General features: G+C 41.5%; 1 pseudogene; it reads right to left on the bottom strand.

Annotated features, from left to right (window-relative positions):
* LOC147894333 (aureusidin synthase-like) overlaps positions 1-130 on the bottom strand; it is a 1,650-nt pseudogene extending 1,520 nt beyond the window's left edge.
* Positions 131-72,089: the final 71,959 nt, after the last annotated feature.

Genomic DNA, 72,089 nt, shown 5'->3' with positions numbered 1-72,089 from the left:
TTGCAGGAATAGAAGCAGCCTGCAACAACAAGAATGTGAACAACAAGGCGGACGAAATCCATGCAGGGTCGAAATGCAACTGTGCGAGGAGACGGCTCAGCTGCTGGACGGGTGAGGGATGATGCGCCATTACTAGCGATTGCACGCTACGTTACTCGGAAGGGCTTCGTCATCCTAGATGATATAAGTGCCCCTGCATACGAGCGTCCCAATATAATGAGACTCTCTCTCTGCGGCACGAGCTGCCTGCTTACAATGAATTCCCCTCCTTTGATTTAGTGTGAGCTTCAAAACTTTGCAAAAGTCAAGCACACATGTGAGTTCTAGAATCATATCGGCCATTGCAAACGAATCTGTCACCAGCAGCATCACTCCTAGTGTTCCAAAACCAATGCCAGTCGCATATTTTGTGCACATTACCTTCAAATACATATAAAGAACCTGAAAATTCCAAGGGTTTTAAAATTTGTGAACACTTTGTCCTTCACAAATAGGAGAGGTCTTCATCAATCATTAAAAAATCAAACCCTCCTTTTCTTCAAAAAAGAAAAACTCCTTGAAAATAGAATTTGACTAAGTCCAAATTTTGTGTGTGCATCAATCACGGCGGTTTGTCTATAAGTTCAGAAGGGGAGATTACATTGCGTATTGGGGGCTCCAATGCTCATGCAAACATGTTAATGTCCTTAGGGAGTGCTTCATGATCCCCTTATCCTATTGTTAATAGGCTAAAGAATTGTCTATCAAACTCTCTCTACTGCACGAGCTGCCTACTTACAATGAATTCCCCTCCTTTGATTTAGTGTGAGCTTCCAAACTTTGCAAACGTCAAGCACACATGTGAGTTCTAGAATCATATCGGCCATTGCAAACGAACCTGTCACCAGCAACATCACTCCTACTATTCCAAAACCGATGCCAGTTCCATATTTTGTGCACATTACCTTCAAATACATATAAAGAACCTAAAATTTCCAAGGGTTTTAAAATTTGTGAACATTTTGTCCTTCACAAATAGGAGAGGTCTTCATCAATCATTAAAAAATTCAAACCCTCCTTTTCTTCAAAAAAGAAAAACTCCTTGAAAATAGAATTTGACTAAGTCCAAATTTTGTGTGTACTGCATCAATCACGGCGGTTTGTCTATAAGTTCAAAAGGGGAGATTACATTGCATATTGGGGGGTCCAATGCCCATGCAAACATGTTCAGGGTGCTTCATGGTCCCCTTATCCTATTGTTAATATGCTGTCTATCAGACTCTCTCTACTGCACCAGCTGCCTGCTTACAATGAATTCCCCTCCTTTGATTTAGTGTGAGCTTCCAAACTTTGCAAAATTCAAGCACACATGTGAGTTCTAGAATCATATCGGCCATTGCAAACGAATCTGTCACCAGCAACATCACTCCTAGTGCTCCAAAACCAATGCCAGTTCCATATTTTGTGCACATTACCTTCAAATACATATAAAGAACCTGAAAATTCCAAGAGTTTTAAAATTTGTGAACATTTTGTCCTTCACAAATAGGAGAGGTCTTCATCAATCATTAAAAAAATCAAACCCTCCTTTTCTTCAAAAAAGAAAAACTCCTTGAAAATAGAATTTGATTAAGTCCAAATTTTTTGTGTGCATCAATCAAGGCTTTACAGCCATTCACTATGCCTATATGGTCAAAGTGATACAGGAACCAGAACCCACTTCTTTGAGCAAGCCATGGGAAAAGAAAAATGGGAGAAAGCCATGGATGAAGAAATGGATGCCTTGGAAGCAAATGCTACATGGGAATTGGTGCCTTTGCCCAAAGACAAGAATGCAATTGGCTGTAAGTGGGTTTATAAGGTGAAGCACAATGCAGATGGTTTTGTGAACAGATACAAGGCAAGATTAGTTGTCAAGGGCTATGCATAGACATATGGCATTGATTATGAAGAAACATTCAGTTCGGTTGCAAGGATGGCAACCATAAGAGCAGTCATTGCTATGGCTGCATCAAAGGGATGGTCTTTACATCAGATGGATGTAAAGAATGACTTCTTGCATGGTGATTTGCAAGAAGAGGTCTTTATGGAGCAGCCACTAGGTTATGTTCATGCTGTTCATCCTGAGTTTGTTTGCAGGTTGAAGAAAGCCTTGTATGGCTTGAATCAAGCACCTAGAGCATGGTCTGACAAGATAGGACAGTCATATTTTAGCCTATCCACAGGATACTTGACTCTGGTAGACCTGCGCAAAATAGGCTCACTACCAGGTGCTCTCAAAACATCCCTGGTCTTCCTTACTCCAGGTGTAACAACAGAAGAAATACCCAACTCATCATCAGTGCTCTGTTCTGAGCCACTGGATTCACCATCCACATAAGAGTGACCTACATTCACATCAAACATGGGCTGATCTACCTTCTCTTTTTCTTTTTGCGATACCTGCATACCACAATCTGCATTGCTTTGAGGAGATTCTCCTGATCTCAATCTGCCGGTCCATGGTGAAGTATGTGAACCATTGCTAGAGGACACTCCAGGTCCACTAATATTTTTTGATTGCTGCTGTGTGAATTCTGTGCAGCATTACCATTTTGTGCATCTACATCATCAATCACATTTACTGGTTTATACCAGCTGCTCATCTCATCAAAAACAACATCTCTGCTCACTGTAAACTTACAAGTAGAAGGGTTATAGCATCTATACCATTTCTGCTGCAGAGAATAACCAATAAAGATGCACTTCTCAACTTTTGGATCCAACTTGGACCTCAACTCATCTGGCACATGAACATAGGCAATGCAACCAAAAATTTTCAAATGAGAAATATCTGGTTTTCTACCAGTATACATCTCCTCTAGCGTGATGCCATGTATTGCTGCAGTGGGAGTCCTGTTCATTATGTAAACTGCTGTAGTAACTACTTCAGCCCAATAATAATCTGGTAGGTCTTTTTCATTTAGCATGGCCCGAGATACCTCTCCAATATGCCTGTTTTTCCTTTCTGCAAGTCCGTTTTGCTGTGGGGTATGACTGCATGAATATTGCTGCTTTATGCCATGCTCCTGCAGGAACCTTGCAAACTCATTTGAGAGGTACTCTCCCCTCCATCTGACCTTAGGCATTTTATTTGCAGGCCTATTTCTTTTCAACCATAGCTTTAAAAGCTTTGAAATGCCCAAACACTTCACTTTTCTTTTTCATAAAATACACCCAAACTTTTCTGCTGTAGTCATCAATAAAAGTGACAAAATAATGACAGCCTCCAATAGATGCAGCTTTAGTAGTCCACACATCAGAGTGGATTAATTCCAATGGCTTCTTACTCTCTTGAACATGTCTAGGAAATGGTTTCCTTGCCTGTTTTCCAAATTGACAGGCTTCACATACCTTATGCATTTCTGCAACCTTGAATTTAGGCAATCCTGCAACAATATTTTGGGCCTGCATTGATTTAAGTCATTGTACATTAACATGACCAATGCGTTTATGCCAGATATCAATATTTGCAACTACACCGGTCCCATGTGCAAACATTGCGCACTCAATTCAGGCATGTCCACATCCAACGTAAACATCATGCCCTTCTTCTTTCCTTTTGCTATCAAGCGATCGTTATTTTTCATATCCTCAACAAAGCATCCATGAGGATTAAATCTGACCTGCAAGCCCTGCTCAACCATTTGACCAACAGAAACCAGGTTCTTGGTGATATTCGGGACATGAAATACATCAGACAGGTATTTCTTTTTCCCATCCTGCATAGACAAAGGAATTTTACCAATCTGCACAATAGGGTGGGCAGTATCATCACTAGTCTCCACAAATCCTGGTCTTTCCATTTTCCTTGCATCTTGCATCCATTCTGCATGACCTGTCATGTGGTTTGATGCACCTGAGTCAACATACCACACATCATTGCTTTCTTCTGCACTTGTCATCGAATTGGTATGTGTTGCACCATAAACAAATGCTCATTTCTGTCATCACCCTGTCTAATAGAAGATGCATAATTTCTTTGCTGCAATTTTCCATTCATAATGTCATTCTGCTTTTTGTAGCAGTCTTTAGCCATATGCCCATTTTACCACAATAGTAGCATTCAATATTGCTGTTTGCATTTTGGCCTCTCTGCCATCCACCACGGCCTCTTTGGCTCCCCTTGCCTTTAGAGTTACCACATCCTCCTGCATAGGACTGGTTTTCTTGAGTTTGCTGCATATTCTGATTTCTACCACGGCCTCCAGATCGGCCTCCTCTACCTCTGCCTCTACCTCTTCCAGCATTTGAGTAGAAGATAGTTTCTTTTGAAGTTCCTCCTGAAGAAGATGCACCACCATTTCTCTGCTCTTCAGAAATTAGAAGAGCAAACAACTCCTCAAAATCAGGAAATTTTTCACGGACGGCAATGGATGTCCAGAACTGTGCATAATCCTTTCCTAGACCATTCAAGGTCACGGAAACTAAATCATCATCTTCCACTGGTGACCCAATGGAAGCAAGTGCATTTGCAATCTTCTTCACCTTCATGTGGTAGTCATTGATGCTCATATTTTATCTCTGCACATTATGCAACTTCTGCTTGAGCTACATTCTCCTGGGTTGCGTATTTGTGCTATACATTTTTGCTAAGGTATCCCATGCCTCCTTTGGCATACTTGCATCCTGAATATGCACAATCATAGAATCCGAAATACTGATAGACAGCCAGTACATAACTTTTCTGGCTCTCATGCCATCCTTTAAATGCCTGCATTTCTTGTTGATTGGGAACACTAGGAAGAACTGGTTCTTCTTCATTTCCTGTAATGAACTCCCAATAGCCTTTTCCCATAAGGAAATTCGTCATTCTAAACTTCCATGCTTGGAAGTTGTTCTTGTGAAGCTTTTCAGTGACAATCTGTGAAAGAGAATCAGACGCCATTACAAAACACTGCAAAATATTCTGTCACTGTAAAAAACACAGCTTCTGCCTCACAAGGGCAAATCTGCAAAACTGACGAAAGTGGTATTTGACCACACAGTCACTTCCTAGTGATGATTTTGCATGAACAGGTAGTAAGGATGATTCTGTAACTCCCAATATCTCTGCGCACAGGCATATGATGCAATTTCTGCGGCAACTTTTCACCGACCTGCAGAACAGTGGTCGCACAGCAAAAACATGGCCTTTTTCTCAGTGCTTGCGGAGAACTTCTACCACTGCCCTCTCGCCACACCACGAAGGGCATCTCAATCTGAGACAATGCACTCTTGCACTTTCCGGCTATGCTACCTGCAGAGATTTGCTCCCAAACTCGAAAAAGGAAAGCAACACTGGTCCTCTTACCAGGACACCACGAACTTGGTTTGCTTTCTTGAGCTCCTTACCATGAACTAGGCTCTGATACCATGTGAAGATAGTGGGAGAGAAGGAAGGAGTCTCACTTGTGGCTTTCTCACATACACAATGGGGGAATACACACAAAGGTGGAGGCTGAAAATAGTTTTCCTCTTCTTAGTTGTGAAAGCCAAAAGAACTCTAGTACAAAGAAATAGAATAACCCTATATGTGGGTCTCAAACCCAACTCAGCTAACTAAGGTGGCATACTAACTGAGCCACGAACTAGAGCACATAAGGATAGCTGTCATCCAGCTATTATTCATGGACAGTGTACCAACCGCATCTGCAGCTAACAAGTCGGTGACATAAATGCACAACGGTCACCTTGGCATATCACAAGTGGAGCTCGATATCTCAACACTTTCTTAATCGCCATAGAGGGTGGAAGATTATAATTCACCAATATCATTGGCCATAAACTATAAGAGGTGCTTTTGAGAACAAATGAGTTCACACCATCGATACCCAAATCCAAGTCTCAAGTTCCTAGGTTCTTCCTTGAAGCTTGGCCATGTGTCTTCAATATGCTTCCACAAAGGAGTGTCTATGGCAAATCTCCACTTGCCATTGGTTGATCAATGGGAGGAATGCCATGAGATGAGCTCTGCAATGGATTTGCACTTGAACATATGTTGGATTCGAGGGATTATGGGAAAATGCCACAAAACCTTACGAGGCACATCCAAAGTTTTGAGATATGCTCTATACCTTACCTCACCACAAGTAGGACACTCTCTGGCCTCCTTATGTGGTCCACGAAATAGAATGCAATGATTGACGCATGCATGGATGCACTTGTAATCCAACCCTCCAAGAGAGGTCGCATGTTGCCTCACCATATCTCTTGAGGTCGGTAATTTAGTCTCCCTTGGAAGCATTTTAGACAAAAGCCTACATGTGAAGACCATAAATGAGAAAAAGTATTCCGGTTATTGATCTATTAGCATAATTCACCATGTTTGCAAAATAGAAATTAAAGCTTACTTGAGTAATGCATTCAAACTTGCATTGCTCCATCCATAAATGGTCTGCAATTTTAGTAGCTCAAGGGAGGCATGTAGAATAGAGAATGTGTACCCCTCAAATACTGGTGTTGATGCTACAGTAAAAGGATCAACCTGCTCCATGCTATCATCCCTACCTAAGGACTGATGGGCAAATAAATCTTGCACCATATTATCGAACATCTCCTCCTCCACGGCCTCATGAGGTAATGGTGGAGGGCTACTATCACCATCACTCCATGCATCCATAACGGTCCCTCTTGAAGATCTTACCTCATATCACCAGTGCTTCACCTCCTCACGACGACAAGCATAGGGTGTGGCACTGCATCTTGTATCAAATTAGAAAAGGATCATATATCAAATACTTGAACACCCATAGGTGTATCAGTCAATCTCAATGATTTAACACTTACCATGGATATGGTCACATCCCATTCTCCGTACTTTGAAATCTGATTGAGTGTAATTCTATGTGCACGATACATGTTTCCTCAACATCCATCACACATACATTTGATTTTTGGCTCCAACCACATTTCTTGATAGTTGATACAAAGGGATTCATCTTCACTGGAGGTACTTGTTGAAGATGAAGACATCCTACAAATAAACAACTCAAAAAAAGTGTTTGTGCTTGCAAATTTAATCAAAAAACTATGTAGTGCGTCTAAAAGTGTTAGAAAATGATACAACGTCATGGCCCATAGTCTTGGTGAATCACAATATCCCACCATGGCTAACAATAAAGAAGGGACACCTCATGCTTGCACTACTTGTGCTAGGGAAGTACAAGGCTAAAAATATGGATGTGTAAATGGCACCTTTGATAGAGGGGTTACAGATCTTATGGAGAGGAGTGCAGGTCTTTGATATTTCCAGAGCTCCTAGACATACCAATGATATTTTGTTCAGGGGTATCTTGATGTGGACTCAAGAGGAGTGCGAGAAGACTTGCGTGCTATGAATAGGATGTCTCGTTTGTGGCCCCAAGTGCGTGCTTCAAAAAAAGTTGTCCTCCCAAAAGTAACATGGATCCTCTCCAATAGAGAGGAGGTAGCGGTCAAGGTGGACATTGCCTCTTTTTGAACACCCACAGGGTACATGCGTTGCTTGAAAGGAGCATTTTCAAAGGACAATAAGCTTAGTGGGCCTTAAGTCCCATGATTGGCACAAGGTCTTACAGGTATTCTAAGCTGTAGGATTAGTGTACCAATAATCGTGATGCATTAGTGTAATTCTCGGGGGGGTCACTCATCATATGTAACCCTATCACGTGAGTTCAACAGAAGGATATTTTTTATTTCTAAAATTTACAGAAATAAATATACATAAGGGACTATTTAAAATAGTTTTGGAAAAAATTTACAGATTTGTATAGAAAAGGGGTACATTTTATTAATGAAAAAATTTACAGATAAGGGATTTTAAATATAGGCCTTGAACGCACGTGATATAGAGGGTTTATACATAGCGACCCCCCTGAGGTGTAATTATGATTATGTTATATTATTGACATGACTTCTTTGTTGCTTTGATAGTTTATCCTCCCAATCCTATATTCAAGATTAGTGGTATTGTGAGGTATGCTTACTATCAAATCGCATGGGTATGTGATTTAAGCTGAATAATCTGTAGACTAATTATGAATATATCTTACATCGGCATGTGAAATAGGTGGATATCTCAAAAAGAGATCTCCTTATCGAGTATCGAGAAGGCTAGGGTGGACTCCATCAAAGCCGTATGCTTGCTTGAGATGCACTTTCCCTCGAGCATTATGACAACTCAAGTGCACTTGCTTGTGCACATAGTTGATGAGGTGGCCATTGCAGGTACAGTTCATAGTTGGTGGATGTTTTTTCTCGAGCGGTTTATGAAAACTTTGAAGGGATTTGTAAGGCAAAGAGCAAGACCAGAAGCAAGCATGGTAGAGGAAGGCTTGTGCAAGAGTCATTACTATATATCACGGAGTTTCTTTCATCCACGGATCCCGATATGCCACAGGCTTGGCATAACAAGGATGATGATCGCATCGTTGGCGAGGTTCCCCAAGGAAAAGGGATTGAAAGAAAGATGAGCAAAGAGCAAATGGAGAAATTCAATAAGTTTTGTATCCGCAATAGCAAGGAGATGCAGAAGTGGATTGAGAGATATGAAGCGGCCAAAGCACAATGAATAGTTGCAAAGGAAGAGATTCAGAGTAATTTATAGGCGATCGCAACCATATCCACAGGATCTCACCCTTCTCCCCACTCATATGTCACTTGATTGGCTACAATTGGCTCTACGTAAAGCCGAATGCTATGGAGAGACAATAAACGAGCGCAAGCGAGAGTTATCACCTGGATGTATAATGCATGTAAGTTTCTTACCTCTTGATGTAATTAAGTAATTATTTGTGGTAATATACGCTATAAAATAGATCCATCTTCATTGTTTTAATGATGCTCTTTTGCACTACAAAAAGTACAATGCATTATGGTCATATGGACGACATTTTCGTCTGGAACACATCGATTCAAAGAGAGTCACGTATGATTGTGGTCATGGCTAACTTCATACAAGATAGCCGAGCAAGTGCTTCAGGTACCAATCTTCTCTCCTCGCACTTGGATTATTGTGGGACCATATGCAAAATCTATGAATTTGATTTCAGACGATTTAGTATTTTCATTCTTGATGTAAAATGGCTTAGAACTATTTACAATGGTCCCCATGTGACAACGAGAAAAAGACAGTAGCGGTTTCTTTGCAATAGACTCCACCAAACTTTCGACCGATGAAAGTGACACTTTTGTTCTTCCTGAGAATTGTGAGCAGGTGCATACTAATAATTTAATTAATTGAAGCTTTCATTTTTAAACATCCATTGATACATGTACTTTAGCATAATTTCATATATATAATTGATGGCATTTGGCACCCATCTTCAATATAGGTTGTTTTTCATCCGGATCATTCCGATCCAAGATGGTGGTATGTGATCCAAGTTGCACCATGAAGTCAGCAAACTTCTGAAGATAGAGATGTGGATATGGAGATGCCACTACCAATGCTTGATTCAATTGATCAAGATGGATCTGGCGAAGAAAATGAAGATCACAATATGAGCCAAGAGGAATATGCGCATAATGACATCGTACGGGAGGAAGATGGAGATCACGATATTGAGGAAGAAGATGATGATCATCAAGAATCACCACACTTTATTGAAGAAGATGATCAAGTCTTACGTGAACGTACGATGCGAGACTACGATGATGATATAGGATATCAACTCGGTATAGAGTTAGAGATAGACTTGTTTGGCATGTTAGACTTGGCTCAGGATAGCCGTTGATGTAAATGCTCTTCATTGATTTTTTTCATCTCAAACTTGGACATGAATATATGAGCTTCAAACTTGATGTACATGCTCTTGTACTTTTATTCTCTCAAAGGATCAAACATGTATGAAAAGGAAAAAAAAATTATCATTGGGAAAAACCATCTTTAAAGGTCGGTATGGGAAAAAACACTCTCTATAAAACGTCGCTGTAGAAAACTATCTTAGTGTTGCTATATAACGACCATTCACAAGTCCAGTAAGTGTCGCTATATAGCAACTCTCTTTAAAGGTCGCTATATAGCAACACTTGTCTAAAGTCGCTTTATAGTGACACTTAACTAATCCCGCTTTGATTGCCAACGATTAGTGCCCTGTGTGCACTAAACGTCAGTGCTTAAGTGTCGGAATAGGACTTGTGTGTAGTAGTGCTAGTTGGAGAATAAGGTTTGGTCATACGTTATTTTGATCATTGTGCTGAGATCGCACGCTCACCTACACAAGGATGAACAAACAATGAGTTGGATCTTGCCTTTACACAATAAGCCACAACAAAAGGTTTTTGTTCTGACATATCTTTTTTGTGGATGGATGCAGGTGAGTGGAGCTCCTTTGATTTTAGATGTATGATTACAAATTTCAAACACACACTAGGGGGATGGAGCAGGGAGGATGAACCTTGTCTATTGCCATCCATGACATTGATCCATTTTTCTTTCCTTCTTTACATTTCTGCAGGACTTTGATTGGCATGATTACCAGGAAAATATACTATGGATTGAGATTCCATCTGTGGGTCTAAACCAGATAAATTATGAGTTACACACATAACTCTTGCAAGATATATTGTTCTTTAGAAAACTTCATGGTGGACTCTCGGGTTATATACTTAATGTGTAAAGGGTTGGTGCTTATTACGATTATTATTTTTGCATCTGGTGGGCACCATGGCTCCCCTCCACTGTGGGTTTGCATTTAATCTGGGGGTGAAATTCACAATGGGGATGCCTCTTTCATTTCTATGTTTATACTACAATTCACACTGAGGACCTTGACGATGCCCATCATCAAGCCTACAATACGTGCATGCTTGACTGTTTTGTCTTTGCTGCGTATTCCAATTCTCATTCTGTGGTCTTCTAGGTGTCGCATTGTTATATATTGGGTAGCTTGTGCTCCCACTTGATTAACTCCTACTAATTGGGTAGCTTGTGCTACTGGCTACAAAAAACCCTTCCACCTTCTAGAATAGCTGGCTTTTTCTAAAAATAAAGCTTTTTCTAACTTTCGTTTATACACTTAGCCAAGCCACTAATATTCCAAAATTCAAATATGTACATAAGCTTTTGTTATATAAAAAATTAGGCATAAGCCTTATTCATCCCCATATCACTGGAGTTGCGCCTATGCGCCCAAAATATGGTGGATCATGCTTGCCAGATGCCATCGCCCGATCAGTTACTCTTCCCCTGGATTCACACGATCAATAGTAATGAAATATTTCAAGCATAAGATAACCTTGGAATTAATCACCACAATCAATCATACAAGAATAGTCACAAATCTTCATGGTCAACATAATATTCAGTATCCTGAATGTGAGTGTGATTGCTCAAAATGTTGGAAGGAAGTTGAGGTGTTCGTGGTTCATCAGCCAAATGTTGAGGAGCTAGTAATTACAAGAGCCGGGGCTAAGGCTCAAGTTCAAGCAAAACATCCACTGGCATTTGATCCGAAACGATTGGTGGATTGGGGGGGACAGCAATAAGTCAGGGATGCAGCCTTAAGGACTATATACAAAGCAAATGAAGCAAATAAATAAAGAGGATAGGAGTCCAACAAAGGAAACAAGGATCTGACACAGTTCCAACAGTCTCACAAGAGAACAGTCAAAACACAGTCCAACAATAGTCAGATGTAGATTGGATGAAGGAAGATAATGACACTGATAAGAGTAATGCTAGAATGGCAAAAACCAAGCAAATAAAGAAAAACAAGTTCACTTTCAAGGAGAGGTTGCCTAGAGTGACACAACAACGAAGGAAAATTTGACACCTAGCATGGTTGGTTTAGACTATGGAACATAGTCAAAAGCAGTAAGGAGAAAACTCAAGGTAAGAAAGAAGAAAAGGAAGCACCTAAAAGAGAGCAAAATTTTTTGAGTATGGAGGAAGTACAAGAATCTAAAGTAAAGCCAAAAAATTATGAATGTTAAGAGGAATTTCTCAAAGAATTGCTACACTCAAAGATTCACATAGCACTTGACCAATTGCTCAACCTGGTACTATTATGGATAAATTTGTCTAAGGAAAAAGGCAGAAATATGAGTGTGTGTTTGTATGTGTGGCAATACTATAATAAAATATGGTGTGCATAGGGCCCAGGGTTGAGATGGCAGGGCATGACCATGTGCCACCCTTCCACGTAAGAGGACCCATAAGGTGTGATGTACATAATCCATGGTAGTAATATTATAAAATGTAAGGTGGCATGGCTCCTCCATGTGCCACCCCTCCACCTAGGCTGCATTTAGTGAGATATGGCCCAAAGTCCATGGGAGAAGTAATATAAAATAGGTGGAGATGGATATTATATTGGATTATTCCCTCTATGTAGGATAGGCCCATGTGGGGGAGGTATAGAAGGTCCAAGAGTGCAAGTTAAATAATGGGGAAAGTAGGATGAGGTGGCAAGATTCCTTGTGCCAACCCTCCACTTGTCCTCCTAGAGGTTTGAATGTATTATAAAATTGGGGAGAGACCAAGAGAGTATCATAGAATTGAGATATGGGGCTTGATTTATGTGGAAAAATGAGGCAAAGGGTTGTCGCACACAATTGAGAGTGCGTAACCGCCTAGCCCACATGGGAGACTTTTCCACACACACCATGCATGTGGGAGGATGCATTTATTGGGAGAGACCCCCTCTCTTGGCTATAAAAGGAGAGGGCTATTCCTTGATGGGACACGCTCATTCTTGTAAAGCCACCTAGCTAGTACTTTGATATTTCCCTCTCATCCTTTCGTTCAAATAAAGCATGGTCCTCTTCCTTTGATGTCTCCATCTCTACATTCCTCCTCCACCCATGGACATACTCCTCTTTCCCCTCTCCCTCTCCCCTTGTGCCATAATATCCCTCTTCATTCCCTCCCCTTCTAATCCCTTTTCCTCTCCCATGATAACGTTTCGCCCTCACGTTCTCCTTCCCTCTATGGCCCTCGAGCGTCGCCATGCTTAGTGTCTAGCCACTTGTCCTGATTTCTTTTCCGGCTAACAGTACCTACTTTTAAAGATTGGTTGTGCCAAAATTTCCATGAGGAAAAACCTTCTATAGTAGCTGAAGTGGGAGTAAGAATGGAAGATGAAGAAGATGTGGAAACATATACATCCATGGTGGAGGATGTTGATTATAAAGTACCTACAGTAGATGTGGAATAAAAAAAACAAATAATTATAGAAGTACTCATTGATGGGGGATCTGGTGTTAATATACTGTCAGAAGAGTTGTATAAATGTTTTGTGACAATGAATTGGTCCTAGTACCTTTTCAGGTGAGGATGGTTGATCAGAGGAGAATCCAACCATTGGGTATAGTCAGAGGTTAGCAAATCACTATATGGGGACTGACATTTACAATAAGCTTTGTGGTACTAAGAATGGAGGAAAAAGAAAGTTCATACTCTATGCTATTGGGTAGGCCGTGGTTCCATGCTGCAAGAGCTAAGAAGGATTGAGGAGTTAAAAGGATTACTATCAAGAAGGGAAGAAAAAGTATAAAATAAGTTGACTCCGAAGAGAACTCTTCCTAGACGCATGCAACCCATTGAGGTAGAAGGAGTTGATATGGTAGCAGAATTAGAAGAGGATGAAGATAACTATTTTCTAAGAAAAAACCCTTCATTAGTACCATTGTTTGAAGTGGATGTGGTAGGCATTACAGAGAAATATACAAATCTTAAGAAGACTAACTCGGATGTAGATGTGACTGTGCAGAGCAGCAAGTCAGGCAGCTCCAACCAGAAGGCGGATGTTGACCAAAAGAAGTCAGATGACTCTGATGCTGATGAAGAAATAGTGGAAGTAGGTCTGAAAACACATATTCAAGCAGTGATTCAGGCAAAGAATGCATTTGAAGAGCATATAAGCAAGAGTGCTAGAGTAAAAGAACATGACCTTGAAGATATGAATCTTGGTGACAAGGATGACCCAAAGATGGTGTGTGTCAACACTGGATTGAAAGAACCTTTCAAAGGGCAATTGAGGGAGCTTCTACTGGAGTTCAAAAACATCTTTGCATGGCATTATACAGATATGAAGGGAGTTCATCCTTCTTTTTGTCAGCATAAGATAAACCTTAAAAAAGATGCAGTCCCAATTGTCCAGCAAAGATATAGAATGAACCCTAATTATGCTAAGCAAGTTAAAGAAGAGTTGGATAAACTTTAGAAATTTGGGTTTATATATCCTTTGGATAGAGTTACTTGGTTGTCACCTATTGTTAGAGTTCCAAAAAAGACTGGCAAGTTAAGAATATGTGTGGATTATAGGAAGCTGAATGCAGCAACTATCACTGATCCATTCCCTTTATCTTTTTGTGATACCATGTTAGATGATGTGGCAGGCCATGAGTTTTATAGCTTTTTGGATGGATTCAGTGGTTACAATCAAATAAGAATGGCTAAGGAGGATAAAGACAAAATTGCATTTGTCATGGAATGGGGAGTGTTTGCAAGCAATGTAATGACTTTTGGTTTGAAGAATGCTGGACCACCAACTTTCCAGAAGTGGATTCAAGAGGTGTTTGTAGATTACCTTACTTCTTTCATGAGAGTATTCCTAGATGATTTTACAATTTTTTGTAAAAGATCAAATCATTTGGAACATCTCAGATTATGTTTTGAAAAATGTCAGATGCTTGTTTGAGCTTAAATCCAAGTAGATGTGCTTTTGCTGTGGAAAGAGGTGTGTTATTGGGGCACATTATATATGAGGATGGAATAGCTATTGATCCAAGTAAGGTATTTGTCATACATAAATCTTTGTTTCCTAAGAATGTCAAAGCATTGTCTAGATTTATTGGCCAAATCAAATGGCATAGCAGATTTCTGAGGTATCTCTCATGGCCTCTCACATGTATGTATGCCACTCACCAAATTGACAAGAGAGGGAGTAAAATATGTATGGGGATTGGAGCAGTAGCAAGAATTTGATGTATCATGTTTTAAAGAAGATGTTAGTAGTAGCTCCTATCCTACAACCTCTAGATTGGGAGTTACCCTTTCATGTATGTGTAGATGCCTTTGATGTGGCAGTTGGGGCAGTAATGATGTAAAAAAAGCATAAAAAATAGTTCGGACCTATTTATTATGCCAACAAACTGTTGAAAAAGGCTAAAAAGAATTATGCAATCACTAAAAGAGAAGCTTTGAGAATGGTCTATGCTTTACATAAGTTCAAACATTACCTGCTTGGTAATAAGGTTGTATTTCATGTAGATCACCAGGCTTTGATATATTTGGTGACTAAACCACAACTAACAAGAAGACTTGCAAGGTGGATGCTATTGTAGGAATTTGATTATCAGATAATTCAAACACCAGGAAGACAGCATGCAATTGTTGATTACCTGAGTAGACTTGTCACAGGAGAAGATCCTATTGGGATTATAGATCAACTACCAGATGATGAAAACTTGTTCTTGATCTGAATTGATGATCGAAAAGATTGGTATGATCGGATGTTGTTTTTTCTTACTGATGGACTGATGCCTAATTCTTTGATAAGAGATCAAAAAAAGAAAATGGTGTTACAAAGTAAGCCTTATTTGGTTATTACTGGGGTGAGCTATAAAAGAAGTATTGATCAAGTAATTAGAACATGTGTGCGAGTTCAAGAGGAGCAGACATTATTGATAGAGGCACATGCTTGAAGTGCTGGAGGACATTTCTCAAGGGAGGTCACAGGCAGAAAAATAATGCAAGTAGGCTTGTGGGGGCCCACAGTGTTTAAAGATGCTCATCAATATGCAAAGGAGTGTTTAGCATGTCAGAGAAATGGGAAACCTTTGAAATGAGTCATACCTATGGTTACTTTGAAGGCTGTTCTAAATGCCCACAAAACTGAATCTAGCTTCTAATCCCAGTCCTTAGGATTATCCTCAACTGTTCTTCTGAAAATTTTCATAATGATCTTATTTGAACTTTCAGCCTGTCTATTTCCCTATGGATAATATGCTATAAATTTCTTATGCAACTTCATGTGAGTCTTAGTTAGCTTTACAATGACCTTATTAATAAAGTGAGTACCCCTATCAAATACTATCTCAATTGGTATTCAAAACCTTCTCATAATATTATGATACATAAAATTTGCAACACTTCTTCTCTTATTATGTTTCAAAGCTACTGCCTCAACCCACTTAGTACAATAATCAGTAGCAACAAGTATGTATTTATTATCTGTATACTTGGCTGCTGACTTAATTGGACCAAACCCCATTTCTGAAAAGGTTCAAGTGGAAGAATTGGTTGATGAGGCATCCTCTCCTTTGGTGGATTGGTATATGGCACAGAGGCAGTTGTTCCAATGGAGTTTATTGTGGGGAGCTTGAGTATTTCTGCAAAACAGAGGCAGAAGACAACACAACTTATCTCCTAAAGAATCTATAAATTTCAGAATTCAGTAATTGTTGAAGTTAGATGAGGATAGAACTATTAGTTCAGGCATTTTGGAGATCATTCAAAAAGAACACAAGCTTGGATTAATAGGAATATAAAATTCAAAATGTTCAAAAGAGGTGATTTGGTGTTGATGTATAATTATAAGCTTGGACCTCATCCAGGAACTTTGAGATTGAGATATGATGGACCTTATAAAATTGTGGAAGTACCAGTCAAGTAACATTTCTAGTAAGTGATTTGCATGGAAATGCTTTTCCTAAGACGGTCGATGGATTTAGGCTTAAACCATATAAATTTGGGAATGATCCAACTCAACCAAAGAAGAAGGTGGTTGGATCCAATGTATGTGAAAACACAAGTAGGGGGCTAGTAGTGATTTGCATTTGTCAGATGGAGAATACAAATGTAATGCAGATAGTAGAGCACTGGTAGGTTTCATAGATCCGACAGAAATCGGGGGGGGGGGGGGGGGGGGGGTAAAACAAAAAATACAATAAAATATGAAAACCAACCTCCTTTCCAAATCCTATAAAATTTTCATATGTTATCCAAATTTCAAGTTCTAAAGATATATTTGAATCTCTTTTATTGTATAATACAACCATGCTAATCCCACTAACTTTTATTGATGGCATATTCTTGAATTCATCTCATAATAGATATTTTGATGCGTATTCTTACTAAATGGAGTTGGTGCCCCAGGTAGCAAACTGTCGAAAGGTGTGCGCAACAACAAATAAATAATTGGGGGTTGAGAGTGGGAGTTGTAGGTGCGGGCTAAGGGCAGATACACAAGGTTGTGATAGACTAATGTAGGCAGATGTGCAAGGTTGTGGCAGGCAAATGTGTGAGCTTGTGGTAGTCTTATGGAGCAAACATGTGCGGGACTATGGAGATTCTTGGTCGATTAGGTTAGAACCTTTTAGCATGAGCCTATGTTTGTTGCTTTTGAGAATTTATCATGTGTTTGCCAAAGAATCTCTCCTGGGTTTGGAACACTCTGCCATCTCTCAAGAATATCAAGAAAGAGGAAATTTCACAATCCTCTCTCCCTGTCACTCTCATTTTTTTATGCCACTAGCACACCTCCTTTCCCATCTTTAGAGAAATTATCCCAAATGGAGGAATATCATATGTTCCCCTTTGTCGGGTGGGCTAGTTAAGCTCATCCATTACCATTGGCCTCCAAAAAGGAATTCAATCAATCCCATATCAGATAGTGTCAGTGCCACATAGGGCAATCCAAAAGCCACATGGAATGGGCAATGTAGGGGTATGAAGGGGGAATCAAAAGGAAATGAAATATCCACAAATAGGAACTCAAATGAAGCATTAAAGTATGGAAAAAAGCATGACAAAAGAGACACGAGATGGGGGCCAAGGGCCATCCAAAATGATCAACACACAGCTATAGCACAATTTAGCTTTTGAAGCACCAGTGAAAACCTAGGATTGAATTGGAATACTAGGCTAAGGTGTGCTTGAAGAGTTGCATCTGAATGTTTGGCTGGAGAGGGAAGAAATGATTATGGTCATATCCACAAAATATAAGGTCACCAACAAACACATCCCAATCTAACCATTTGGAACGAAGTCATTTAGAAACAACATCTCACACTTAGGTGCTTTCAAAATTTGACTATAGATTTTCTTGGAGTGTTGTTGATTTGTTGTAAATGCTAGGTAGATGCATGGATGGGTTTGGGAGTGGCTGTCAATGTTGGAACTATTTGTAGCTAGGCTCCTTTTCCAACATGTGAGAGCCTTTGAGGGGATAAGGGGAGGCTAATGAGGGAAGGACAATTTTAAAATTTTAAAGTCCTATTAGGTTAATTGGATAGCCATAAGAGCCACCCTCGGGTCTACCTCAAGCAGAGCAATCAATGACAAAGTAGGATCAAGGGGGGCCATCTACAAGTTCCCATGCTAGCCATAAGGGCCACCCTTGGGTCTACCTCAAGTAGAGTAGTCAACGACAAAGTAGGAGCAAGGGGGGCCATCTACAAGTTCCCATGCCAAAGGAGAAGCATGCCATAGGTTGGCCTTTGTAAGAGGCTCTCAGGCTTGGCACAAGCCTACTGGCAAATTTTGCAAGTAGGTTGGCCATGAATAGAGGGGTAGCTTGGCATATTTTAGCCCCACCATCCCCCCTCAAACCCACCCATGCCAATGTTGTGAGCCCCTATTCAAGGGGTAATCCTCACATAACACTGTATTCATTCATTTTGGACTCAGCCACTGTCCACAATGAGAGTAGGCAAGTCCAAAATAAAATTTGTAAAATACATTGGACATTCATTTTTGGACTCTGGCACCGCATTTACTCATTTTTGGACTTGGCCACTATCCAAACTGAGATAAGGCAAGTCCAAAATAAATTTTGTAAAATAAATTGAACATTTGTAAGACATATTAGACTTTATAATAATTAGAGCATTGTTTTAAGAACAATATATAAAAGAAGTTGAAAACTTAACCTACAATTTATGTAAGTGTTTTCACTACTATTAATTCTATAAACACAAGATTACACAAAAAAGACAACCGTTGATAAGATTTATTTGGTGGTGTTAACAAATACCTTTTATTATTTGCAAGAAATTAATGAATTCTATTTTTTTCGCTTTACTCAAATTGTGGATTTTGCATGATAGACAATGTGTAAGAAATGGTTAGATTTTGTTTGTTCACTTACCAAATAACATTGCCATGGAAGCCTTCTTGCAAATTGAATGACAAACACTCTTTAAGCTTCATGTCCACAATTAATAGACTCCAATGTTCTTTGTAAAATCAATCAGCATAAAAGTATTATTTTTCAAAATTAAGAATTATAATCATGATTAGATACAGTCCATTGAATGCAATATCAAAAGTAAGAATGCATTTGTATGATGCTACTCACTTCTTGTGATATGCCATCAAGACAAGTCGTGCCTTCTCCAACTCTTTACGTTGCAAACTCTCTGTGACATATTTGACTTTCATTTTTTTGTCACTGAGTATATGAAAAGGATGGGATTGAGCATATATGGAGATTCTTGTATAGCTTCATGAAATTGTGATATGATCATGCTACACCAAAAAAATAAAGAAATAGTAGCTATCTACACTTAAGAAAGAAACACGATAAGATAAGTCAAAGAAATAGCTTGTAGGACAATATTACTTTGTCATTGAGCATTTCCTTTGGGTTTGAGAGCATTGAAAATCTCCTCAGTGAATTCAAAACACTCAGGATGTTGTCCAATGTAAAACATGACCTCAAAGGAGATTTCCATTTTTTGGATATTCTCGAGTGTGAACCATCTTTGAGGAGAGCTTTCCTCCAAATGAGGGTGTACACTTCCTCCAGATGAGGGTGCGATTTCCTCCGTATGAGGATGTTGGATTCCTTTAGATGACAATGGGATCTCTTCTATTTGAATTGTGGGCCCTGCGAGGTGACCATGCCTGTTTCCTTCTTATGCTGAATGTGAGCTTCTTTTATACTTTCCCACTGCTCCGAGGCCTCCTTCCGTAGCTCTTCCTTGGTCTTTCCTAGAACTTCCTTGCCCTTGTTGCGCGTTTTCATGGCAGCTGCTTCAGGGTCAAGTTTTACCTTCTTCAACTCAGGTTCTTCGGAGTCGAGATCGGCGAGTTCGATCCTTTCCCGCGATGCTAAACCATAAGAATTTCTATCCAACCTCATTGCCGTTGCATGGCATATGAGGGGGACTAGAAACATGGGGTGTAGGATGTGATGATTATGCTTCTCACATGCCTTTTTGATTTTCTGGTAGAAGTAGTCTACACTTGTGGCTTATGCAGTCGGAGCAGAAGGTTCGCTGGGATGATGTTATGATGATCGGCCGGCTCGATGCGAGTTAGGAATCGAAGGACTCTAACAGCCTTCTGCAAAATAGGCGTGACATCCGTGAATGGAATGCCACCCTTATGCTTGTGTTGATCATAGGCAGCTGCCCCTTGCAGCTTCTGCGACAGGTTCCTTAGATCCACATATGGTGCCGCTACCACTGGCAACCCATACGTGTTTCTTACTGCAACGATATTTAGGGAGAACCGTCGCTGCTGTCCATCGGCCGTGATGATGTAACTCTCTTTTGTGTTGCGATCATAGTTTTTAACAAATTGCGCCACTAGTTTCATGTCCAGGTGACATGGAAACTTAGTGCGCAGGGGCTCGAATCCAATTGCCTGCAAGTGCGGAAGCACTCCTGTAGCATTCTGAACTGTGGTAAGTAATCTTGAAGTGGTCCGCTCCCTCGATGTGATAGGTGGAGTGGATCACTATGCCATCAAGTCTTCTGATCCATTCGGATCCCAAGGGAGAGTGGTGGGTGATGGTGATGTTCGATTCGGAATAGGGTGTTGGCGTCGAGGTTTCGGTGGAGGTTCTCGAGGGAGGGTCTTGATGAAGAGGCTGCCGGTCCGGTTTCCATTGCATGCTGCATTAACTCTTCAAGATCGATGGATCCTGGAAGGTTAATGGAGGGCTGGGTGGTGGGCTCGGGTCCTTGTTCTTCTTCGGAATCAATGACTTGTTTGGCGAATCGATACATCTCATCAATAGTGTTTTCTAAGTCTGAATCCATGGCGAGGTTTTGGGTGTGTTTTGGAAGGTTAGGAAGTGGTTTTTCGTGTGTTGTTGGGTGCTCGGGAGTGTTGAAAATTTTTAAGAAATTTCAATAGCATTTAGCAGAAATCGATAATCCAGCACCTGGCAGATGTTACCCTTATAGAAATAATTCAGCGCCGCTGGGTTAAGCTAACTCAATGCCCGCTGGGTTAAGCTAATTCAGCGCCCCAAAATTTTTGAATATTCTGGTGCATGTGTCATATCCAAGCTGTGATTCTACTTCCAATGATTCATAACCTACCCCAAGACACTTATAAAAATCACCTTCAAGTCCATTCTGAGCCCTGGGGGAATTAATAAGATTAATTCAGCGTTTTGATTTTCTAGCCCTGTAAGCTTACTGTGATGCCACTAATGCTATACATTCATTTTTTCCTGCATAGTATGCCTGTTGTAAACCTTGACTTGCCTATTGGGGAGTTAATCCTCCTTATTGCGGACTTAAGGATTAATTCAGCATCCTGAAACTTTCTGCCCCAATAGTGGTAATTCATTGTTCCAGCTCCACCTGCATGTTTTATAGGCACTGAGTATCACCTAGAAACCCTGGGTTGCTGTTCCTGTGTGGTAATTATTAGGGCTGGGGAATTAATTTTTAATTCAGCGTTGCCATTTTTAGGAGGTTTGAAGTATAATCATGACCCTCTTCAACATCTTCTTGTGAGTTGTCCTGTGATTCCTTGTGTAATAAAACAACATTTTGAAGATGTTTGTGGCCCTAGGGGAATCAACCTGTTAACCCAGCATTTGGAATTTCTGGGCCTTCTGCTGTATGTAACTGAGATATGAAGGTAGGCTTTAGTTGATTTAGACTAGTACTATGAGTAGTACCAATATCCACTGATTTGGAGTTAAAAATTAATTCAGCATGCTGAATTAATTCCTGCCTCATTTCAGCACAAGTGATTTTTTGCTGACTGATCTTGGTCCTGAGATGCTATTTATACACCTTACTTGAGCAAAACACATGACTGAGGGCATTTGTGTGTGTATTAAGTGTGAAACCCTAGTCAGTGCATAAGATCATTAAAATGAGGTGTTGTGCCCTAGCCCTAAATTTTGACCTTTTGACTCAATGAATGGCTTAGCATGGTGATAGTGAGTGCATTAGCAGTAATGGAAATGCCCTCTGATTCGAACCTATAGGGTGGTCTTTCTAGGGACCCTAGTGGTTGGTATGACATGATTGTGTCCTAGCTTAAGCATCGACTTCAACCTAGTTTAATACATCAGGTGAGACACTTGGGTCATGGTAGTGCATTGAAGCTCCAAGTGGCATACCTTGTGACTGATACCTCCAATGCTAGTGGTATTTTGACTTGTGACATCATTGCGATGACCGAATTTGCAAGGTTCTTGAGCATAGTCATGGTATCCTTGATGATATCAGCTTCGGAATGCTCCTCGACTCTTGTATTGTCAAGGCGAAGAACAGGTTCTTGTGGTTCTACCTCAGTAGTGGAAGTAGGTTCTTGTGTGACTGCTCTCGTTCCTGACTGCCATGTGTTGTCTTGGGGAAGACTGGTTTTACCTATGGTAGGTTCTTGTGTAGCTATCTTAGATCCAGCAACCTTTTTGGCTTGGTATCTCACTGGTGATAGGGATATGGATGTTGATGATGAGGGAATATTGGTGACATCTACCTTTTTTCCCTTGTCTTTGTCCCTTGGAGCAGGTTCTTGTGTAGCTACCTTGTGGATGATGGGTGATGTGATCACCTTCCTCCAGGTAGGTTCTTGTGGTTCTGCTCTATTTCATGGTATAGTTATTGTTGGCAATGGGCGTGGTTCCCTTGCGGATTCATCTGTTTTTTGTACCCATACCTTCCTAGTCTTCTGTGGTGCTTGTGGTGCAACCGCATATGATATTTCTGTGATAGTCACTTTTCTCTGCTTGGGCACCCAAAGTTGGTTATTACCATGGTAAAAACCTTGGCCTTTTAATAGTGTAACTGGCACCCATTGTTGATGTGTTCTTTTCCTTCGTTGAGGTCGTTTGGCTCGTGATTGGCGAGAGTTGGAATAGGGCGAAAGTGTTGGCTTTTGATGTAGAGGTTCGCGGGGTATCCATACACTTGTTTCTCCTTGGAGGTATCCTTGGGCATGTAACAATTTGGTGGGAACCCACCTTGTCATTGATGATTTTGTCATTAGTTTGCGTGGACAAGGTTTAGGTTGTGGAGTTTGGAGTGGTGAAGTCGAGGATGTAGGCGCGAAGGTAGAAGGTTGAGAGGCTCTTGTTAATGGCGGAGCCTTTGGAAGGATAGTTTTACCTTTACGCTTTTCAATAGTGATATCACTACTGTTCTGCATTGTAGGCGTCATTGTTAACTCTTCCTGTAGCAATGGTACATGGGTTGCATGTCCTTTATACAACATTTTGGCTCATCGCATGTGCCAATCGATCTGACAGTTAGTCAAATAGCACCATGTGCGTCCAAGGACCACATGTTCCTCCATTGATCCTACAGGCAACATATAAAAACGTACCTGCACCACATCTTTAGCAATAGCTATATCTAGAGTCACATGGCCTAGAGGTTTCATTTGCGTGCCATTTATTCCTCTAACTATTGCATTGGTTGGGGCCATGCTTTCATTTGACAGGGTTTGCCAAGCTTCGAATGATATAAAGTTGTGGCTCGCACTTGGATCTAGCAATGCCTCCAACCCAAGGGTTGCATCATTGGTGCTTTTCAGGGTCAAGGGGATCCTAGCAGGTTCAATTTGTGGTTCATCATCCCCTAGGTCCTCATCCACGAGGGTGCCTTTGTACAAGGTCATCCTTTTGGACTTTTCCTTCACACCTCTTTCTTTCACTTCCTAGCGAGCTTGTAGCTATGCCAGTTTCTCCTCTTTTTTCCTCCTTTGGTTGTTATGGATTATCTGTAATGTTTGCAAGGTCAAAGGTCCATAGAACCTTTTTAACTTGCTCTCATTTATGTAGCCTTCCATTATTACTCCGTCAAGAGTAGCAATCCTGACTGAACCTTGTGGCATGATTTCCACTACTTGATAGGGTCCCATACCTTGAAATTTCAGTTTTCATTTTGTGTTTCTAATGCCATACATGAGGCATAAGTCTCCTTCGTTAAGGTCCTTATTTCTTAGGTTTCGGTCAAACCACTTCTTTCGTCGTACTTTTTCCACCTTCATTCCATAGGCTGCATGGAGCCTAGTCTCCTCGAGTGCTCTAGATCCACTAACCTATCCGTTAAGGATTCCTCTATCAACCTCTCTCGAACTGCTACCCTTAGACTTGGAACTAAATATTCCATTGGCATGACTACCTCTAACCCAAATGCAAGACTAAAGGGTGTACAATGCGTTGCCACCTTGTACGCAGTTCGGTAAGCCCATAAAGCTGCTGTGAGCTTATGTTCCCAATCGCCATGGCTGGCTTCCATTGTTTTAGTCAAAATTTGACACAGTGTCTTGTTCGTACTCTTAGCCTGACTGTTGGCTTGCGGATAATATGTTGAGGATTTTCTATGGATTATCAGGAATTCACTTGTCAATTACGCAATTACTTCATTCAAGAAGTGCGAGCTGTGATCACTGATTAACTCCACGGGACATCCATAACGGGATATCACTTGTTCATATAGAAATTTAGCAGTTGATCTGGCATCTGCCTTGCGTGTGGTTCTTGCTTCTGCCCATTTCGTGAAGTAATCAGTGGCAACTATAGTGTACCTGGCCTGGCTGCTGCGGGCAGCCAGACTAATGGGGCCAACAAAATTAATTCCCCATTTTTCAAAATGGTTGTGTGGCTAGGTTCATTGACAAGGGCATTCTATCCCAATTCTGTGGTTTCGTCGTCCTCTGGCAAGGGTCACATCTTTTCACGAACTCTGTCGCATCACTAAATAAGGTAGGCCACCAAAGGCTTGCTTGAAGTATTTTTCATGCTGTGGTTTCGGCCATGAAATGTCCTCCTGCGATCCCTGAATGTGCTTCCTGCGATCCCTGAATGTGCATGAAACACTAGGAATGTTTCATGCACATTTGGGAAATCTGATTTTTATTTATCCTTTGAGGTAAGTGACCTGTCAACAAGAAATCCACAATTGCAGCAAGATGCTCTCTGCCTCTGTACAGTGGATCTTCAATCTTTGCTACCATCTGACCTCCTTCCAGTACCTTTTGGGCTTCTTCATGTGATACTTGATTGGCTTCTCTAGGTATATGCTGAATATGCCATGCTGTAAATTGGGAGTAACATAATTAGACCTCTCTGATTCCATGCATATTTGTTATGGACCTCATCCCCCCATATTCTAAATTTTGGACGAGGCTAGTAACATAGTACATATTGAGTTGGTGCCCCAGGAGTGCTACTCATCGTCCTCAGGTTCATAACAAACTATACTTTGGCTTGATGCATTTTTATTTTTATTTATTGTAACAAACTAAAATTTATTTTCTTTTTGGTGCAGTATGGTTCATTCACTACTTCCATAACATATACAAAATCACGCATATATGTTGGATCCCTTCCTTTCCACACTACTTATAAGAAAAGACAGTGTGACCAAGGATGTTATAAACTGGTTGCAACCTATGAATTTGTAGAGGCACGAGTTGTCTTTATGGAATATGTCGAGAAGTAAGTAGCGATGAATGTTTTGTGATCCCTATTGGAAATTTTTTACTAAAAGAGGAATATTTTTACTATTTCTTAAAAATAATTATGGTCGCTTCAATGTGCAGCTCACATTGGAGTTTACTAGCTCTTGATGTGGAATTAAAAGAATGTTTGTTCATTTATTCAATACGTAGCTTCCATGGCTTTATGCTATAGTAAGTGCACACATGTTATTCTTATTTTGCTATCAAGATTGTATTTCACTTGCAATGTGTAGCTCTATTGTGTAGATTGTGATTCATGTGCGATGCATAGCTCAAAGGTGTTATCTGATCACCAAACTGGCGAATAAGTAGTGGAATCTATTGACCACTATACATTACTGCTATATGTTGAGCACAAAACTGAGTTGACAAGAAAAATAGAGTTTAGACGATGTGGAGTAGCTGAGCTGAAGGACGATCACTCTTGTGGTTGGAGAGTCTCCTTCAACTACTTCCTGTTGAACCAAATTTTTGAATTGAGTCCTTTGCTAAATTTTGTTTTATATAGACATGGTATTTCATGCATTTATCAACTCATGTAGAAAGTAATTATATGATTCCATGTTGAAGCACCAGTGCATCAATCCACCCGCAAGCACAACATGAAGATGACATCGAAAACGAGCCAATCGAAATACCCCCGTCTACAACAACTTCGGAGAAGGTGACCCAAATAGCCCTGACTATGGCACTAATCCATGCAAGCAAAGGCAAATACCCAACTGAGGGGTATAATCCTTTTTCCATAATGTAGTCAGTGGCCACGATCTCCCTAGATGCATACTCGAATGCCAATAAGTATGCGGAGCACAAGGGCAAGACTGAAGATAGGGATACACAAGAAATGGATTATATGAAGAGCCTGATTTCTATGCAACAAATGGCCCTTACCATGTTCGAAAGAAATAAGGAAGAGATCCAGAATCTAAGGCGACAGGTGCAGGACAGGGAAACATTGCAAACAGAGCTCGATAAAAAGATGGCCATCGAGCTAGTACACCTCGATAGGATTCAACAACTAGAGGACGTAGTCGCAACATTAAGGAAGGAGGTGGAACAGAAGAAGAAGGACCATGAAAAGGCCTTAATAACCCTGGCAGAAAACCAAGAAAAAGAAATGGCAGAGTTTCGCCAAGCAGCAGAAAAAGATAACAGGGAGCTTTACAAGTAGAATCAAATGCAAAAAAAAAAATGGCGGAGCAGCGGAACAGACTCAACAGGTTCAGTAGTTACAACAAGCCCCCTTGCTACCACCACAATAGGATGATACCATGGAGAAGGAGAACCAAATACTACTGAATGCAGTTGCTGATCTGGTAGAGCTGTCCCTCGAAACCCGAACCGTAGAACAAACACTTAACTACTACTTCCAAGCCATAGTGTCAGCCTCTCTCCAGCACGAACTAGACCTTACCCAACCCCTCCAGCCAAGCCGATTTTGCCAACTCCTACAAAAACAATCCCTGTACACCCACCCGATATTGGTAATGGCATATTTCAGTGGTGATCTAACCTTAGATGATCGTTTGCTTAGAAATTATGGCATCAAAAAATGCAAATGTGAATGCTATTACAGGTGAGAAGCTTGGCAATAACAATTATCATGCATGATAATGCAACTATTCAAACATGGGTGAAGAAGAATCACCAAGCCATTCATTATATGTTTGTCACCATTGAGGATACTATCCTTGGACATGTGCAAGATAAGGAGAATGCGAAAGATATTTGGAATGCTATTGCAAAGCTGAATGAAACCAATACTAAAGCTCACAAGCTATGATTAAAGAGAAGCTCAAATGATGCGAGAAAGGAGTCATCTAGTGTTCAAGATTATATATTGAAAATAAAAAATATTTCTAATAAACTTGGAAGTATTAGAGTTGTTGTTGAAGATGATGATTTGGTTGAGGCATGCTTGCATGGGCTAGGACCCGAATATGAATCATTTGTGACAAGTGTTTTTGTACGTGAAAACTTGGTTGTCAATGAAGAGCAAAGGCTCAGAAAAGAAGGAAAGATTGGTAGCACAAGTGGTAACTCTAGTAGTAATAGGAATGAAGAGCATGCACTAGTTGCAGGAAATCGCGGTAGAGGCCGAGGTGGATATGGACGTAGCCATGGTCAAGGCCAAGGGCGAGGAGGATATCAAGGTAATCAAAATCAGCCACAAAATCAGCAGCAAAACAACCATTATCATGGAGGATATGCTAGAGGTAGGGGTAGCAATAGAGGCCAAGTACAAGATAGGAAACCATGATCTTGCAAGTATTGTGGTATTGTAGAACATTATGCATATGAATGCCTAAGAAAGTAAGCAGATATTCAATCAGGAAAAATTTCACTAAACAAATTTTCCTCAGATGGTCACACAAGTGGTGGAGATCTATTGGCTATGGCAATAGCTCTTGGAGCTATGCACCATACATAAGAGGAGTGGTATGTAGATTCTGGAGCATCCAATTATATGACTTCTCATGCTGAATGGTTTGATGTAATGAAGCCATTAACACATAAAACTTATGTGTATACAGGAGATGACACCAAACATCAAATTACTCATACAGAAAATATTCCTATTGAGAGTAAGAATGGTCATTCTCAGATCTTGGGAGATGTGATGTATGTTCCTAGCATTACTAAGAATCTTGTTTCAGTTGGTCAGATGACAGAGAGAGGACTTGAAGTGCATTTCAATAAGTATGGTTGTAAGGTGTTGGATACACAGCAAAGTATGTGTGTTATTACCAGTGGGAAGAAGGTTGGCAGGATGTTTCAGTTGAATGCCAATATGCCTATAGAGCAACAAAAGAATTTAGTCATGTTTGTTGAAATTTCAGATTTGAAAATGTGGTATAAATGCATTGGTCATAGGAATTTTCAAAGGTTAAAGACTCTTCCTCAATTAGGAGTAGTCATAGGAATTCCAAGATTCAAGACAAGAACACCACCATGTGTTTGTGAAGCATGTCAGTTTGCCAAACAATTTTGGAAGCCATTTCCAAAGGAAAGAAGAGAGCATGTAGAGTGCTAGAATTGGTGCATACAGATGTGTGGACGGCTACTTCACCTACATTGAGTGGGCTGAAATATTACATCTCTTTTGTGGATGATTATCCCAGAAAGACATGGGTCTATTTTATGCATTAAAAGTCTGAAGCATTCAACAAGTTTAAGATGTTCAAGAGCATGGTAGAGACAAAGAGACTAGCAAGCAGATTATTACCATTCATTCGGATGGAGGGGGAGAATATGTCTCATATGAATTCAACAAATATTTGAGAATGCATAGGATTAGACGGCAAAAGTCTTTGTCCACATACACCACAGCAAAAAGGGAGCAGAAAGAAAAAATCGTAGCATTACAGAAGCTGGAAGAGCACTTCTAAATGAGAAACACATGCCTAGACATTTTTGGATTGAAGCAATACAATGTGTTGTATACATCATGAATAGAATGCCTACTGCAACAGTTCATAACAAGACTCTAGAGGAGATGTACTCAGGTTACAAGACAGATGTATCTCAATTCAAAGTTTTTGGACGCATATGTTATGTACACATTCCTGATGAGAACAGGGAGAAGCTTGACCCAAAGGTAGATAAATGCATTTTATTAGGCTATGCAGAAGAACAAAAAGGCTATAGATGCTATATTCCTATGACTCGTAAGCTAAACATTATCCAGGATGTTGTGTTTGATGAGTTGAGTAGTTGGTATTACCATGTTGCCACAACACATGACATATTTCCAGATGTATCAGGAAATGAGGTGCAAGGAGAAGCACAAAGTCAAGATGTAGGAAGCTCAAGTAGTGGTGTTACTACTATTGATTCAAGCAATCCGTGGTCTGGAAGATTGAGAGCATGTAGGTGACTCAAAGATGGTTAGAAATGCCAACTCTATGGCTGGTATTACAGCAATAAATCAATCCACATCATTTGATTTTACAGGATCCAAATCAGCCCCAAATAGTCCAAATTTACGTAGCAAAGGAGTTGCAAATTTATAGCCACTTACAAATGGAGGGTGCAGCACTAATGTAACTTCAGGAGTTGCCATTTTGAGCAGCAAATGGGTGTAAACTCTCATGGAGAAGATGCACAATAGAGTTCTTTACCTTGGAGGTCTAACCGAGTTTGATATCCAGTACAAAGACTGACTTATGATGGATTTGTAGCCATACATCATGCATATATGTGCAATGTCTTACAAGATAAAGAGCCTGAGAAGTTTGAAGATGTAATTGACAACCCACAATGGACACAAGCCATGAATGAGGAGATGGATGCATTGGAGCACTATGGAATTGTGGAAATCATGCACGATAGTATAATGAGTGATGTTCTCTCTAGAGTAGAGGAGTTTCAAGACTATGGAGTTATGAAATCCATAGAAAGTGCATCAATGAGCGATGTTCTCTCAGGAATAGATGAGTTTGAAGATCATTCTGGACACTCTATCACCACTGACTATGGAGTTATGAAATCCATAGAAAGTGCATCAATGAGTGATGTTCTCTCAGGAATAGATGAGTTTGAAGATCATTCGGGACACTTTAATGCCATTGTGACAAGTGGTTCTACGATTGTATCAAAAGTAGGGATAAGATCAACAAAGGACTATTCGGTGTTTGACTTTGATTGTGAACTTGTAAATGTTACAAATGGTTTGACGAATGTATCAAAAGCAAGGATGACATCAACGAACAATGATTGCATTAGCTACATCTAATAAGTGGCAAATGCACCAGGATGTAAAGAATTCATTTTTGAATGGAGACTTGACTGAGGAGTTCTATATGCAATAGCAATTGGGTTTTATTGCTTGTCTATCTTGTTTGCATTACTTAGGGGGAGTGATAAAGTACTGATTATTCTTTATGTTGATGATCTCATAATTACCAAAAACAATGAGACATTGATTGCTCAAGTAAAAGAACAATTACAAAGGGAAATTGAGATGAAGGATATTGGGATACTCATATATTTTCTTCGCATAGAAGTGATCAAAGAAGGTAATGATACATGGATGTTGGAGAGACAGTATGCATTGGATATGCTTGCAAAGTATGGCATGATAGCATGCAAGCCTATGAGTACACTATTGGATCCAAATGCAAAACTTTAGCTCATGAGGGTGATGAGATTGAGAATTCAAATATGTATCAACGTACGGTAGCGAGCTTGATCTATCTTACCATTACTTGCCCAGATTTGAGTTATGCAGTTGGAGTTGTAAGCCAATTTATGCAATCACCCAAGAAACCACACTTAGATGCGATTCAAAGATCATGTGCTATGTTAAGCATACATTGGGTTATGGTTTGCACTACAAGGTAGATGTAGAACCTGAATTACATGCCTACACAGATGCTGATTGGGTAGGTAGTGCAAATGATAGAAGGTCAATTTTCGGTTATGTATTTTGCCTACCAGGAGCAACAATTTCTTGGATGTCTAAGAAGTACCTTACAGTTGCTTTATCATTGATAGAAGCTGAATATAGATGGGTAGCAATTGGAACATGTGAAGCTGTATGGTTATGCAACTTGATTGTGCAGATTGGCTATGATGTTGTGGATCCAGTGCCTCTTTATTATGATAATATAAGTAGCATCATGCTTGCTAGTAATCTAGCGTTTCATGCTAGGACGGAACACATAGAGGCTCACAATCATTTCATTTGTGAGAAAGTACTTGGTGGAGAGGTAGACTTATAGTATGTGTTTACAAGAGAACATGTTGTAGATGTGTTTACAAAATCATTGCCCTGAGAGAAGTTAGAATACTTCAGACAATCTATGGGAATACAAAACTTGAGTGAGGCAAGCTCAAGTACTCACTCTTCTTGTGACTTGAGTGGGGGAGTGTTGGAAGATATGGCACATACGATGCCATGTTGTATTCACAAGCTAGTTGATGATAGAGATTCATGTGTGCATGGAGGAATAAGCAGGTCAACTTACCTGTAGTAGTAGACTTAGTTTCTTTCTCTAAATACATTAGTAGTTGAGTACCTGTGTAGTAGCATAGTAGCAAGTAGCTTGATAGTAGAGCTGAATCAAGAGATCTATTCCATCATCCTTCTGTGTACTTAAGTATCTTGCATACTATCTCATGCTTTCTCTTCTCCTCCCACTTTCTTAACATAGTACTCATGTACTTTACAAGGAAGGTGAAGTACTTTCCATGACTTTTTATAACTTTGAAGCACTTCTAAGGATGTTTAAGTGTTTTTCAGCCCAACCCAATAATTTGAATCAGTTCTTTTGAAATGTTAAGCTCTTTAAAGTAGTTTTCAAGGAGGCAAAATTACTTTGTATTACTATAACTTTGAAGCAATATCTCAACACTAGAAAGTACTTTAGGACGTCAAAGTACTTTTCAATTATCCAAGAATTTGATTCACTTCTTCAATATTAAGTACTTTAAAGTAAATTTAAAAGAGAGTAATGTACTTTTTGTGACTTTGTATGGCTTTTTAGCACTTTCACATTACTATAAAGTACTTTTAGAGAATATTAAAGTGTTTTTCAACCCAATATAAGAATTTGAATGGAATGTAAAGCACTTTAAACTACTTTTTGAGGAGGGTAAAGCACTTTCCATGAATTTCTTTAACTTTGAAGCATTGTGACAACACTAGAAAGTTCTTCAAACTCTTTTTTGTAAGGATGTCAAATGACTTTTTAGTCCAATCCAAGAATAAGAGTCACTTCTTCTAGAATGTAGAGTACTTTAAAGTAATTTTCAAAGGGGATAAAGTTATTTCCATGACTTTCATAACTTTGAAGCATTTTCACAAGACTAGAAAGTACCTTAAAGTACTTTCTAAGGGTTTTAAAGTACTTTTAAGCCTAATTCTAAGATTTAAGGTACTTTAAAGTACTTTCTAGAGTGCTTTCCATGGATTTCCATAACTTTGAAGTACTTTTACAACACTCGAAAGTACTTTAAAGCAATTTCTAACGATGTTAAACAACTTTTCAGCCTAATTCAATAATTTGAATCACTTCTCCCTAATTTTAAGGTACTTTAAAGTACTTTCAAGGAGGATAAAGTACTTTCCACTTGACTCTAAGGTGCTTAAAAGCATTTTCTACTTTGAGTGTGCTTTCCAACACTTGAAAGAATAGCCAAGTGCATGAAATCCTCTGTAATGTAGTGAAAGCACTAAGTGATGCAAGGCTTTAAAAGTGTTCTACTAATCAGTGGATGGGAATATCATCCTCCTAGTCCCATGGTACAGAGGTTTCAACGTAACCAATTTCGATGCCCGTTTCAACATCTCGCCACCCAGTCACTTTACTGTTTCTTGGCCTTGCAGTCGAGCTACATCCTATCATCAGAGACCTGGGAGCCCACTTCGATTGGGTGATGCAGGATATGTCCGTAGATGCGATTGATGTAGCAGGGGTCCCTAGGGTCCGTGTGGAAGTGCTTGATCCCTCATCCCTTCCAGCAGAGATTGAGATTGTGAGAGACGCAAGTACCATCACCCAGATCCTGATGGTCAATCCTGATGGTCACAGGGCAGCCAGACCAGTGCCTACATTGTCATGGCTTTGGAAATTAGGCCAGATCCTACCCATGCTTCACTAGCCTCCCGCAGTACACCCCACCTCCCCGACCTCCACCGCCCCCTTTCAGACAGACTTACCAGGCAGGACAGAGGTCATAGCAGGAGGCAACCCTAGAGGTAGTCGAAGGATGGACTGAGGTAACGAAGAAGAGAAGGGGCAAAAAAAAGAAGAAAAATGACAAAGGCAAGGAGGCAGAGAGTATCCAGCCTAGAGGCGCAGCGGGCAGCTAGGTAGCAGTCCCTTGGACAAGGGAGAGCACCACACTCCGCTGCCTGCTCTTGAATTTTAACCCCCCCTCTCTCTCTATCAATTAATCATGCTCTCAATAACATTATTATGACCCCTCTCTCTCTCTCTCTCTCTTTCTCTCTCTCTCTCTTGTATAAGTACCAGTACCAGCTCACTATCAGTATCAGGACTAGACTCATCGTCCTTGATATCTATGTATGTATTTTTTTGGTAGACACGGTTTGGCTAGTCCACTCTGAGACCACCACCGTCATGTTCATTGTATCAGTTATCTTTAGTCTCATAGACCTTCATGGTCTCCTGAAGACTTTAATAAACTCTCTCTCTCTCTTTCTCTCTCTCTCTCTCTCTCTCTCTCTCTCTCTCTCTCTCTCTCTCTCTCAATATCAGTACCAATACCAGCTCACATTTAGTATCAGGACTAGACTCATCGTCCTTAATACTGAAAGTGAGTTGGTATTGGCATTTTTTCTTTTGTATCAGTACCAGTACCAGCTCACTTTCAGTATCAGGACTAGTCTAATTGTCCTTGATATCTATGTATGTATTTTTTTGGTAGACACGGTTTGGCTAGTCCGCTCTGAGACCACCACTGTCATGTTCATTGTATCAGTTATCTTTAGTCTCATAGACCTTCACGGTCTCTTGAAGACTTTAATAAACTCTCTCTCTCTCTCTCTCTCTCTCAATATCAGTACTAGTACCAGCTCACATTCAGTATCAAGACTAGACTCATCGTCCTTAATATTGAAAGTGAGCTGGTACTGACATTTTTTCTTTTGTATCAGTACCAGTACCAGCTCAGTTTCAGTATCAAGACTAGTCTCATCGTCCTTGATATCTATATATGTATTTTTTTGGTAGACACGGTTTGGCTAGTCTGCTCTGAGACCACCACCGTCATGTTCATTGTATTAGTTATCTTTAGTCTCATAGACCTTCACGGTCTCCTGAAGACTTTAATAAACTCTCTCTCTCTCTCTCTCTCTCTCTCTCTCTCTCTCTCTCTCTCTCTCTCTCTCTCTCTCTTATAATCATGCCCTATGCAAGACACTCCTCCCTCTCCATCGACCACCACCCTACTCCCATCCTCACATGGTAAGTGACTTTGAGCCCATCTCGCAATAATAACCTAGGCATCCACCCACTGTCCATTGGTCCTCAATAATCCCGTTACATCGAGAAAGACTTGGAGAGTGTTTAGGTGACCATCTCTCCCTCCCTTTGGATTTTCATCAAAGTTTTCCGTTTTTCGTCAAAGTTTTCCATCTGTCAAGTTTTTTTTTCTTTTTCCTTTTTTCTTTTTTCCCCTCCCCCTCCTCCATCTCCCCGTCCACCCTCCCCTCCATCTTCACCGCCCCTTTTCCCCCCTCCCTCCCTCCATTCCCCCCCCCCACCCCCCCTCCATCTCCACCACCCTTTCCCCCTTCCACCACCACCACCACCACCCCCTCCTCCCCCTCCATCTCCACCACCCCTTTTCTCACCCCCTTCCCTCCATCCCTCCCCCTCCACCACAACCCCCTTCCCCCCTCCCCCCCTCCATCTCCACCACCACTTTTCTCACCCCCTTCCCTCCATCGCTCCCCCTCCACCACAACCCTCTTCCCCCTCCATCTCCATCCCCCCTCCATCTCTACCACCCCCTCCCCCCCTCCATCTCCACCACCCCCTTTCACCACCAACCCCCCCCCCCCTCCTCCACCACCCCCTCCCCCTCCCCCCCCTCCATCTCCACCACCACCCCCTCCACCACTCCCTCACCCCCTTCATCACGCCCTTTTCCCCCACCCCCCCCATCCCCCCCCCCCCCCCCCTCTCTCTCTCTCTCTCTCTCTCTCTCTCTCTCTTTCTCTCTCTCTCTCTATCTCTCTCTTTCCCTGCCCCTCTCTCTTTCTATCTCTCTCTTCCCCTCCCCCTCTTTCTCTCTCTCTCTCTCTCTCTCTCTCTCTCTCTCTCTCTCTCTCTCTCTCTCTCTCTCTCTCTCTCTCTCTCTCTCTCTCTCTCTCGCTCTCTCTCTCTCTTTTCCCCCCTCTCTCTCTCTTTTCCCCCCCCTCTCTCGCTCTTTCCCTCTCTCTCTCTTTCCCTCCCTCTCTCCTCCACCGACACATGAAGAACTAATCAATCTAGAGATGCCATTCTTTATGGCTGACAGTGGGATAATGAACCTGAAGAGTTTCCCATACCAATGATGACTCAGATTTTTCTTAGGACCTTGAAACTGAGGCTGAGGATGCTGAAATCAAAGATCAAATATTTGATAATGACTTAGCCAATCTACATGCCCTAATGGTAGTCGATCTCCCAAAAGTTGAACCTCCAAAGTTGAATAACAATAGAAGATCCCGCAAGAAAGCTGAAGGAGGAAATCGCAGAAAAGCCAAGGCCGAAAATACTTCAATGAATTCGAATGAGTCCAAACTAGGATCATTGAATTGTACCTTGCAAAGCCAGCTCCCTCAAAATCAAAACCACCGCCTCTTAAATGGTCCCCTGAGGGACTGGAAGCAGTATGCGTAGCAAATGAACCCTTACTTGGAAACACCTTACCAGTGGAAAAGTTACCCCACAGTTCCCAACGTAAGAAGTTTCAAAAATATAAGCCACATGTGCGGATGAAGCTCGATCAAGAGACTTCAAGAAAAGAAAGTCAAAAAGAGCCTAACAAATTGGTAAATAAAAGTATGACACCCAATACACATGGCACATGTCAAGCTAGTTCAACACCACCATAGGCCGATCTTCGAGAAGTGCGAGAATACTTCAAGAACTACACAAGTGGTAGTGCGCCAATGGCAACGCCAAGACCACTAAGGGAATCTGAAGTTCAAGAAACTGATAGCATTGGAGAAACTCCAATCTATGAGGAACCGGCAAAAACATGCACAATAAACCTCGCCCTTGAAGGAGAGGAAGAGAAAGTGGTTTTCATTGGGAAACAGCTTCGACAAGAAGATGAAACCAAACTCCAAGCACTCCTAATGGAATACCATGACTGCCTAGCATGGTCATATAAAGAGATGAAAGGAATTTTGCCAGACGTGGCAGTACACACAATACCTATAAGGGAATGTGCTCACCCTAGGGTATGTGGACCTTATCGCACAAATCTTAAATATGGCACCATGGTTTATGATGAGCTAGAAAAACTCCTAGATGCCAAATTCATCTACGAGATAGAGCACACTGATTGGGTTTCACCCATCATCATTGTGCCAAAATGCAACAAGAAGCTCAAAATATGCATAAACTTAAAAAATGTGAATGCCGCCACAATTAGGGATCACTATCCCCTACCCTTAACAGAAACAGTGTTGGAAAAGGTGGCAGGATCCGAATATATAGCTTCTTGGATGGCTTCAATGGCTATAGCCAAGTGTAAATTGCTCCTAAAGACCAATCAAAAATAGCATTTGCTACAAAATGGGGTATTTTTGCATATAGAGTCATGCCATTTGGCCTTTGTAATGCCCCAGCCACATTCCAGTGAGTCATGTTCACAACTTTCAAGTCATTTTTGAATAAGTTTTTATAGGTGTTCTTGGATGATTTGTGCATCCATTCAAACAAAAAAGACCACTTCAAATGTTTTGAAGCAGTACTAATCAAATGCAGGGAGTATGGCATCTCCCTAAATCCAACAAAATGCTAGTTCATGGTCACCCACCGAGTTGTTTTGGGACACATCGTCTCTCAACATGGGATTGCAACTGACATGGACAAAATCAAAATCATCATGGAATTTCCTCCTCCTACAAATTCCAAAGGTGTACAGGTCTTTATGGGACATACTGGCTATTATAGAAGATTTATATTACGGTATGCCATGATAGCTAGACCACTTTACAAATTATTCATGGAATTCTTATGGACCGAAGAGTGCGACCAAGCCTCTGAGCTTTTAAAGTGGTTCCTAATCACAGCACCCATCCTTATATCTCCCAATTGGGATATTGATTTCCATGTTTATACTGATGGATCCAAGTATGCAATTGGGAGTGTGCTTTGTCAACCTGGTGAACATAAGAAAGACTACCCATTCTACTTCGCAAGTCGAAAACTCAATGATGCAGAGATCAACTATACCTCCACAGAAAGAGAGGCCCTAGCAATGGTGTATAGTGTAAAGAAATTTAGGCACTATGTACTGGCAAATGATTTTGTCTTCTACACCGACCATCAAGCATTGCTTTATCTTGTGAACTGTCCGTGTACAACAGGACGAAAAACCAAATGGGTCCTCTTGCTTCAAGAATTCAACTTCAAAATAGTGGTCCACAAAGGTGCCCAACACTACATTGCCAATCACATGTCTCATGTCAAGTCGAGAGAAGAAGCCACTGGAGTAAAAGATGACTTACCAGATGGGCAAGGACCAAATATGAAGAAGATGTGTAATGCCTCATGAGATCATGCCAATCCTAAGTGAAGTCCATGAAGGCATTGCAGGAGGACACTTCCAAGGGGAAGCCATAGCAAGAAAAGTTCTCCTCGTAGGCTATTGGTGGCCAACATTGTGGGCAAATGCCTATGAATATGTAAAAGGCTGTGATGTATGCCAATGGACTACTAAACCACAACACAAAGGCTTCAATCCCCTAACAACGGTTGTTGCACAAAAACCATTTGAAAAATGGGGGATTGACTATGTGGGTCCCATACATCTACAAAGATGCCACCACTAAAGAGGATGCACAAAAAGAGCCCACCGCCTCAACCATGAGACCCCCTCTAGAGTTTGTAGCCATCTACATCCTCTCAACCATGGTGACCACAGGCATTCGTCGCCCAGAGCGATAGCTCCGAAGAGGATTCCGTGCATGACCAAGAAGAACAAATGCCACCCCAGTCACCACCGGCCTACACAGCCATTGACAAGGCCCAGTCACTGGAACTTGTCTGGCCACCCACATCGACTCTTTCCCAGGAAGCAACATCTTACTTAGAGCAAATGGGTCTAGGCAGCTTGCATGAGAGCCTAAAATCCTTGGAGGACAGTCCTACAATGACCACATACATCAAGGACTTTCTCCATTCTTACCACTCCAGGCAGTTTGCATGAGAGCCTAAAATCCTTGGAGGACAGTCCTACAATGACCACATACATCAAGGACTTTCTCCATTCCTACCACTCCAGCAATGCAAAGGTTGGCAAGTACGGAACAATCACTGTACATCAGAGCCCACTAAACATTATCCTCAATAGTACAGTCATTCAAAGGGCTTTCTCACTACCAACACAAGGTGTCAAATAACCTAAACGGCCTGCCGATGCAAAGTTTCTTGAGGTACAGTCTCTCCTCACGAAGGGCACACTGTTCCATAGGGATGGCATATTGCTTCACACAATCCTTAACCATCACCTCAAGGAAGTAGCACAATTCCTATCCACAATCCTGGGGGTTAAGTGCGGCAAGAATCAATCCCTTCCACTCCGCACATTTGTTTTGCTGAGTAGGAAGCTAAAACAAGACTAGGTCCAGCACTTAGTCATCTTCTTTACAAAGAAACTAGATGGTTCTTTAGGCCAAAAATGTAAAATTCCACACTTATTGGCTATAATCGTCAAAAAAGAACTACTGTAACAAAGAGAAATGACTCTGCCCCAATCACCAAAACCAATTGAGGAATTGGACATTGAGAGTGCTCTCAACGGAAGTAAGAACAGAAGAGGGAGAGAGAGAGACAGAGAGCCACACAAGTTTTGTTGGGTGCAGAACCACCCTAATCTTCTTTTTCATTCATTTATATATGTGTTTGAGTATTGTACATAACCGGGGTAAAGGCACAGTGACCTTTAACCCCCACAACCTCCCACTTAAAGGACAATGTGCCTTTAAGGGAGAACAACCAGTGAGCATACTATCCGCCGATGCCCATCAATACATGACAATACTCAAACCGCTGACTAGGTAGACTCTTCGTCAGCATATCTGCAGGGTTATCATCTATATGAACCTTGACAAGCTCTATGCGCTTGTCCACAAGTACCTCCCTGATGAAATGGTACTTGACCTCAATGTGTTAAGTCTTTGCATGAAAGACCGGATTCCATGCTAGCTGAATAGCACTCATGGAATCACTATGCAATGCCCATGCAATGTCGGTACACCTGTATGAATCCCCAAATCTCCCACTAGCTGATCAAGCCATATAGCCTCCTTGCAACCCTCTGTGGCTGCAACATACTCAGCCTCTGTGGTAGACAGAGCAACGCACTTCTGTGCGCGAGACATCCACAACACTGCACCACCTGCAAAGGTGAACACATAACCAGAAGTGGATCTCCTACTATCCACATGCCCTGCATAGTCTGAATCTGTGTACCCAAGTACACGCATGTCTCCTTTACCAAAGCAGATGCACATCTCCTTGGTACACTTCATGTACCTCATGATGCACTTAACTGCCTCCCAATGCCTTTTTCCTGGATTAGCCATATACCGGCTAACAACTCCCACTGCAAATGCAATGTCTGGTCTAGTAGCTATCATAGCATACATAAGACTCCCAACCGCTGATGCATAAGGAACCTTGGCCATCATGGCCCTTTTCTCATTTGATTTGGGACTATCTGTATGACTCAGTTTCACATATGGAGGCAATGGAGTACTCACTGCCTTCCCCCCCTCCATATTGAAACGTTGCAATACTTTTGTAACATACTCCTTCTGTGAAAGCCAAAGGAGTTTCCTACTCCGATCACGCGTGATGCGCATACCAAGAATATGACCTCCAAGTCCCAAATCCTTCATATCAAAGGCCTCATGCAACTTGGCCTTTAATGCATCTAGCTCATAAGTATTCTTGATAGCCAATAGCATATCATCCACATATAGTGCTAGGATTATCACGCTATTATCCTTAGCCTTTTAGTGTAGAGGCAGTGATCAATTTCACTCCTTCTAAAACCCTGGGACCGAATGAAAGCATCAAACTTTTGATACCATTCTCTAGGTGCTTGCTTAAGTCCATAGAGACTCTTCTTCAGCTTGCAAACTAAATGTTCTTTGCCCTTTTCTTCAAAGCCTTCCGGCTACACCATGTAAATTTCCCCATGCAAATCCCCATTCAAGAAAGCTGTCTTGACATCCATCTGCATAAGCTTCATATCCTCTGCTGCCACTAGTCCAAGCATGCATCTAAGTGTGGTCATCTTCACAACCGAAGAGAATATCTCATCAAAGTCCACACCCTTCTCTTGCTTGAACCCTTTAGCGACCAAACGGGCCTTGTACCTAGGCACACCATCACCTGTGACCTTCATCTTGTAGACCCATTTACATGGCAATGCTTTCTTTCCATGTGGCAAAGAAACCAAGTCCCAAGTCTTAGTGATTGCATAGCATACTCCCACTTGCGTTGATCCTCGTGCATCATAGCCTCTCTGTAGCAAAAAGGCTCCCCGCAATCAGTAAGCATCACATAGTCTACCCCTGGAACAAACCTATCAGGTGGTCTAGACACTCTAGATGATCTTCTCAAGGGCATTTCAACTTGCTGTCCCACCTGCATATCAGCCACATTTGGCTCATCATTTCCACCAATAGATGATCCATCATCTACCCTTGATTGTATACCTGTGGGAGTACTTGGTGGTACCATTTCTTGCACATTTGGTGCATGGACAGCTTGCTGTCTATCAACCTATGCAGGTGGATTCACATCCTGGAAAGTGATTCTCCTCATTTCCACATCCCTCATGGGTGCCTTATGCATCTTCTTCTCATTGAAGACTACATCATGGCTGCGTATGATCTTCTTTGCTTCTGGATCCCAGAGACGATAGCCCATCTCTCCACTTTCACCATAACCCAGAAAGATGCATTTCCTAGACTTAGGATCTAGCTTCTTTCGAAGCTCTTTTGGCACATGTGCATATGCCTCACACCCAAATATATGCAAATGAGAGTAAGAGGGCTTCTTGCCACTCCATGCCTCTTCAGGAATACCACCATCCAAACTCTTACTAGGTGATCTATTGATCACATGCACTGCAGTCTTCATTGCCTCAGCCCAAAAACCACCTTAAAGACTTGCATTGGAAAGCATGCATTGCAACCTTTCTTGAATGGTACGGTTCATCTTTTCTGCAACTGGATTTTGCTCTGGAGTACGAGGGGATGTGAGCTCCCTCTTAATCCCACGTGTATCACAGAAATGCTGAAAGTCATGAGAGAGATACTCTCCACCATTGTCAGTCCGTAGGCATTTAAGCATTCTACCTTACTCATTCTCAACCAAGGCAAGCCATTTTTGAAATACCTGGAACACATCACTCTTCCGAGCTATAGTATAAGCCCACACTTTCCTAGTTGCATCATTAATGAATGTCACATAGTATTCAGCCCCACCTAATGACCGTGTAGGCATGGGACCACATACGTCTGAATGCACCAAATCAAGCTTTTTAAACTCTTTCTTTCCCCTTCTTTTATGGGCTGATTTAGTCTGCTTCCCATAGAGACAGTGCTCACAAAATTCAAAATCAGAGAAACTCAAATGCGGTACATAACCCAAATGGCATAAGAGTTTCATTCCATTTTGGCTCATGTGCCCCAACCTGCAATGCCACAAAGAAGTGCTTGGCTACTCGGTTATTGCAACAACATGATCAAATACCCCTGATACATGTAAGAGATACAAAGTCCCACACTTGGCACCCCTGGCCAAAAGCATAGAGCCCTTCTGAATTTTCCAACTCTGAAAGCCAAAAGTGGTGTGAAAACCAGCATCATCTAGCTAGCCCACTAAAATAAGACTCTTGGTCAACTTAGGAACATGTCTCACATGTTTCAAAATAAATGCAGACCCATTTGCAAAAGAAAACTTTATGTCACCTACTCCCACTATGTCACATGCATAGTCATTTCCAAGATGCACACAACCTGTCTTTCCACTGTCATAAGTGGAGAACCATTCCCTATGGGGAGTAACATGGAATGAAGCACTAGAATCCAAAATCCAATCCTGGGAATATGCATCATTTGACGTGGTAAGCAACTCTGCAGATAAACTAGACATGAAGAGAACGTCATTGTCACTATCATGTGTGACTGCATTGATCTCCTCAATCTTCACTTTTCCTTTGTCCTCCCTTGGAATCTCTTCCTTTTTTGATTTGCACCCCAATTTGCATTCTTTTTCTTATCCTTTTGCTCTCTTTTCAGCTTGTAGCAATCCTTTTTCATATGGCCCTTCTTGCCACAATGGTAACACTCAATGTTCCATGCCTTGGATTTGCTATGAGACTTTCCTCTTTCTTGGGACTTCCCCCTGAACTGTGATCTGCCCCTTTGCACATTTAAGGCTGCATCCTGCTTGTTGCCGTCCATAGACTTTCGTCTAATCTCCTCGGCCAACAAGCTACCCACAACATCATCAAATTTCAGTACTCCACAAGGTGTAGAGTTACTGACAGCTGTACGAAAGGTATCCCATGAGGATGGCAATGAACATAAGAGAAATATTGCCTTAGTCTCTGCATCAAAATTCATCTTTTGAGCCTGAAGCTGGCTGAAAATAATATTGAATTCATTCAAGTGAGAAGCAATGGAGACCCTTTCCTTCATCTCCAGCTCAAACAATCTCTTCATGAGGTAAACTTTATTAGAGGCAGTTTCCTTCTCATAAGTGGCACACAGTTTCTTCCACAAATCTTCCATAGTCTGCTCATTTACTACTGTGAAATAAACTGACTCGGCAAGATGAAGTCTAATAGTAGACTTTGCTAATGCATCCAACTCATTCCAATCATCCTCAGACATATTTGCAGGCTTAGCTTCAATCCCTGCCAAGGGTTTAATCTGCTTCTTTTGAATAAGCGCATCCCTTATCTGTTCTTTCCATAAAGAAAAGTTTGTCCCATCAAACTTTTTAATGTTGAAAAAACTCCTTTTCAGACATGGAAGAGGATGCCATGATGCAAATAAAGCAAAATCCCAAATGCTAGTGCTTGCAAGAGAGAATCATACCAAATACCAGGTGTACCCAAATGTGTATGCCACAATAGACTGAAATATCACCAAAACTCAAAGCTCAAAGCATCGAAAGATGGAGCTGACTCACGTGCATATACTATGCATCCATATGAGCAAATCTGTCCCAAAAGAAAATGCCAACTCCAATGGCAATCCAAAATGCCAATAAGTGCCAAATGGCTCAAGCATAAACACCGTCCATGGGCATATGCATCAATAATATCTCATCCAAGAGAGCATAACACTATCAGTGCATCACCTGCAATGTGTCAAAGCTGTCCCTCAGCATAAAATAGCATCCATGTGCAAAGCGTCCATAAAAATAGCATCCCACAAGGCAATCTGGGCTTATCAGCGCATCAAATAAGGACCGCAATGCATCCAAATGGCCTATAAATCATCCACTACAACCCAATGCACACCATAAATGAGTGCACACTGCTCAAACTGCAACCAAACTGCAACCAGAGTGATCTGCATAAGGTATGCTCAAGAAATCATGGTCCCACGGTAATGACCGCTACTGAAAATAGAACCTCAGATGCCTCAAAACATGGCTGCCATTGCATAATCGGACTCAGCAAGAAAATCTGCAAATATCTCTCTTCTGCCGGAACTCCAAAATCCCAACCGATGAGTGAGAAATGGGAGTCAACACTTATCCACTACCATGTGGCATAAATCTAAGGTTTCAAAACCTTAGAATGAAAAATGCATAACAGAGGGACAAAATCGAATACACAGAGATCTATAACTCTGAAAATCCTCCATCGAATCGTGCAGGAACTGACAGGTAGGGGTTTTTGGGCGTCCGAAACGTAATGGGACAGACGGTTTTGGAAACCGTGGTCTCAATCACTGGGTCCAACACACGGAATGAAAAACGTTTTTGGAAATAGAGCTGTTTGTAAACTCCACCAGATTGCAAATGATGAGCAACATAGAAGTTTTAGGACCTCCTGAGTCCACCGAAACTGACAGATCTACAAATGGTTGCTCCAAACTTGAGTTCCAACACCCGGGCAGAAAAACGTAGAAACTGACACAGTGAGTCAGAAATCCAATGAAATGATCCCAGATTCAAGAATGAAGGTGTTTCCAAGCTCTTGAAGTGAAGTGGACACCAAAAGCAAGCAATAGTTGCCTCTACAAGTCAATACAGAGTCTCTATCATCGAACGGAACAGGGAAAAACTCAAAAAGTGACTTTTTCTTTGAAAACACTTAACAGGCTCTCAAAACCACTTTGCAAAACCAAAGTGACTTTTCCAAAGGTTCCTCCAAGGTCTTTGCACACTCTGATTCAAGTAAAGTCACCCACAATGCTTCCCACAGAGCTTCTCCTTCCTCCCATAAAGCTGCTGAGCTTCCAAGCATTCACGCACGCTCAGCTAGATCACCCGGGCTCTGATACCAATTGAGAGTGCTCTCAACGGAAGCAAGAACGGAAGAGGGAGAGAGAGAGACAGAGAGCCACACAAGTTTTGGTGGGTGCAGAACCACCCTAATCTTCTTTTTCATTCATTTATATATGTGTTTGAGTATTGTACATAACCGGGGTAAAGGCACAGTGACCTTTAACCCCCACAGACATACCCTTCTCACCAATATGGGAGCTGTCATCAACTTCTCCTACTATCACATTGATAAGTGCAGATGCCTTAGAAGAAATACCTATTCTGAAGGTCGGGATTGAGGCATTGCCCCACGAGATGCTACAGCTTGGTGCACAACTGCAACCAATATATCTCCAACAACAACAGCTACTAGAGCCACAGGCAAGATTGGCACCAGAACCTAAGGAATTATTGGCACTAGAGCCCGAAGCTACATCATTAATAGAACCGCCCATCGACACCATGCCAGTCGATGAGCCACAAGGGGAGCTAGTGCCAGATCAATAGTATGACTATTGTACACAAGGGACTGAAATACCATTGGAACAACCTCCCCCAAGTACTACAGAATCATCGAGATGGCTACATGGGCACCACTTGTATTAGCAATATCACTAGACCTCATCACCGTCTATCCTTCTCCAACATCAAGCTAGCCAAATGATCCAAATGTCAAAACTATTCACTAGCTTGGCCAAGGAAGAATATGCAAGAGAATTGGATAAGCAGACTGCAACAAAAATCGAAGACCAACAATTCCAGGCAATCGCCATAGAGGTCAAGGCACTTCGGGCATAGATAGATGAGAAGGAAATAGAAGAAGTGTGCATGAACCAAGCTCTCCAAGCTCAAGAAAAGGCAGTGAGGGATGTGACCTCCAACCTCCACCAAAGTCAAACACAACTGACAGTAGCAGTACAAGCAACGGCAATCCTACAGACCTACTATAACTCCTTGACATATGAACATGCTCAACAAACGAAGGTAGTGGCACAAGCTCGACTCACTCTAATTCACAAAGAAGACGAGCTCCAGGATTGCAAAGACAAGCTTGAAGACATGAAACAATCTTTGGCAATACGTGCCTTCAGCATTGACGAGCTTACAAGGGAATGTAGAATCTTAAAAGACCAACTTGCTACCGCTCAAGAGGCCAGCACTTCACAAGTACAAGTCTTGGACCAATGGTCCAATACCATTGAAGACATTCCTCAACAGGCAAAGGTCACCTTGCAAATGAGAAAGCTTAAGGAGGCATATACAACCATCCACCATCAATACAAAGAAAAAATGAATGAGATACACTCCCAAAACATAATCATCTCCAAGCTTGAACTCCAATTGCTAATGCACAACAATGAGGCATTGGAAGACAACACCAATGAAGCCCCACTACAATGCACAATGGTGGTGTACCAAGAGCTTGTGGCTGCTCTACAAGTGGAAGATCACCTCAACGCACGCGTGCTTATCCAATGGAAGCAACTCCAAATTAGGATCATATCTACTCATCCAACAATCAAATGGGAACGTTCCATCGGGACTAAAACCCTGCGCATAATTTGCCAAGACTTGTCTGTAGATGAGAAAAATATCTTCTGCCTATCTACACATGCCTGGTTTATAGCACTCAGGATGGATGCTTTCATTGCATATGTATGCCTCATGGGTAGTCCTCCCCTCAGGGTTATTGCAGGTTTGTTGCCATTGCTACAAAGGCCATCACTATCATTTGCAAGGCGTGACATAACCGACATCCCACCCATACAACTGATGATACCATCGCACCAGCAAAAAGAAGTGTTGAAAGATGACAGGGCCTATCTCACATCCAACTTCCCATATCTAACCACTCTTTCTGCCAACATCATAACCTCACTTACCCTTGCTGCTACCACCCTCTTAACCTTCCTCGAGCTCCATCGTAAGTTTGTGACTGTTGGGTTAGTTGAAAATAGTGAGAGGCATGAGCAAAGAGATGGAGGGAATATATGCCTCACACCTAGCTTCTTCCCCTCCCTTGCTAATCCTACCCTTAAGGATTACCAAGCTGCTCAAACCATTTGCCCAGTTCTTCCCCTCCTCCCCTTTGCTCCCCCTTCCGCCACTAACCCTCTTCCATATTTCTCCCCCATGTCCCCAGATTCTCTCCCTACCCCGTCCTCACCTCCAACACTACTTGTGCTTCCATCAACAGAAAATGACACAATATTTGATTTTGAATATAAGGATCCGGATAATCCAATTTGTACTCCCATGCCAAGTTCCAATGATGGGTATGATTTTGATGAGATACCACTTCCTAGTAACCCCATCAAGGAATTTTGGAGCAAATATCCTGATATGAAAACTTGAGGTGGATGGCTTTCCTACCAACCTTCGTCAGCATCAAATTAGTGAAGGTTGGATTAGCAAGTTGGATCCACAATCTGATTGGTGCCACCCCAAGCTCTTTGATGTAATCTTCTTGAAGGAGTACCTACGTGCACCTCCATGTCTCAGAACCCATCCCAAGTTCTATGTAGTTACACAACGTAAAAAATGGGAAGCCAACATACACACTTTGGATGAAGATCGAACCATTAATTGGCTAATGATCGAACCATACTCTGGTGTAGAATGGAATATCCAAGGCACAATGGTTCGACCACTTCAGCAGCATGAGCAAATAATGCGCGGCAACATTGGTCACTTCCTTTGCCTAAGTGCTATATTCTGTAAAACATTGGAATTCATTCTGGAGGTCTTATGTTACCTCGATTCCCATTTGCCTCCACTCGGTTTCAATCCCAATGAACGGGTTGATGCTCAAATTACAAGCCGACTCTATCAAAGAGTGATCTTCTTAAAAGCACGCCACATATCTCTGTTCGAGCAAATGGTGGATACAGGCTACCTGGAAACTGAGCAAAAATTGTATGGTGCTAAGGCTTTATAGCAGGATCAATTGGCACGACACAAGTTCCACAGCCACTAGACTAAAGGCATGGCAATCCAAGTACATGCTCACAATATGCCATAACCCAAGGACGGGTAATGAAATGGATCCGGGAGTATGTTATCTCTGTGCCAACATGGACTTAGGTAGAATAGAATGTGTGTGTAGAGTAGCGGCAAAGCTCGGCTTGTACTTGCATAAGGATAGAAATAATCCCTCTTAGAAATCCAACATGCAAGTTCTACATGTGAGTTCTACATGCAACTCCTACATGCAAGTTTTACATGCGAGTTTTACATGCAACTCCTACATGCAAGTTCGCTCTCCAACTTGTATATGTACCCCATAATGGAATGAAGCCCACACTCTTTAGGGCATTGTGTTGAGTTCTACTTTGGTATTCCAAGCAATTGTCTCAAGTGTCCATGCTTCCTTCCATGCAACTCCTACATGCACCTCCTACATGCGAGTTCTACATGCAAGTTCTACATGCAACTCCTACATGCAAGTTCTACATACAACTTCTATATGCAAGTTCTACATGTAGAGAGAGAATGTCTTACAATTCCTACATGCATAGAGAGAAGCTCTCCAACTTGTATAAATACCCCATAATGGAATGAAGCCCACACTCTTTGGGGCATTGTGTTGAGTTCTACTTTGGTATTCCAAGCAATTGTCTCAAGTGTCCATGCTTCCTTGCACTCCACGTCCAAAAGCATGTCCTAACCTTGCAACTCCTCCTCCCCTCTCCTCCAACCTTGCAACCCATTCTCTCCCTCTCCTCTTCCCTCCTCTTCCTCCTCCTCCTCCTCCCTCCTCCTCCTCCCTCCTTCTCCCTTCTCCTCCTCCCTCCTCCTCCTCCTCCTCCTCCCTCCTCTCTCTTCTTTCCATATGCTCTTACAACTTCTCCCTCTCCCACTTCTATGCTCCCCCTAAACCCTTAGTTCCTCAATCCTTAATCTCCATGATCTACAAGGGAGATGAGTTCTCCACCATGTACTCTACTCTAAACCTTGGAACCTCTTCTAAACTCTGGAACCTCTCTCTAAACCTTGGAACCCCCTTCTAAACCTTGGAACTCCTTCTAACCCTGGAACTCCTTCTAAACCTTGGAACCTCCTTCTAACCCTGGAAGCTCTTCTAAACCCTGGAACCTCCTTCTAACCCTTAAACTCCCCCTAAACCCTGAAACCCCCAATGAATTTTCGCCTTCATTACCTCAACCATGATGATACACGTTCCTTTTACACATGCATGCACTATGTTTTCTTACCACACTTAAGCCTACGTCTCTCACCAAAACATGACTCGAGGTCCTAAGCTACACATATACTACAAATGACAACCCTGATATATGTGTAGGTGACAAAAAGCCTCAGAACCCTGCATACTGAGAATACCCTGCTCTTCCCATAGAAGCCATAGGAAAGAGCCAACATAGGGCATGTGGTGAGAGAGGAGATAGAGAAAGCGAAGGAAGGAGAGGGGTTATAGGGGACAATGAGGATGAGGAGGAGGTGAGAGAGTTAGGAAGAGGCATATATTACAATGTGATGGATAGGGGGGGATAGTGATGGATGCGAGGGGGAAAGAAGTGATGGAGTATATGCATGGGGTAGTCTCCAACTTGTATAGAAATTGTTTTATAAAATTTAAAGATCAAAATAGCCGTTTAATTGGGGAGGTCATTGATGTTATACATAGTCGGTACCCCAATCCCCCACTTGTGACATTCTCGGATCTATGGGGAAGGATAAGAATAAGGGAAATTTTAAGTAATAAAAGATCTCACCTAAAGAAACTCACACAAGAATGATCGAGTAAATCAAGTTGCAAGTTATTTCTCAAAGGATATGCCCCTACTATTAAAAATCATGTCGTGTTGAAATCTTGTTGTTATTGTTTTTTTCCCCCTAAGCCTTTAGATTGAGTAGCAGAGTACCAAAAAATAAAAAAAGGGAGAAAAAACTTCAAAAATCTCGAGAGTAGCTAAATTTTTGATGTGGAGATTGTGCATGTATTTTTGAGACATCTGTTTGTGTGGACCTGTGTTAGGAGTGTGGCCATGCACGCCCATAGATTGTGCTAGGTTGTCAAATTGACATATCCAGCTACATATACTCTCCTCCACACATTTGTCCTAGCTGGACAGGATATTTTGTGGCCCCATGTTGACCTTTGACTTAAAATTTCCATCAAGTTTTTGGACAATACCACTTCAACTGCCTTCTAGCACCCTTGAATACTTGGAAGGAACCACTGGAATGCAAAAATCAACACCTCAAAAGTGTGGTCCCATGTTGGAGATCTCACCACTAAACCACCAGATTATTATTGGGCTGAAGCAGTTGCTACAGCAATGTATATAATGAACAGGACTCCCACTGCAGCAATACATGGCATGACGCCAGAGGAGATGTATACTGGTAGGAAACCAGATATTTCTCATTTGAAAATTTTTGGTTGCATTGCCTATGTCCATGTGCCAGATGAGTTGAGGTCCAAGTTGGATCCAAAAGTTGAGAAGTGTGTCTTTATTGGTTATTCTCTACAGCAAAAAGGGTATAGATGCTATAACCCTTCTACACGAAAGTTCACAGTGAGCAGAGATGTTGTTTTTGATGAGATGAGCAGCTGGTATAAACCAGTAAATGTGATGATTGATGTAGATGCACAAAATGGTAATGCTGCACAGAATTCACAGCAGCAATCACAAAATATCAGTGGACCTGGAGTGTCCTCTAGCAGTGGTTCACATACTTCGCCATGGACAGGCAGATTGAGATAAGGAGAATCTCCTCAAAGCAATGCAGAGAGTGGTATGCAGGTATCACGAAAAGGAAAAGAGAAGGTAGATCAGCCCATGTTTGATGTGAATGCAGGTCACTCTTGTGTGGATGGTGAATCCAGTGGCTCAGAACAGAGCATTGATGATGAGTTGGGTATTCCCTCTATTGTTACACCTGGAGTAAGGAAGACCAGGGATGTTTTGAGAGCACCTGGAAGTGAGCCTATTTTGCGCAGGTCTACCAGGGTTAGGTATCCTATGGATAGGTTGAAATATGATGGATTTACAGCCATTCACTATGCCTATATGGTCAAAGTGATACAGGAATCAGAACCCACTTCTTTTGAGCAAGCCATGGGAAATGAAAAATGGGAGAAAGCCATGGATGAAGAAATGGATGCCTTGGATGCTAATGCTACATGGGAATTGGTGCCTTTGCCTAAAGGCAAGAATGCAATTGGCTGTAAGTGGGTTTATAAGATCAAGCACAATGCAGATGGTTCTGTGAATAGATACAAGGCAAGATTAGTTATCAAGGGGTATGCACAGACATATGGAATTGATTATGAAGAAACTTTCAGCCCGGTTGCAAGGATGGCAACCGTAAGAGCAGCCATTGCTATGGCTGCATCAAAGGGATGGTCTTTACATCAGATGGATGTAAAGAATGCCTTCTTGCATGGTGATTTGCAAGAAGAGGTCTTTATGGAGCAGCCAGCAGGTTATGTTCATGCTACTCATCCTGAGTTTGTTTGCAGGTTGAAGAAAGCCTTGTATGGCTTGAAGCAAGCACCTAGAGCATGGTCTGACAAGATAGGATAGTATCTTGTCACTATTGGCTTTCAGATTTCCAAGGCAGATTTCTCACTCTATGTGAGAAAAACAGAGAAAGGGATTATGCTGCTGGTCATTTATGTTGATGATTTGATCATCACAGGTGATAGTGATGAAGATATCCTTCATGTGAAAATGCTATTGAGGCAGAAGTTTGAGATGAAGGATTTGGGAGAGCTGCATTATTTCTTGGGCATTGAGGTGATTAGATCACCAAGTGGGATACAGCTCTTGCAGAGGCAGTATGGATTGGACATGCTGTCCAAATATGGGATGACAGGCTGTAAGCCTATTTCAGTTCCTTTGGAGCAGAATGTGAAGCTGAGCACAGATGCAGGTGAGCTTCTGGAAGACCCTACTATGTACAGACGCATAGTAGGAAGTTTGATTTACATGACTATTACCAGGCCAGATTTGAGCTATGCTGTTGGGTTGGTAAGTCAGTTTATGCAGGCTCCAAGGAAACCGCATTTGGATGCGGCTAGACGCATACTCTGGTATGTGAAGTCCACATTGCAGTATGGACTATTTTATGAGGCTGGGGTTTGGATACAGTTGCATGGATACACTGATGCTGATTGGGCTGGTAGTATTTCTGATAGACGATCTACCAGTGGATATGTGTTCTCTTTTGGGAGTGCTGCAGTCACTTGGAGCAGCAAGAAACAGCCTACAGTTGCCTTGTCGAGCACAGAGGCTGAGTACAGGGGTACAGCAATGGCTGCATGTGAGGTAGCTTGGTTGCATAAGCTACTTTACGATATGCATCAGTCTACAGATGGGCCGGTTGTCATTTATTGTGACAACATGAGCAGTATACATTTGGCAAAGAACCCAGTCTTTCATGCTAGAACAAAGCACATTGAGGTGCATTATCACTATGTGCGGGAGAAGGTTTTACTAGGTCTTATTGATCTAGTTTATGTCAGCACAGAGGATCAGGTAGCTGACATATTCACGAAAGCATTGGGCGCAGAGAAGCTGTGCAATTTCAGAGACCTGCTTGGTGTGTAGGATTTGGGATTGAGCTCGAGGGGGAGTGTTGAGATATCGAGCTCCACTCGCGATATGCCAGGGTGACTGTTGTGGATTTATGTCACCGACTTGTTAGCTGGAGATGCGGTTGGTATACCGCCCACGAATAATAGCTAGATGACAGCTATCCTTATCTACTCTAGTTTGTGGCTCAGTTAGTATGCCACCTTAGTTAGTTGAGTTTGGTTTGAGACCCACATATAGGGTTCTTCTATTTCTTTGTATTAGAGTTCTTTTGGCTTACACAACTAAGAAGAGGAAAACTATTTTCAGCCTCCACCTGTGTGTGTATTCCCCCTATTGTGCATGTGAGAAAGTCGCAAGTGAGACTCCTTCCCTCTCTCCCACTATCTTAACATGGCGTCTGTGCCTCCAAACCCCTATATGACGGCACCTGCATATATGGTGTAGACGGGAACTCCCCAAGCACCCTTGAATGAGGCGAGAGTCACTAAAATGGTGGCCACTACTTTGACCAAATTTAAAGAAGAGATGGTTAGTGCCATGCGTCCACAAGAGAAAGGGGTTTACATTGTGGCACCACAAGTTGTGGTTAGTACCCCTAGTCCACCAAGATCAAATGTCTGGTGTGGAAAGTGTCATGGATGGGGTCATATGGCCACTAAGTGTCCAACAACTTCAAGGATTGTGCCAGATTAGCCTAGGGGCTTATTCTGCAATTATTGTTTAAAAAATGATTAGACGGAGGATCAATGTTTTATTAAACGCAATCACCAGCGACGACAAGCACAAGGAATGAATACTAATTATAACTTTCTTGATTAAACCAATGTGACACATGAAATAGGATCGCCACCACAACCCTTTATGCAACGAGGTCTGCCTACGCAAGGGCAACCGCCTTTGCCAAGAACATCATACCTAAGAGGTGTGAGAAATACACAGGGAGGTTCTCCATTTAGGAGACCTAGTGGAAATAATGCCATGGGAGGGAATCGTTTTAGGTCACAAGGCCCCATTATTTGCTATCGATGTGAGGAGGAGGGTCATATAGCAGCTTATTGCCCAAATGAAATGAAACATCAAACCTTCACTCCGCTATGCCGGAAGTGCAGTGGCGAGGGGCACTATGAACGAGATTGTCCACTCAAGCACAAGCTTGACATACAGGACAAGGGTAAGAAAGTAGTTGATGAGTGCTAGCACATCATCACCAAAAGTGTCATTTGCAAATTTAGTGGAGATAGAGGAAGAAACAGTGAGCCCTAGTATAAAGTCTAAATTCAAACCAAAGAGAGTGACTTTTGCTTTTGAGCCTAGGATTAATGTGATAACACGTTCACAGCCAAAATTAGAGAGTGACGGGGATGAATCGCCTCATTTGAGAGAAGGGGGAATATGAGGATCTAAAGAGATAAGTGTGGGGGAGACTATCGCACAAGACCTTGAGCTACTGGAGTTCGAGTCTCAAGAGCATTCCTCGGATCATCCAGTGATGCTGATTCCACTGCAAGCCCTCCAATAAAACTGGGAGTAGCACCTTTCCCAGAGAGGCTAGTGCCTTAGAAAGGAGAAAAGGGGAAAAGATCAGAGAGAGAGACAGGAGATCACACATTTGACTTATGGGCTGAATTAGAGGGCATTTGCTTGAACATTAACTTGCGGCAGTTGCTTGGGATTTCCCCTGCTTGTAGGCGACAACTATATCAAAAGTTAGTCAGAAGGAGGATGCAATGAGTGAGGACTGGAGAGGAAGGGATGAAAGTACAAGAGCAAGCCACCAAGGAGGTGAGGATAGTGGAGCTGTTCCTAGACCTACGATCACCAATGATCGACGTGGATATTGGAAATCCTAGTATTTCGAGTGTGCAATTGGATGGAGGGGCATCAGTTAATTTAATTATAGAGCAAACAATGGAGGCTTTTGGATTAAAAGGGATGGAGACTACAAACATAGTCTTGTGATTAGTGGACCAGCGAAAGGTCAAACTTGTTGGAGTGTTACACGCTATGGATATTACAGTTGCAGGACTAGAATTTACAACGAACTTTTTAGTAGTCCAACCCGCATCCTACATTTCCTCATATCCTATGCTACTGGGTCGACCATGGTTATTGCAGGCATGATGCGATCAAAGTTGGCATAAAGGAACAATTACTATTGGTCCTAAGAATGATCGCATGGCAATTAGGGTGATAGAAAAGGAATGGCTTAAAGAGGCTGATAACGAGGATATCTTTGATCATGGAGGACATGATTCTAAGAAAGAAGGTATGGATATAAGTGACAATGATCAATCAGAGAGTGAAAACACTTATTCTTGTCTACTCAGGGCGTTGCGTCAAAACATATCCCCTTGGGCAGACAAAATGGAAGTGAATGTGATTCACCAAAAGAATTGGGCTAAACCAAATGGGTTGGGAGAGTACGAGGTCCATTATTCTTCAGGGAATGATTCGGATAGTGACATCACTGATTGGATGTCCACATTGGAGGAATGGATGACTAATTGTGCTATGATTGATAAAGTAAAGGAGGAGGTGCACACAAGTAGGAAGCATAGGACTAATGTGTCCTAGGGGAACCTCACTCGGTGTCATTATTGCCATGAAAGTGGCCATACATTGAGGACATGTCCCCATAGGGGAAATGCATCATCCTCTACATCATCGTGTGGTTTTTCTGGAAGTCATCGACATATAGTGCCCAAACGATTTTCTAAGAATAGACTAAGGGTATTAACACACATGAGCGAAAATCCTCCAAATGTGGGGTCGTTGCCACTAGAGAGAAATGATTCTGAGCTACGCCCTGGTAACATTGTTTCTTTTGATGGCATGATGGGAACACAAGACTATGCTAGAGAAATAAAGGAGATCCAACATTTGTTGTCCCCGACTTCCGCACTACAACTTCGAGCCTTCTTAGGAAGAATCACATACTATGGCCAGTTTCTCTGGTATACTAGAGCTCAAGTGACACCCCTAAGAGGGTTGCTAATTTGAATGGACTGGTGAATGTGAGCAGTCATTTTTGGAGCTTAAAGAAGCTTTGTTGGTCCTACTACAATCACATGTGCTTGATGGGGGCAATGAGCCCCTTGAAAATATGGATGCTTAGTCAATCACAAGCACAACTGAAGAGTGGGTGCTAGATTGCAATATGTTGGAGGCAATGGAGATTGGTGGCGACGAAGTCCAATCTATAGTAGGAAGAGGAGATACTCCCATGGATATGAGTCCTAGTGAAAAGGAGCTAAGGGAGCTTTGCGTAGAGTTACAAAAAGAGAAGTGGGTCGTGGAAGATGAATTAAAGGATGCACGAGTGAGGATTTCATGTTTAGAAATTGAGAAAGCTCAAGCTTTGCGAGAGTTACAACACAGTAAGGAATCAACAAGGAAAGTGGATCTTTATCATAGGGAAGAAATTGACTTATTAGATGCTGCTTTGGAGGAGAAAAATGAAATCATCCAACAACTTCAAGAAAAGTGAGAGGCTCTTATGGTACTTTAGAATGAGTGTGAGAGAGATAAACAAGAAACCTTACGAGCATTTAGGAGAGCGGTGGCCTTAAATGAAGGATACTTGCAAACTTTACGGGAACAAGTGGAGTTCGATAAGCAGATAAGGGCATGTTTGGAGACTAAGTGGTTCAAAGCAAGGAAGAAGGGTGGAACAAAAATTTGCCATGAGGTAAAGAGGGGACCTATGGGAGTAAATGCGATTAGTAAGAGGGCATGTTCTGAAGCCTTGTAAGATTATGATAAGGATGCAAGCAATCCAATAGAACTAGGCATTCCGTGCTATGTGGTGGAGTTGGTGGAAACCCAAGCAGAAGAGACCGTTGAATGTCCACTTATTGGGTTTTCTAATCCCATGGATAGTGATTTAATTAATGACAATCATGAGGTGATGTGTACACCTACTCCAAGAGGGATAGAAGTAGCTTCTATGAGGACTTTTCATGAAATTCCTAGAGTATTACATCAACGAATGAATCCAATCCATTCAAAAAGGGTGGGTGATAAGATTCCTCGAATGCATGAGTTGAACTACATTCACCAAGGTCCTTATGATGAAAGTGTTGCACCAGTAGCAATCATTCCTAGGAAGGATGGCTGTGTGCAAGCTCTTGTGGACTATCAGCTTAAGGATAGAATAAAGAATGAAATAAAGAGTGATTACTTCTCATTGCTAGGAAGATCTCCTCTAGATATTAGCAGTAAGCATCCAACTACCCGGTGGGGTAGGGTATGACATAACCAATTGAGAGAGAATTTGTTTTAGAGATTCAGGAGAAATCGAATTCAAATCCACATGGATTATTAGAGTCCGTTCCTACGAGAATTTCTCAAGGGATTCTGAGCGTGTCTCCAAAGATACTTCATTCATGCTATGGGGGTACGACTGGTACAGAAGTGTCAAAATTGGAGCTAGCTGAAGGAAAATCTTTGGTGATCGGTTCCCAATTAGTGGGAATCCATTTGGCAAATTTTCATCATGTTTTGGAGAAGCACATGGCTGTCTTTGCATGGACATATAAGGATTTGAAAGGCATTAAACTAGAACTTTGCCAACACTACATTGATTTGGAACCTGAGGCTAGACCAGTGTGTCAGTGACAATGACGGACCAATCATGTTTATGTTGAACTTGTGAAAGCTGAGCTTACAAAATTGTTAGATGTGGGTTTTAGTTATCCAGTGGCTTATATTGAGTGGGTATCGCCTGTTGTGATAGTGCCCAAGAAGAATAAAAAGATTCGGATCTGTAGACTATCGGCAGCTTAATACTAAAATAAAAAATGATCATATTCCATTGCCATTCACCGATCAGGTGTTGGATAAGGTATTAGGACATGAGTTATACTCCTTTATGGATGGTTTTAGCTAGTATAACCAAGTTTTAATTCATCTGGAGGACCAACCGAAGACAACTTTTACCACTGAGTGGGGGACATTTGCTTATAAAGTTATGCCTTTTGGGTTATGCAATGCCCCTGTCACATTTCAATGGATGATAGATGCATATCAAGATCTCCTTTGTTTGTGGATGGAAGTATTTTTTGATGATTTTTGTGTTATTGGTAATGAAGCAGATATGCTTGGTAGATTAGATGAGGAGTGTGAGCAGGATGCCGAGGGGATTGGTTGAGTGGTTGTATTTTATTGTTTTGGATGTGTTTGTATTTGTTGTTATTGAAAACCCACAAAAAAAAAGTGTGAAATTATGAAAAACCCCTAAACATTAGTGTAGGATAACACTATTTTCGAGGGTAGTGTTTGGTGCCATGTATAGGTACTTCTTGGATATGGTTACCACTTGGAATGGATGAGCAAAAATGATGATATCTTGCCAAGTTCTATCTACTCTTCCTTTGTCTTATTTTTGTTTTTATATTTGTTCTTCCTCATAAAAGAAAAAGAAAAAGAAAATGTAAGCCAAAGTGGTTGAAAATGTTTAAGTTCGAGTGAAAGATTGAAATGAGTGAATGTATGAATGATTGAGATGTGAGTGAAAGAATGGATATGTGGCTTGAAAAACTTTGTCAGTGCGAGTGTAAAATTGAATGAGATTGTGTGTGTGTGAGAGAGAGAATGAGAGAGATAAAAAGTGTGAATTTGTGAGAATAAAAAATCTGTGAATGTGAATGAGTGAGAGTGTGTTTGTACTGAAAAGATGAATGAGTAAATGTGATTGTGTGAATGATTGTGGATGTGAGTGTGTGTGTGTGTGCGTGCTAGACTGAATAAAGATGTGATGAGTTAGTGAAAGTGTGGATGTTTGTTGTGATGAGCATAACCAAATTACATTCAATGTTGGTTACTAGATTGAGGATTGCTAAAGATTTTCCATTTTGGAACCTAGGTAGTTTTTGCCATGTTTAAACTCTATTTGAGATATGTCGAGGGAGTATATTGAGTACTTTGGCCATGTTTTGATTGGAGCTATTTTGGGATTGCATATTCTCATTTCATAGAGGATTACAAGTGAGATGGATGTAATTGGAAAGAAATGACAAGGGTGAAAAGAAAAAGAAAAAGAAAAAGAAAAATAAGAGAGGACCAAGAAGATAACCATCGCCATAGAGGTACTTGGTAGGTTCCTTTGGAACTTGTTTCCTTTAGGGCAGATGCCTTGACCTTTATGGGGTGAGACCTTGGTTAAGAGAAGAGAAAGTGAGATAAAAATGGTGAACAAGAGACCAAGAAGATAACCATCTCCATGTGAGACTATTGGTAGGTAACTAAGGTTTCTTTACGAGCTTGGAGCCGATGCCTTGGTTTCCTTGTGGTGGGACCTTGTGTCAAATAAAAAGCAAGAAAGTGCAGATGATGAAGAAATAACGCACAAGAGTGAGAAATTAAAAAAGGGATGGAAAAATTAAAAATATGAGGGATTACTAATGATTGTAGTTTTGGGATGGTTTTCATGACTAGATGTGTGCTAGAGACTGAGGTCATAATCAGAGACATGTTTACAATTTGGTCTATGATGTGGAAGAGAGGCTAGACATTATTGCAATACAAGTTCTTGATACATATAAATATGTTGCACCAAAATCTCTTTTACGCATCTTGTGCCTTCTTTGACTCTAAAATCTTTTACTCTGCCTTTCCAAGATTCCAGGAAAGTGCTCACTGATTGTTACTTTTTACTCTTCTTCTTGATCCTCTTGGGTTGCATTAGTACCCGAGTTCCTTTTTCTACTTTGAACCTTTTCCAGCTAGCATTTGTAGTTACAATATTGGAAACTTCTATGCTTTCTTGCCCAAAGGGTCTTCCAAAACGAATGAAGGAAAACTAGGGAGACCCCTGAGCATGCCAACTATGTGCCTGAGTGGGTGGTTTGCACTGTAACACCCCAAGCGCCTGCTTGCCAATGCATGCACTATAGGAGAAAAAGGGAACTGAGCTCTCCAAAGAATTGAGGGGTGGCTATCGCCACTCCCCGGGATCCCAATCCACCTTTGCCAGTGTGCGTCCCTCCCAGATCCAAAGTCTCCACTCTTGGGCCTGCTCCACCAAGGGATCTATATGCCACTCTTTCCTATGCTGGCCTATCACCTGAATACACTGCCATGAAAGAAGGGGATCAATTAGAACTCCATCCCGCTGGAGACGGCTACTAATTGTAACCAAGAAGAAAAGCACCGAGGAGTCGGTAATCCGACAAGCGAGGGCTGCAATACCCTTGATCCACACCTCTGTGAAACCTAACCGCAGCAACGTGCCCTCCAAGAATGACCAGTCCACCCTGTTGTAAGCCTTCTCAAAGTCAAGGAGTATGGCCAGGTGCTGTCCATTGTGTTGCATCCACTCGGTCACCTCTAAGAAGGTGAAGAGGTTGTCTAGAATGTTGCGGTCCTGAACAAAGCCTGTCTGCATGTCATGGATCAAGTCTGGTAGGAGGAGCCGGATGCGAGCGTTGATTATTTTGGCAAGGATTTTGTAGGCCGTGGGGAGGAGGGTGATGGGATGCCATTGTCGGATCTCCTGTCGATCTCACCCTTTGAAGAGGAGACAGATCACTCCAAATGTAGGACTCTTTGGCATCTATCAGCTAGAGAAGATCTGCTGAAAAGCTACAAGGAGGGGTTGGTGGATTTGTTCCCAAAAGGTGGTGAAGAAGGCTTTGGAGAGCCCATCCTCCCTAGGCACTTCTGCCCATCTATGTCTCGAATTGCCTCCTACATCTCTGTCATGGTAAATAGGGTGAGTAGGGCCTCCCCCATGCTGGGCTGTTTGAGAGTCGGTGTGTGCCTCCATACCTCCTCCCTGCAACGGCGAGCTCGAGGGTCAGTGAAACTCTTGTTGGAACAAGGTCCTGTAGTAGTCTGTCTATGAATAAGAAGATTTATCTTATGTAAAAATATTATCTTTTTCATTTAGCCCGAGATACCTCTCCAATATGCCTGTTTTTCCTTTCTGCAATTCCATTTTGCTGTGGGGTATGACTGCATGAATATTGCTGCTTTATACCATGCTCCTGCAAGAACCTTGCAAACTCATTTGAGAGGTACTCTCCCCCTCCATCTGACCTTAGGCATTTTATTTGCAGGCCTGTTTCTTTTTCAACCATAGATTTGAAAGCTTTGAAGTGCCCAAACACTTCACTTTTCTTTTTCATAAAATACACCCACAGTTTTCTGCTGAAGTCATCAATAAATGTGACAAAATAGTGACAGCCTCCAATAGATGCAACTTTTGTAGTCCACACATCAGAGTGGATTAATTCCAATGGCTTTTTACTCTCTTGAACATGCCTAGGAAAAGGTTTCCTTGCCTGTTTCCCAAATTGACAGGCTTCACAAACCTTGTGCATTTCTGCAACCTTGAATTTAGGCAATCCTGCAACAATATTTTGGGCTTGCATTGATTTAAGTCGCTGTATATTAACATGACCAATGCGTTTGTGCTAGATATCAATATCTGCAACTACACCGGTCCCATGTGCAAACATTGCTACACTCAATTCAGGCATGTCTGCATCCAACGTAAACATCCTGCCCTTCTTCTTTCCTTTTGCTATCAAGCGACCGTTATTTTTCATATCCTCAACAAAGCATCCATGAGGATTAAATCTAACCTGCAAGCCCTGCTCAACCATTTGACCAATAGAAACCAGGTTCTTGGTGATGTTCGGGACATGAAATACATCAGATAAGTATTTCTTTTTCCCATCCTGCATAGACAAAGGAATTTTGCCAATCTGCACAATAGGATGTGCAGTATCATCACCAGTCTCCACAAATCCTGGTTTTTCCATTTATCTTGCATCCTGCATCCATTCAGCATGACCTGTCATGTGGTTTGACGCACCCGAGTCAACATACCACACATCATTGCTTTCTTCTGCACTTGTTACAGAATTTGTCATATGTTGCACCATAAACAAATGCTCATTTCTGTCATCACCCTGTCTACTAGAGGATGCATAATTGCCTTGCTGCAATTTTCCATTCATAATGTCATTCTGCTTTTTATAGCAGTCCTTAGCCATATGACCCATTTTGCCACAATAGTAGCATTCAATATTGCTGTTTGCATTTTGGCCTCTCTGCCATCCACCACGGCCTCTTTGGCTCCCCCTGCCTCTAGAGTTACCACGTCCTCCTGCAGAGGACTGGTTTTCTTGCGTTTGCTGCATATTCTGATTTCTACCATGGCCTGCAGATCGGCCTCCTCTACCTCTGCCTCTACCTCTGCCAGCATTTGAGTAGAAGCATTTGAGTAGAAGACAGTTTCTTTTGAAGTTCCTGCTGAAGAAGATGCACCCCCATTTCTTTGCTCTTTGGAAATTAGAAGAGCAATCAACTCCTCAAAATCAGGAAATTTTTCACGGACGGCAGTGGATGTCCGGAACTATGCATAATCCTTTCTTAGACCATTCAAGGTCACAAAGACCAAATCGTCATCATCCACTGGCGACCCAATGGAAGCAAGTGCATCTGCAATTTTCTTCACTTTCATGTGGTAGTCATTTATGCTCAAATTTTCTCTCTGCACATTGTGCAACTCCTGTTTGAGTTGCATTTTCTTGGCTTGCGTATTTGTGCTGTATATTTTTGCCAAAGTATCCCATGCCTCCTTTGGCGTATTTGCATCCTGAATATGCACAATCATGGAGTCCGAAATATTGATAGACAGCCAGTACATAACTTTCCTGGCTCTCTCATGCCATCCTTTAAATGCCTGCATTTCCTGTTGACTGGGAACATTAGGAAGAACAGGTTCTTCTTCATTTCCTGTAATGAATTCCCAATAGCCTTTTCCCATCAAGAAATTCGTCATTCTAAACTTCCATGCCTGGAAGTTGTTCTTGTCAAGCTTTTCAGTGACAATCTGTGAAAGAGAATCAGATGCCATTACAGAACACTGCAAAATATTCTGTCACTGCAAAGAACACAGCTTTTACCTCACACAGGCAGATCTGCAAAACTGACGAAAGTGGTATTTCACCACACAGTCACTTCCTAGTGGCGATTTTGCATCAGCAGGCAATAGGCATGAATCTGCAACCCCCAATATCTCTGCACACAAGCATACGATGCAATTTCTGCGGCAACTTTCCACTGACTAGCCGCGCAGTGGTCGCACAGCAAAAACAGGGCCTTTTTCTGAGTGCCTACGAAGAACTTCCGCCTTCAAAACGGGCCTCGAAACGGCCTCAATTTAGAAAAATAAAGTCACCAAGGGCTTCGCCTCCTCCCGCAGCATATACTACGCTCTCGCCACACCGCGAAGGGCGTCTCAATCTGAGACAGTGCACTCTTGCACTTCTGGCTGTGCTACCTGCAGAGATTTGCTCCCAAACTCGAAATAGGAAAGCAACACTGGTCCTCTTACCAGGACACCACGAACTTGGCTTGCTTTCTTGAGCTCCTTACCACGAACAAGGCTCTGATACCATGTTAAGATAGTGGGAGAGAGGGAAGGAGTCTCACTTGCGACTTTCTCACATGCACAATAGGGGGAATACACACACAGGTGGAGGCTGAAAATAGTTTTCCTCTTCTTAGTTGTGTAAGCCAAAAGAACTCTAATACAAAGAAATAGAAGAACCCTATATGTGGGTCTCAAACCAAACTCAACTAACTAAGGTGGCATACTAACTGAGCCACAAACTAGAGTAGATAAGGATAGCTGTCATCCAGCTATTATTCGTGGGCGGTATACCAACCGCATCTCCAGCTAACAAGTCGGTGACATAAATCCACAACAATCACCCTGGCATATCGCGAGTGGAGCTCGATATCTCAACACGCCATTGGGTCAAAACTTCCCACCATAGGTTGTGACATATGGGCACTAGGCATAGGTGGTATACCATAAGCTTGGGGCACTTTGGATGGTTTAAGGGGCATTCGCAGTATCACTTCGGAAATCCTAGGCTCTTGGAATAACTCCCTCCTATGCTATCGGCTCAATTGGACTTCCTCCCAATACCTTGCCTCTTGCTTAGCCTCCCCTAAATGAACAGGTCGTCTCAGTCTTACATGTGTTTGAGCCTCAACGTCACGCAACCCATCAATGAACTAACATTTTTGAGTCTCGTCATTGGGGGCATTTGCTTCCATCTTCCTCACAATGGTCTCCATGCGTTCAATATAGTGATCAACACCTTCATTGATCCCTTGGGACAAATAGTCCAACTATTCGGGAAGTTGCTCCTGGAAGCCTTGCCTTCTAAACTTAGTTAGAAAGGCTTGGGATAACAATGCATACGTCGCCTTAGAGGCCGCATCTAAATTCCCAAACCAACTAGCAGCTTCGTCTTTTAATGTGGCTGGAAATATGTGTAAGATTTGCATCAACCCTTAAATAACCACATGGCAACAATTAGACCTATGTTGCTAATGAAGCCATATTTTGTCTTCAAACATCATGCTTGCAATCACATGGACCCACCTTTAGACTTGCAAAATAACATATGCAACCATTGGTGCGTCAGCACTTGTCCGTTGCCCATAACCTATTGAAACATTGTAGAGACATAAACCAACTCTGATAATAATAGAACAAAGCCTCCATCTAGGCATTCCTTGTTTGGCAACCAATCACAACCCTCCTCACAATAGAGCAGCCCCTCAAACATCACTTTCAAAAGTACATGCCCATTAGTCATTCTAACTCCTCTCACTTTCCAACATGAGTCCTCTTGAAATATATGCAGTGTCACCAGAAAACCCGTTTCGAGCATCCAAAATATGTAGAAACGTTCTTTTTTTATCATCATTCCCTATCTTATTGGCCATACAAGTGACCTCAAATCTTTGCTTATGTGCATCGGGGTCTTCATCCCATAGACCACCATATTGTGTAAAGTCTGTTAACCAAACCGCAGGTCTAGGCACAGCCATCGTCTCAGCAAAAAGAAGATTTAATCCAAAGTCCTACTCTTGGTAGAAGTCTAAGGCTCTTGCTTTTGGTAATCTCTGTTGTCTTCTGTCCTTGTTATCCCTCTTAACTTCAATGTTAACGTTATCTTCCTACCTTAGAACAACATTTTGATTTTACACCTCTTCATTTCGACTTAACCCCATAAAGATATAGCCCCAAACATTATTTTTAATTGTACCCCAAATCGACCATTTTACAAAGAAACCCCTTTTTCTTTTCTTAGAAACCCAAATCTGGCCACACAACATTCATAAAAATGGCAAATAAAAGGAACTTCCTTTTTACTTCATCTCAATTCGACACTCCCATCAAAAGATATTAAATTAATACGGTTTCCGCAAAAGTGCCTAAAATGACAAGGGAAATTTCAATTTTCCATAGACTGACTTATAATGTTTAGAATTCAGCATATGAGCACTCAGAATTCCCACTTTGTAGAAGACACCAACCCAATCGGACTCAAGGATCAAAAGTTATAAGGGAAAAATGAAAACTGTCAAATTTTACAAAGGAACGAAACTGCCACGTGTCACAGTTCCGTGCATCCTGAGAAAAGTGACGAAATTGGGGCTGAATGAGGTCGCCTACCTCTCAATTCTTCACTGATATGTATCACGGTTGTTATGTGACGCTTAGCCCTTCCTTTAGCAACCCTTTCAAGTCCAGACAACCACCGGAATGTAAAGCTTGGATGCACGGTTGCCCTCACACAAAAACAAGCTTTCCATCTCTCCTGGGCACTCCAAACCGCTCCATCTCTTCACAAACTGTCACTTGGGCTGGCTTAGCTTTGTCCCAGGGGACCGGAATATGCAATCACAGTGGCAATCCGCCTCTAATTGGTGTTAATCACTCTCTCATTCTCCATGGCGTCGTTTCTTTGTACGTATTCTTCTTCTTCTCTATTTCGTTGTATTTTCCAAACTTCATAAGTCTTCAACTTTAAAACGTAGCCATTGGATCTTGCTTCACTCATGCACTGTTGGATGATCAACATGTGGCACCCTCTCACACCCCTTCAATTCTCCCCTCTTTTACTACTCCAAATTCGCAATTAATTCTCATTTTTGCTCCATACTTGCGACTATCGTATCTTTCCAACCTCAACTCGGATCGCTATGATGTAAAAAGCAAAATTGCTTCTCTCGACATGCTCTACGCAGTCGTAATAACATCTACCACAATCTCAACAATGCCAGCACACCATTTTTATGGCTAAATACCATGACAAATACATTGGTGAACCCACATTGAATGACATCATCTCACCCATGACATGAACATTGCAAAAAATGCATGCTTTTTAGGACCCAAAATCACACATCATCAGTACCACTAGTACTCTACCACCCTGCTTATATAAGTCTCCCACCAGGTCATTTTTAAGCATGCTTGGTGAGAGATTAGTATGGGTAATCCCTCTCTCTCTCTCTCTCTCTCTCTCTCTCTCTCTCTCTCTCTCTCTCTCTTTGAGGGGCCGATCTAGGTTGTGGTTCTGATCTCACTTCCAACTAGACGTCTGCAACTTTAGTTACCATGACTTGGATACAATATATGCCCTCTCGGTATGGCATACTTGGGGGAGGATGTCATATCGTTCTTTTTTTCCCATAATGCATGTATGTCGTCATATTGCATCAACCCTAGGCCACACGTATTGTGCATTAAAAATATGTTTATTTTTTCCTTGTTTGAAAAGAAATCTTTTGGCAATCTCTCTTGCGTGAATTTTAGACTTTGGTTGGATTTTTTTTTATTTTGAAAACAGAAATTGCATGGGAGATAGGAAAGGCCCAAAGATATTATATAGGGTAGGTTATGGAAGTGACATGCTTCACTTTTGATGTCGGTTGTGTATCACACTGCATCAATTTCTTGCAATAAACCATCAAATTACTGCACACTCCCCCACGACAATGGCCTCAGTGTCTGGGATTAAATGGAAAGTTGGACAGGGGCTGGAAAAAAAGCAATGCAATAAAGTTAAGACTTAAATTCACAATGCCTTCTTTGCTTCAGTATGAAATATGCATGAGCGGGAGATGATAGCGATGGTAGGTAGCTCGAAGGGGATGAACAACATGAAGAGAAGGATCCTCGAGGAGGTGAAAGGTAATTTGGAGTATGTAGGCAAAGTTGATATTGTTGCATGAGTCCAATGGGAGACCGACCGAATGGTATAGGTTGATGGCTTGATTGGCAACACTAAGACGCTCTTCAACAAAACATGAAATCTAGACCCCACTCTTTGTTGGGGGTTCGATGCTACAAAGATGACACAATGGACTAGTGTTTGGGCCTTACATAAGCAAAGACTTGTTGCATCAGATTTACGTGTTAACAAGAGCATTAGCTAGTACAAGAAGGCCGATGTGGTGCGTCGTCAAGCTATGTCTCTACTCATAGGTGAAGAGCACATAGCCCAAGGAGAAGTTAGAGGTAATGCTTTACAAAGGGCACAACACATCGCAAGCAACATGGGCCACATGTCATTATTAGTGTATGCCATCAAGAAGGAGATCCAGGTGGGAGAGAAAATCGGGTCTTGGATGTATGGGACAATGTATAAAGTGCACTTGTTGAGATCCCTAGGGTTTGTTGGCCATGTTGAATATGACGGAAAGAAAATTGAAGGTGACATCACCATGTGCACACCATAGGCAAGTTAAGAAGACCAAATGAAATGGAGAGAGTCTACTTCAATTCATCCTATGTGCACATTGTCCTAAGGGGGGGAGCAGAGTCAATGGACATGGTGACCAAGGGACAAGATGTCACATTGCTAGATGAGCACATGTCTTTTATAAATATCTTCTACGAGAACGCAATCCACATGATCTCCGCTTTGGTGGATGGAATAGCAGCATTGCATGCTTGGTGATGGATATACAAGGACATGCACCCTAGCAATATAGAGGCAATATACTCTTGAAATTCATTATTAGTTTCAAATTTTGTGTCGGCATCATAGACTTGTGTATGGCCTTGGACTTTATAGAGTCTCAAAATGTGTTCAAGAATGTGAAGCATGGTCATTATGAGCCACATGAGGATTTCCAAGAGCGGGTACGTTGGAGACAACTAGACCATATGCGCAAGAAACGGCTTTCACCCAAGCTACAACATGTGGTATGCCAAGGCTGGTACACACAACACACTGACACAAGCCCTGGGAGGGATTATCCTTTAGACGCAATCTGTTTTTATGAAGATGCACAGGCCTATCTTTGGGCTATGCAGGTGATGCCCCACCTCCGAAAAAGTGAAGTACATGAAGTAGCATATAAAAGTATTGATGATGCATAAGAAACCTAAGGAAAGAAAGTTGCCGCCATACACTATAGACATCTTAAGGAGAGCAGCTTTTGAGAAGGTTTTTTCCATGCATCCAATGGAGGATTTGATCCTCGCACTCAAACTAGCCTCATATGCTTTTAAGCACATAGTTGTATTGAGATCCTTTTTGGGACTTGGCAAACTTATTGTAATCAAACTAGTTGTAATCAAAACATATTTTCTTATGTTATCGATGTTTGGCACTCACCTATATGTTGTTATCAATGTACATTGTTGCCCAAAAGCATTTCTTTTAATGTTTCAAAGATTCTAACTTGAAACAAAAATTCTAACGATTCTAATTGGAAACAAAAATTTTGATGTCATTTGAATAAAAGTGGCACATATTACTCTTGAACCCTAAAAACCGGTTAGCATGTGGTGCCTTGAAAAGTAGATTTAGAGTGAAGAATTGTCAATTAAGTAAAATGTTCTAATGTAATTCACTCTGAATAAGATTATTCTAATCTAAATCATAGGTTATGGAAAACCATGTGGTGCCTCCAATGAAAATTGAATTTACAGTTAATAATCATCTAGTAATTAATATATTTTAATATAATTCACTCACAATTAGATCATTCATGAGTTACACTAAATCTAGTTATTTTTGTTGTGTTTAGTTAAGATTTTCAAATATTTAAAGTTATTCATCTTCTTTGATAAAACAATTTGCATGTTCATAAATAAATTATAAGTGTATACAAAAATTTGTGTGTTGATGTTATATGTTGCATATTTCATCATGCATCTGCATAGTACATGTAAAATTGTTACATCTACATTTTGCATTCATCGTTAGATGTGGTATTTGTATTGAGCACATTGCACATTACAATTGCATTTCCACTACTACACCTCAACCCCACATTGATGGCCAACCCTCAACTCTAATCTTTAGTATACTCGTTGGTATGTCCATTGGTATGCTGACTTAGCATACCAATGGACATACTGATGCATATACCGACACTCTCAAATGATTTAGAAAAAACAAAATGTGAATGCACTTAGTCATTCAAAGCATGTATATTTTGCAATGTTTTCATAGTGAAGATTTTTTTTTTTGCATCACATACACAAAGCTAGATATGAATTTAAGAATCCCTATTTGTATTGAAAGTTAACACATATGCCAATTTAAGGATTAAAAAAGAAGACCTCAAAGGGGGGATAAATAAAATTACATCATTAATTCAATTAAGGGAAGCATCCTCAACCAAGTCAAGCCTATCTCGAGTTCTACTTGAAGCTCTCCCATTAGATCAGGGTCAGCCAAGTCTTCTATAAGAGCATCTGTATGACCATTCCCATCCCCATCCTTGATGTCATAATATGCCCCTCATCACCTGATCCATCCTCCTGTCCCTCATTCGTATCCTTGTCTCTTTGTCCATCCTCTTCTCCCCCATCTATGATGTCATGATCCTCACCTTTGCTTTCAGTTGCATGGGGATCAATGGGACTCATTGGCATCTACATCTCCACATCCCTGTCTTCAAAGGTGTGGTTGCATCGAGGAGCAATGTGGACAACATACCACCATCTTGGATCAGTTCAAGATGAATGAAAAACCACCTATGTTGAAGATAAAAATGCCATCTATTAATGTGCTTATAATAGTAAATAATTTGATTCTATGCTTTTCTCCCAAAAATAAATGCATGCAATTAGCACGTGTTATTTAACCGATCACATTGTTCTAGAAGAACAAAAGCATCACTCTCATTGGTCCAAAGCTTGGTGGAGTCTATAGCAAAGAAACCAGGCCATCTCTCCTTATTGTTGCATTTTGACAATTGTATATAGACTTAAACCAATGTACATCAAAAATTAAAATAGAAAATGTCATGAAGCCAGCTTCTAAGACGTCAAGTATGGTCCCACAATAATGTAATTGCGAGGAAAGTGAATCAATGTGATCCACGCAAAAATGACATCCATATGCCCACATAGCATTGTACTTCTTACACTACAAATGTAGAGCATTGAATCATCTAGGTTGCACTTTACAAGTATCTAGTGTAAAATGATTAATCAAAATGAGGGAACCTACATGGTAATCACATCCTATCGCAAACTCCAACTCTTACTCAATCACTATCTCCCCATTATCTTTGGCTTCTTGAAGCGCAACCTCTAGCCATGTTCACTTGACATGTCTCTTGGGAGAGGAGCAAGGTGGGGTGGAAAAGGTTGCCTCATATGCAATGCCTTGAATCTTTTCTTTGCCCTTGTCCTTTCACTCTTAGCCCCTCCATATCGTTGAATCCACTTTTGCATGTCATTGCTATTGAGGATACAAAAATTCATGAATTTTCCCTCAATGCCATGCTCATTTTCCTTTGAATTCCTTTTCCTTGAGCAACCTCCCACACAATACACTCATCATCCTTGCTATGCCATTGCAGTGGGATGTCCATCTATGGAATGTAATGCATCACTTCTCTCCAAGGTACTCTCCTCATTATCTAATCTGCACCCCTCATATATAATTCATCTCCAATCATCACATAATTTTTGCATTTCCTCAAGAAGTTATATTTCTGATTTTTACTTATCCTCTAAGGTAAGTGACCTATCAACAAGAAATCCACAACTACAGTGAGATGCTCTCTACCTCTATACAGTGGATCTTCAATCTTTGCTACCATCTGACCTCCTTCCAGTACCTTTTGGGCTTCTTCATGTGATACCTGATTGGCTTCTCTGGGTATATGCTGAATATTCCATGCTGTAAATTGGGAGTAAATTTAGAATATGGGGGGACAAGGTCCATAACAAATATGCATGGAATCAGAGAGGTCTGAATATTCCTTGCAGGAGTCAAAAAATTATGTAAACCTTCTCTTGCTCGATATGGTGTTGGATTAGGATTGTTAGCTCCCTGAATGTCCTCCTGTAATCCCTGAATGTGCATGAAACACTAGATTCCTTGCAAACTCCATCGCACTTTGACTATCAGCAGTGAGAAGTGTAGTAGATGTTTGCCTATGTTGGTGGTCGGATCTCTTACAAATGGAGTTAGCATCTACAGATTCTGATGTTTGCTTGGAGGATCTACAAGCAAACCATCGGTACCTCACTAGATATTACTAGCAGAGTTTGGTGCCTCACCATTGTAGGTAGTTGTGGCCTTCTAGGTTATGTTCTACTTACACAAGGTCAGGGATTTTGGCTCTTCATATGATGGTTGCCTCTGATTCCCATGGTTAGCTCTTGAGGGGTAAACTATGTATAAACTATATGTATCACGTGCTTTCAAGGCCTATTTGTAAAACCCCTTGTTTGTGAATTTTTCATTGATAAAATGTACCCTTTAACTATGAATTCCCCGCGCATGAGAAGAGGATGTACGAGAACTATATTAAGTCGTGGGACCCTAGGAGACAAATGCGAGAAAGAGGAATGGTCTATAATCATCCAACTACTTCATGTCTACCATTGTAGGTTGCAGAAGGTGAAAGAGTAATAGAATGTGCTTATATGATGCAAGGACGAAAGGCAAGCACGGTGGCCTCTCGTGCAACTAGTAAGGAGAGCAAGGAAAAGGGTGGCAGAGCAGCAAAGCAAGCAAGGAAAGGGGAGGAAGCAAATCGAGCAAGGACAGGGGTGGCAGTAGTAGGCTAGAGTAGTCATCACAAGAGGGAGATGCACTACACCTAATAAGCCTTGACACTCCTCCCATCACTCAATATGGAAGGACAATAGGTAATGACTATGACCTCATAGGCACTGAAGGTAGAAGTTGTACCATACCTCAAAATGGGCTTAATGATAGTGTTCGATGATGTGCAACAATAACTAAATATTCATATCCCTAGCCTTGGCGTTGACTGGCACTATCTGATACACTGGGATATGTTGATCTCCCTGAACAACGTAATGACTGAGGTAACTCATGTATTCATTTTCCTCTGGAGTGGATAGCAATTGTTCAACATAGGTTTCCATGATCCTTGGATCAGGTTCCATCCAATCCTGTGTCATTTCTTCCACCATCACTTGATTTATTGGAGTGATTCTTGGCGGAGACGGTTGAGGTCTTAGGATTGGTGAGGGTAATGGCACATTCTGTGCTCGATATGGTATTAAATTAGGATTGTTAGCTCCTTGAATCATTTGATTAGGTTGTAATGGTGGAGCTGGAAGTGCTAGTTGTTGCGGTCTTGGTTGATATGTCTATGTTTGTGCTGGGGGCAACATTCTAGGGTATCTACACTGGGATGTTTCATGGTTCCCCCACCTAACACAATGTCCACACCACAAGGCTGGTGGTCTTACCCGTAGCCTTGGACACTCATTAGATGGATGCTTCCCCGAGCATACACTGCACCAAACCATATCGCGTCTTGGATACAAGTGCGCATTACCTTGGTTATCTCGATGAGCTGCATTTTTGGTTTGAGGATTTAACCTCGCAACTATGA

This window comes from Dipteris shenzhenensis, chromosome 14 (assembly GCF_047967505.1).
Source record: "Dipteris shenzhenensis isolate YYH24624 ecotype China chromosome 14, Dip_SZ_1.0, whole genome shotgun sequence".
Lineage (NCBI taxonomy): Eukaryota > Viridiplantae > Streptophyta > Polypodiopsida > Gleicheniales > Dipteridaceae > Dipteris > Dipteris shenzhenensis.
Note: the sequence above shows the minus strand (reverse complement) of the source record. Positions and strands in the feature narration are given on the sequence as shown.